This window comes from Vicugna pacos, chromosome 6 (assembly GCF_048564905.1).
Source record: "Vicugna pacos chromosome 6, VicPac4, whole genome shotgun sequence".
In the NCBI taxonomy this organism is placed as follows: Eukaryota; Metazoa; Chordata; class Mammalia; order Artiodactyla; family Camelidae; genus Vicugna; species Vicugna pacos.
Genome location: NC_132992.1, coordinates 94,799,727 through 94,859,216, shown reverse-complemented (window position 1 = coordinate 94,859,216; position 59,490 = coordinate 94,799,727). Strand labels below are relative to the sequence as shown.

General features: G+C 63.4%; 2 protein-coding genes across 5 annotated transcripts; both read right to left on the bottom strand.

Moving 5' to 3' along the window:
* Window positions 1-4,956: 4,956 nt before the first annotated feature.
* ADSS1 (adenylosuccinate synthase 1) lies at window positions 4,957-23,002 on the bottom strand. Its single transcript, XM_072963844.1, has 13 exons — window positions 22,716-23,002; window positions 15,784-15,886; window positions 13,163-13,225; window positions 12,534-12,584; window positions 12,224-12,290; window positions 11,131-11,238; window positions 10,949-11,030; window positions 10,207-10,333; window positions 9,525-9,679; window positions 8,644-8,768; window positions 6,866-6,963; window positions 5,418-5,567; window positions 4,957-5,348 (listed from the first exon to the last, which is right to left on the bottom strand). The coding sequence occupies exons 1-13, from the start codon at window positions 22,905-22,907 to the stop codon at window positions 5,296-5,298; spliced, it is 1,374 nt and encodes a 457-aa protein (XP_072819945.1). The 5' UTR covers window positions 22,908-23,002; the 3' UTR covers window positions 4,957-5,295.
* Window positions 23,003-25,911: 2,909 nt separating this feature from the next.
* INF2 (inverted formin 2) lies at window positions 25,912-53,719 on the bottom strand. 4 transcript variants are annotated; one of them, XM_072963841.1, is made up of 24 exons: window positions 53,412-53,719; window positions 52,855-53,232; window positions 41,559-41,958; window positions 40,109-40,224; window positions 39,885-40,044; window positions 39,380-39,413; window positions 38,278-38,419; window positions 37,534-37,675; window positions 36,683-37,336; window positions 36,014-36,159; window positions 35,872-35,933; window positions 35,120-35,222; window positions 34,891-34,976; window positions 34,356-34,456; window positions 33,703-33,773; window positions 33,520-33,627; window positions 33,108-33,178; window positions 32,262-32,382; window positions 31,742-31,906; window positions 31,540-31,615; window positions 31,183-31,344; window positions 30,051-30,698; window positions 29,564-29,620; window positions 25,912-26,942 (listed from the first exon to the last, which is right to left on the bottom strand). In XM_072963841.1, the coding sequence occupies exons 3-23, from the start codon at window positions 41,947-41,949 to the stop codon at window positions 29,565-29,567; spliced, it is 3,615 nt and encodes a 1,204-aa protein (XP_072819942.1). In that variant the 5' UTR covers window positions 41,950-41,958; window positions 52,855-53,232; window positions 53,412-53,719; the 3' UTR covers window positions 25,912-26,942; window position 29,564. The 4 variants fall into 4 exon arrangements, with proteins under 4 accessions (XP_072819942.1, XP_072819943.1, XP_072819941.1 ...); XM_072963842.1 differs by lacking the exon at window positions 52,855-53,232; XM_072963840.1 differs by lacking the exons at window positions 52,855-53,232; window positions 53,412-53,719 and adding an exon at window positions 45,109-45,281.
* Between the last annotated feature and the right edge of the window lie 5,771 nt (window positions 53,720-59,490).

Genomic DNA, 59,490 nt, shown 5'->3' with positions numbered 1-59,490 from the left:
GGCGCCGCGGGATAGGCCGGGGGCGACGTCGGGGGCGGGACTCGGCGTGGCGGCAAGGAAGGGGCCGGCGACTCAGCGCCCCAAACGGCCCCTGAGGGTGGTTACGTTCCCGGTTGGAGGATGGCTCGCTCTTGTGTGGTTCTTAACTTGGAGGAGTTGCCCGCCCGCAGGAAGCGGGGAGTGACGTGTGAGCGTGGGCACACGTCCCGGGCCCCGTGCGTCATCGGGGCGGGCCTGACCCAAGGCCGGGCCCGGGCGCCGCGGCGCGCCGGCACCTCCTTGGCCGCTCCTCGGCCCCTGCCCGCCGCCGCTGCCGCCTGCGTGGGGTCTGGGCCCGGAGGCCAGGCCCGCGCGGTCCAGCACGAGGCCTTCTGTTAGGGCTCTGCGGCCACTTGTGCTTATCCTGGGAACAGATGAAGCTCTCGGGGCTGCTGGTTTTCGTCTTACAGGTCTTGGTTGGAGGTTTTAAAAGATTTCTTTGCGTTCAGATTTGAAACTGCCATGGGCTTTTTAAGACACAGTAAATAGTGAATTAAACATCATGATTAAAAGAGACCTTTGTCCGCTCTTCTGTTTCAATCTAACTTTAAGAAATGTCTGTTGAGGGCCCATTAAGCGTTGGTTAGTTTTGTAGAGTTGCCATAACTGCGCTTAGGCTGGGGGCCCAGACACCAGACACTTAACTCTGCTGCAGCTCTGGAGGCCGGGAGTCCAAGATCGAGGCGTGCGCAGGGCTGGTTTCTCCAGAGGACCCCTCTAGGCTTGCAGACACCCTCCTCCCCAGGTCCTCCCGTGGTCGTCCCTCTGCGAGTCTGTCCTCACATCCTCCTCTGGTAAGGACACCAGTCAGACTGGATTAAGGCAAACCCATTTGACCTCTTTAAAACTTAACTACCTCCCTGTTCATCAAACAGTTGAAAATGAACCTACCATCTGATCTAGCAATCCCGCTTCTGGGTGTGCAGACGAAATCATTGTCTTGGAGAGCTATCTGCACCACCATGTTCACTGCAGCGTCGTTTACAATAACCTAAGTGTTCATCTCTGGATGAGTGGGTAAAGAAAATGTATTTGGAATACATATATCATGGAATATATAATAGGATATCAATCAGCCCTAAAAAAGGCCATCTCGCCAATTGCAGTGACACCCTGGAAGACATGCTAAGTGAAATAAGTCAAAGAAAGACAAATACAGTACTGTATGATCTCACTTACATGTGCAGTCTAAAATCATCAAACTCATGTATACATCTGTCAAAATTCATCAAATTGCACGTCTGAAATACGTGGTTTACTGTACAGGAATCATACCACAATAAAGGTGTTTAAAAATAGGGGGGGAGGGTAGTATAGCCCAGTGGTAGAGTGCATGCCTAGCATGTCCAGGGTCCTGGGTTAAATCCCCAGTGCCTATATTTAAATAAATAAATAAATAAACCTAATTATCACCCCCCAAAGAAGTCAAACAAACGAAAAAACTAATAAAAAATAAACATAAAAATTGACTTTGCAAAGAAAAAAATAGTACTTATAAAAAAAAGTCATCAGACTCACAGAAACAGAAGAGATGGTGATTGTCAGAGGTTGGGGGTGGGGGAAATGAGGAGATGTAGGTCAAAGGGTACAAACTTCCAGTGCGAAGGTGGATACCTTCTGGGGAGCTAATTATAGCATAGCATTATAGGTGACCATAGTTAACCCTGTATTGTGTACTTGAAAGTTGCTAAGAGTGGATCTTAAATGCTCTCACCATAACAAAATGGTGATTATATGAGACAAGGATTATCTAACCTGACTGCGCTAAACATTTTTGCAATGTATGTGTGTTTGAAATCATCACATTGTACACCAGAGTGTTGCAAACATTAAGAAACAGAAACCTCCTTTAAAATGGAGCCAAGAGACCGGAGAGGGAGCAATCAGGCCCCACCCCTCTAGGTTAACTGCAGACCCAGCAGGAAGAGAGCACCTTGCATCTCGAAGAGAAGGTTGTTGCTTCACTGCCCAGCAGGAGGAGGGATTTCTCTCCGCCTGGCAACAGCCCAGCCAATGAGAGACGGCCACAACTCCGCCAATGAAAGACCACATCTAACTCCCGGTTTCCACCAACAGACTCTGCTTATAACAGCCCCTCCCAACCACCCCTCTTCTCTCTATAAAGGAGTTTCCTCTTTGTTCTCCAGGCTTGCTGTGGTTCACCCTAGCTGGCATGTCTCAAATTACAATTCTTTGCTATTCCCAAATAAATCCATTTTGCTGGTCTGTTTTACTGTTTCAGGCCAACAAGTTACAATGAAGGTGTACATCTTATGTCAATTATGTTGTATGTAAACTCTCTCTCAATATGTTTATGTCAGTTATATCTCACTAAACCTTGGGGAAAAGTTAATTACCTCCTTAAAGACCCTACCTACAAATACAGTCACGTTTGGAGGTACTGGGAGTTGAGACTTCAACATACCGATTTTAAGGGGACAGAGTTGAGTCTTAGTAGGTGCAAAGCTCTGCACTAGGCCCGTGGGGATGGTGTTGAGCAGAGCCAACAGGGTCCTCGCCCTCTGGTGAGACAAATGTCACAAAAGGGGGTGTTTAGGGGGCTATGGAAGCGAAGTAAGGAGACCTGCCCTGCCTGGGGCTGGGGGGATCCCCAGGAAAACTGGCTGGCAGGCACCAAACTTATGCAAAGCTTCTGCGTTATAACATCATTTGACCTTAGAAAGATGGACATTCTAGAAGTGAATATACATTGGGTGAGGAAGGAACACACTTTCTGTTTTCCCGCGAGAAGTTCAGCAAACTTCCCTTCTGGCAAATGCTTAAGGAGACACTGGCAGGAAACGTCTTCATCAAGTTGTTCCATCACAGCTGCCTCAGGGCCGTGAACCTTTGGTTAATCATGGTCTCAGCTGTTCCACCATTGTGAAATGTGGTTGTATGGCTTCCTGTAATTTTTAGCTTGGGGTAGAATTTACTTAGAGTGAAGGCGTGAGTATTTAGCCCAGAGGAATGCCCAGACGGTGGTCGAAGTGTAAGTCCTACCTGCTGCCGCTGTGTCCCAGCTGCGCGGGGGGCCCCCCTTCGCCCCCCCCCCCGCAGACAGACCATCACTTGCTCTGCTTTATGTCCCTGTGTCCCTCCTTGCTGTCCTGGAGCCTCACGTGCTCAGCTCATCCTGCACGTGCACCTTGGCATCTGCGTCTCTCCACACGCCAACTCTGAGACCGTCCATCGCCTGGCACCCCTCAGCGGTCCGTTCCTTCTGTTACTGAACGTATTCCGTGTGAGGATGGACCACAGTTTCTTTACCTGCCACTGGACACTGCTGTGGTGAAGGCACCTGCTCTGAGCAGCCTTGCATAAGGCTTTTCCTGGACTTCAGTGCCTCGGAGTAAAATGGCTTGGTGGGAAGGTAGATGGATAGCGAACTTCTAAGGAAACTGGCAGCTTTCCAAAGTGCTTGGAAAAAAACATGCTTCATCTGCACTGGGGCTGTGTCATTGGGGCCAAGCAGAGAGAGCACCCTTATTATAATTACGCAGACTCTCACGACTCTGGCACTCCGGCCAAGGGGGCTGTCTGCCCTAACCCGCCCCACAGAGGACAGAGCCTCCTGTCCCTGAGCCACAGGAGAGTGAGGAAGCTGGTGGCAGGGGAGAACTATTTCCCCTCTATGCTGGTGTCTTTTCACCCTATAGAACACCAGCAGATACTCAGAGACATTGCCTGGGGTTGCCTCCCCGAGCTTTCATCCAGAGACGGAAGGTAAAGGCAACGGGCATCTGAGTGGGAGATGCAGCAGGTTCCACAAAACACAGCGGCTTTTTTTTTTTTTGCAGCTTTCTAGTTTAAATTGTGGGTCTACCTTGCAAAGCCAGGCCTGTAGCTTTTTATGCAGAATGAAATGGTTTCTCTTTTGAAAAATGCACACTCTGATTTGCTGCTCATAGCCTGCATCTTCCTGTGGCAGTGAGACTGGTCCAGCTGGTGGTCCCAGGTGAAGCACAGGCCCCCGGGAGGCAGGGAGGACAGCTGGGGCCCAGTGGCGCTGCGAGGGTGGCTGCTCTTTGCCTAGGAACTCACCTGCCTTGGGGCTCTCTCCTTCCGTCTCTCCTGCTCTATCATGGGAGGAAGGGATTCTCAGGAAACTCAAAGATCAGTTTCTGCTCATGTTTCTCACCCAATGCAGCTGGTCCACATTGTGTTCTCCTGGCTTCTTTCAAAGGGCTGAAGGCTGTTCTGGGCACTGTTCGGAAAATTTTGCTAGTGTGTGTGAAGTCACACACCCAGTATGTGGCCTGCTGACCCAATACACTGTCACATGGGTTCAGGACTCCACAGTGTGAGCCGGTGAGATCAGACCCTGTGGAACCTTCTGGGGCCAGCGGAGTCAATGGGAAGCAAGCCAAGTTGGACCTTGTGTGATTGCAGTGAGCCCAGCTGACATTCTCAGCTCTAAAAAGCGAGGATTTAAGCCTGGTGGATGCTGGGTCTCTCTGTGTGTCTAATTCCTTCTCTCTCTGAAATGGCATCAAAAAACCAGTTACTTTGCTGAACTTACTCCAAACTCTGCTGTTGAAGGCAGCTACACAGTTGCTGGAAGAGAGCAGACCCCAGCTGGTTCTCAAAGGCTTTGGCCAGTGAAGAAGTGGCTTCTCAGTCCAGGGGACTTCGAGGGCTGAGGGCAGAGTGTGTCCTGGTAACACGGACAGGGCGGATCTCTGGGCTCAGGCCTCTAGAGTTAATCTGCTGAAATGTTCAGTTTGGGGAAACGTGTTTGATGCCCGTGATCCCTCTTCCCCGGGGCTGGTGCCACTTAGTTGTCTGAGCACACAACGGCCCGGCTTCGGAGCACCAAGACCGTGTGTCACCCAGGCTGCTGAGGCAGCAAGGTGTCAGGGGCGCCCTTCAGTGTTTAAAGCCAGAACAACAAGGACACAGTCAGAACCACCACCGTCAGCGGCTGTTGGGTTTGTTTATTGCCAGACGCCTCCAGTCGGACACACAATCACATGACAACTCGGGTGCCGTAAAAGCTCTCTGTTCGGAGCCCTCTGTCTCACTTTAAATAGGAGGGTTTTTTAAAAATGTAGACAATGCTGGCTCTCAGATGTTTAGAGTAGAAAGCAGTGGTGGAGCTGAAGGCTTAAAGAGAATTAGAAAAGTACAGAAAGTCATTTTCATGTTTCCTTGTTTATGGCGTTCGTTCTGCCGGCCGAGGAAGGGGCACCACTGTGGCCGTCTATGTGGGGATGGGGACCCGCTGTGTCCTGCTGGATTCAGCTCTGTCTTCATCTAAAACAGCTGGATCATCGAATCTCTTGACTTGCCGACACCAACCCATTTCACTGAAAGGGAAAGCAGAGGTTCAGACCGGGGCGCGGTGGGGAGAGGGAGGGCGGCTGGGGTGCACCCACCTGCCACTCCGACGTGGTTCTCCACGAACCGGATGTAGCTCTGGGCCTGCGGGGGGAGGTCTTCCCACTTCCTGGCGCCCGTGGTGTCTGCCTTCCACCCAGGCAGTGTTTCATATTCCACCTCCACCTTCTGCAGAATCTCCTGGTTAGCTGGGGGAGCACATGGGGCGGGGGTGAACAGTGTCCTGCACACGTCCACTCGGTCACAGCCTCGGGACCCCTGCCTGAGGTTGGCTTGCCCCGGGGGTCAGTGGCGAGCAAGGCAAGCTGCCCTGCTTGGTTCTCGCTGGCCAAGGGGTGGTTCTCAATCACTGGCTGCAGCCTTTCAAGACCAGGGGACACAGCCACCCTGGACATGAACTCACTACATGCTTTGCTAGGGTGTCCATGGGTGACTGAGCCAAGGAGCTCTGAGGACCCTGCTTGGAGGTTCTAAGGGGATCTAGGACCCTGAAGGGTCTGTGCCCTCCTCCCCAAGGCAGGACGCCACTTGGCCGGGACCCCAGGGCTCACAGCAGAGACCAACCACCCATTGTTGTCAGAAGATGCCGCAATGATCTGTCCACTGCAAGAATCCTGGACGTGTTCCAAGTCTGAATGTGCCCCTGGGGTCACACCACACTCCTACTGCGCCCCCTCAAAGGTCAGGGTCAGTAGGGCTGCAGGACACCAGCCAAAAGGACACACCGGGCTCCCACAGCCATGTGGTGCTGGTGGGTGTCCACACACGTGCGGGGGCGGCAGGTGAAGGGCAGCTCGCCCATGGCTGCCCACAGAGGTGGGGTCAAAATATGACCCCTGTCCAGATGCACAAGTCACTATGAAATCCAGGAAAACAGCACTGCCTTTATGCTTTTTAAAAGAAGTTTGCTTTTTGGGGAGGGTATAGCTCAAGTGGCAGAGTGCATGCTTAGCATGCACAAAGTCCTGGGTTCAATCCCCAGTACTGCCTCTAAAAATAAATAGATAAACCTAATTACCCACCCCCCGAAACAGAACTCTAGTGAGACTGTAGGTGGTAGAACTCTAGTTAATTGTAAACAGTCTCACCAAAAAAATGCATGTTTTCTTAAGTCAAAAGTCATCTTCCCACTTGCCCAGGGCTCTGATTGTCCACAGCCCACATCTGCTGTCTCAGGTGAGCCCCCAGGGCTCCCGGGAGGGGAGCCTTGACCCTCAGGTGCTGGAAGGCCTCGCAGAGTCCCCGGGGTCAGGCGTGGCCCTCCAAGTCCCTCTGAGCCCTTTCCAAACTGTGGGAAGCCCTGCAGCTGCCCTGGGCCAGGGCCCCCGTCGGGCGAGAGCCTGTGACAAACGTCTTCCAGACCTGCTCCTGCCCTCGGAATGAACGTGCAGACCCTTCCCCTCGCCACCAGAAACCACGGGCCATGTGTGCTCCCAAGCCCGGTGGCGAGGCGACCCAGGGGCGGCAGAGCTGCCCAAGCACGGACCTGGGAAGTAGGGGATGCGCTTCCCGCTCAGCTTGTATGAGGTGCCGACTTTGATCTCGTCTAGGGCATCCAGGATGTCCAGCTTTGTCAAGGCCAGCCTGTCCAAAATCAAAGAGAAGCCGAGACGTGGTCAGCTATGCAGCTGCTTCCTCTGCCTGGCCTCCACCCCTCGCTTCTCCTCTATTTGCCAAGAACAGAAAAGGAAGGTTAAAAAGGCCACTGACAGCCAGGCATCCCCGCCCTCCTCACCTCACGCCCCATGGGGACTCTGATCCCATGACCTTGGCCCTTCTGCCCTCCTCATGGCCACGTGTAGGGTCTCAGTGCCCATTCATGCCCCTCCGCCCCGTGGAGACCCCGCGACTGTGCACAGACCACAGGCGCCCACGGCAGGATCTTCCACGCGCCATCCACCCAGCGCCAGGAGAAGCCGGGGTCATGTACGTTCCTTTCCTCTCCTCCCCTCCCCGCCGCTCGGCAAGGCCTGAAAGCCACCTCTGGCGGGGTCCCTGTGCTTCCCAGCCCATGGGGCCAGTGTACGTGGTGCCCTTGCCCGATCCAGAGCTCGCCCATGGCCTTGTGGCCTCCAGAGGCTGCATTCTCTGCTTTGCACACGAGGACTGAGGGTCAAGGACCTCAGACACTGCGTCCTCAGCCACTTCGTCCCTCTGCCTCCTGCGGAGCGACAGCTCTGCACGCGCTGAGCATGGCTGTGGCTTATCTGTGTGCCACACGATTTTGGCAACAAATGTGCATCTGGAACCGTGGCCCGTCTTTATGAGGGGGAAGCAGCAGGCTCCCCACGAGGAGGTCTGAGTTGCCCGCCCATGACCATCACCAGGAGGAAGCCCGGCTACCCAGGCAGTCCCAGAAGCAGCATGGGGGCCCCCCGCCTCCCCAGCTGGGACACCACTTTCGGGATTCCCGCTGACATGAGGAGGGGCGCTCCCACTCCCGGGGCCCTCAGGGTCATCCTGTCCGCAGCCATGCAGACCAGGACTGCAGAGGGGGGCAGCCTGTGGAGCTCCCGCTGTGGGGCTGTAAACCAGGCTGGCTGTTCCCTGGGTCCAGCCCGAGCTGCGCCCCCACTGCAGCCACCCTGAGGGGTCTCAGGGCTTCAAGGGCGGCCTTTCCTGCTGGGGATGTGTGTTGCACCTGTCTTCCGAGCCCAGTGTCACCTGGTGGTTCAGGGGAAGTGGAATGATGGCATTTGGCGCTGGCACAGTGGGGAGACGGGGCCCCCGGCCAGTGGGCCTGTCTGGGGTCTCAGAGCTCAGAGTGGCCTCCTTTAGCACTTGGCCACCCGCTGTGTTGGGACAGCATCTCCCCTCCCCTCCTGTGGGCCCAGCCCTGCACCCTAACAGACCAGAGGCCCACTCAGCAGAGGGCGCTGGGCCCTTGAGGACAAGTGTAGGCCCTCTGCTTGGGGCACTGAACCCTGGGTCCAGATGAACTGTTTTAACGTCCTACAGGTGCCAAGACACCCTCTGGCTTTCATGAAGTCACCTTCCCTGCCTGTGCTCAGGACCAGACATGGTGCCAGGCCACAGGGCTGGCTTTGATATGCCCTGGATGGCCCCCACGTCACCCCCATGGTGGCCCCGCAGTGTGGAAGGGTCTACCTCTGGTGACAGCCCCCTGCGTGGGGAGATGGTGGCACTGAGCCCGATGCCCAGCCCTGCTTGCTTCTGCAGGGTCCGGGGAGTCAGGGCGGGACCCCGGGGTGGATGGCCCCCGGATGGGTGCGCAGTAGCATGTGTGCCAGAGTGGCGGCTTACGCGGTGAATCCGTTGACCATGTGGGCGTATCTCAGGATCATCAGGTCCAACCAGCCGCAGCGCCTCTTCCGGCCAGTGGTCACACCCCACTCGTGGCCGCGGCTCTGCAGCAGGTCCCCGATCTCCTGCGTGGAGACAGAGCAGGCCTGATGCTGCACGGAAGGGAGCCCGTGCCCGGCCTAACCAACTCTCAGCGCTTCTCTACGGCCCCCTCGCCCCCACGTCCCTGCGGAGCCCCGTGCCTGCTTCTCTGCTCCTTCGTCCCTGGAGCAGCTGCCCCAGCAGCCTCTCCCCTGGGCAGGGCCTTGCTGACCAGCGCCTCCTCCTGGGCCTGGAGGGCGAGGCACGGCCTGGCTCACACATGTGCAGGCAGGTGAGGGCAGAGGGGCCGGGCATTGCACTGCGGCCTCGGGCAGGGTGTGTGTTCGTTTCGCAGGGTCCCTATCCTTGTACACCCTGCCCCATTAAAGCCTCCAGGCACTTCCCTTCCCTCTCCGGCCCTCACACACCACGCCAGACACAAGGGCACAAGGCCAGGTAAGGAGGAAGGCCAGTGGTGTCCTGAGCTTCCAGAAACACCCGTGAGGCTGGAGAGCATGCTTGCTGGATGAGGCTGTTTCTAGCCCTGTTGTATCGGCTGTATCGGCTGAAACCCAGACCAGCCAAAGCCCCCCAAGGGCAGAGGTGGCCTGTGACCCCAAGGATGAGGCCGAGAGGAGGCTCTCCGTGTCCTCCCTGCGCCGAGGAGCCCGACGTGGACACTCATGCGGTGCCACTGGAGCCTGCAGCCTCTGGCATCTCCCCTGGCTCCACCACTGGACGCCCGCCTGCCCGCTCCCTGTCGTGGGCCCCACAGGATCCCACCAGGGCTGGGGACTCACGTTGATCTGCTCGGTGGGGAAGGCCCCGATGCCCACGCGAGTGGTGTAGGCCTTCACCACACCGTAGACTTCGCCTATGTTCTGGGGGGGGATGCCCAGACCGGTGCACACGCCGCCCACTGTGCAGTTGGATGACGTCACAAAGGGGTAGGTCCCTGTGAGACAGAATTGGTCAGGCCACCATCCCTGCAGATCACCCCAGCCCAGGGGAGCCTCTCGGCAGAGGGCGGTTCAGCCCACCATGTCCCCTCCATGGGTTTCCAGGGCCAGCAGTCTGAGGGACCACCCTGGGGGTGCAGCTGGCACAAGGTGCTACATGTACGGGCTGGGGGGTTAGGGGAGGGAGAAGGTCGCTTGCGCTTGGAAAGGTGGGGGGGAACCTCTCTGGCCTGTGGCCACCATGTGACCCCAGTGCTGGTGTGTCCCCAGGGTGGGGACCAGACGGACAAACGCCCACGTGGGGCGGCTGGGGCTCCCCAGCCCCGGGCTGTTCCCTCTAAATCTCCATCCCTCATCTTGAGCTCAGCCTCTCTCTTCCCCGCCTGGAAGTTAGGAAAACCAGGGCAGTACGACCATTTCCTGGGTGCGGATGACAGCGTGGCTGTGGGAGGTGGCCCTACCACACCTGTCTCCCCAGCACACATGGAAGAGGAGGTCCATGGGGATTGGGCCCTGGACATACCGAAGTCAATGTCTAGGAGGGCTGCATTGGCACCTTCCACGAGAATTTTCTTGGGGGGGCCGTGGAGCGCCTCGTACATAAAGTAAACACCGTCTCGGACCATGGGTCGGATCCGCTCGGCAAAGCCCTGGGAGAAGGGGTGAGGATGCGGGAACCCGGGCGTCTACCCACCTCTGGCCTCCTCCCCACTGCCCCTCCTTCCAGCAAATTCCTGCCCATCAAGGCGCCTGGTCTCTAACTATCGCTAGCTGTCCATCCCTGTCCACATTCACAGCCCCAGACAAGGGCTGGAGGAGCTGGGTCCCACCTTTGGAAACTTCCAGAAGGGCTCTGCACTGACACCCTCCCGTCTCCTGCCTGTCCTGTCCCCGTAAGAGTGAGCTGGGCCACCTTTACCTCCTGCCCCAGACAGACGGGGTAGGCCTCTGTCCCATCCTGCAAGTCCTGGGCTGTTTCCCCAGAAAGAACGGAAAGGGTCAGACCGAGCAGGTGAGCCCGGGCCTCCTAGAAGACCACCTTGACCACGGCTGGTCAGGGGCTCACACAGGAGGCCCGTGACCCCCAAGCTCGAACACCACATAATAATGCCCGAAACGAGTGTGGTCCCATGAGCGTTCACGGACATCAGATGAGATGCTCCGTGCCCCCGGCCCTCCCCCACAGCCCTATGGCACTGGGCCCCGGCTCCCTGACCTCCCTGCCCACTGCGGCGCCCCGCCCCCTCGCGGCGCCCCCACTCTACCTTCAGCCTTTTGAGTTGACCTTCCACGTCTATCTCCAAAGTGGGGAACATGGACTGGTGCTGATGGGCCAGGTTCTTGAATCTGCGGAAGTGACAATGACTGTGACCCCTCGTCCCCGCCTGGATCCCTGCGCCCTCCTCACGAACCAGTCTCCCCCTTGGGCCGCAGGCGTTCCAGGTACCGGCTGGAAAATTCGTCAAAGTCCGATAGGAGGTCGCAGATGCGGAGGCCTGTGCGGGCCGCTTTGGACGAGTAAGCTGGGCCGATCCCCTTCCTGGTGGTGCCGATGCTGAAAGACAGCCGCGGGGCCGTCAGCGCGGGACGCCCTGGCCAGCCCTGGGCACCCTGAGCCGCCTTGCGCCTCAGTTTTCACCCCTATGATCAAAGGCTGAGCTGGGTGACGTCTGAGGTGCCCTCCCAGCACCAGTGCCCAGGAGTCTGGGACGGCCCTGAGAGCCGCCAGACTCCTCTAACAGCCAGCTCTCAGGGCCGGGGGCCACGTGGTGGCACATGCTCTGAGTCCCAGCCCCACCCCTCCCCAACACCCTGGCCCCACTCTGAGGCCCAGTGCCCCGTGGTGCCCTCCTTGTCCCATCTGCCAGACTCCCCCTTACCTGGCACTGAGGCCACTGCTCTGGCTGCCCACTGCCTCCCCTGGGACTGGCACCCACAGTGCCCAACCTGTAGCCACTGCCCCCTGCAGCCCAGCCCAGGCTCAGCGAATGGGGAAGCTCAGCATGGCCACCTGCCTGTGGCCGAGCAGTGTGTGTGCGCTTGCGCGTGAGCGTGTGTGTACCCGCATATGAACATGCAGGGGTGTGAATCGTGCGGTGCAGGCACACGGGCGTGTGCGTACACGTGTGTGCACACATGTGTGAGAGGATGCTCGTCCGCTTCACTCCTGTCCCTCCGTGAGAACCTGTTCCTGGCACATCCTAATAAGTATCTCTGGAGAACCAGGGAAAGGCCACTGAGTGCTGGTGGGCAGGATGTGGCACTGTGGCCGAGCTGTGGCTGCACATGTGGTCAAGGCTGGCCTGAGATTCCAGCAGTGGCGGTGGACGTGGCAAGTGACAGCCGGGTACTCCTGGGGCGGCAGCTGGGGAAGACGGTGAAGTCCCGGGAGAGGCGGCTCACTTGGGCTTCAGGCCTGGGGAGGCCCGGGGTGGACCAACAGACGCCGTTCTCAGGGGCTTTGAGAGGACGCACCTGCCCCCCCCGACACGCCCAGTGCCCTGGTGGGCAGACTGCGAGCCAGCGGAGAAGATACTCACTTCTTCCCCTCCTGGGCCTGCCGCTGCACCTCCTGGAGCCCGTCCACTGCCTGGTGAAAATCGAACACTGCCCAGCAGGGGAGGGTGCCGCGAGGGGGAGAGACAGGCCAGTCACAGGGACTTGCCCACCACACACTGGGGCCTCCGGGGACAAACTGGCCTCCCCCCCGGGACTCAGGTTCCCCATCTGCCAGTGGAGGCAGTGAGCCCGGCCCAGCGCCCCCGGGAGCCCTTGGAGCGGGCCTGGTGGAGCCACAGGCCACAGCGAGGGCCACTCATCCACCAGCAGGCAGGCCAGCCTGAAACTCACCGAGGTGGGCGCGGTCAGAGATAATGAGTCTCTTCTCCCAGTCCTTTAGGCCTGTGGACACACAGCCCGTGGTCGCCACAGGCCACACAGTCACTTCGGGTGCGCAGCGCCACCCCTCACCTCGTGGCCTCTCCCTTTGCCAGGGTCCTGGGCCCTCTCCCCTGGGGGACATCGACCCCGGCACCTGGCCAGTAGCCTCGGTCACTGCCTTGCCTGCCACTGCCACCCCCTGAGGAACCCCCAGGAGCCACATCCTTCCCTGAAGGCTTGGTCGGTCCACTGGTTCCCCGTCTCAGCTGGACTTGGGGTCCCCTGGGAGCCTTGTCAAATTCCAGGGTCCAGGGGTTCTTCCTGGATTGCCTGAGTCTACATCTCCCAGTGCCACCTGTCCCCAGGGTCATGAGAGCTCCCCCGTGACACTGAGGCTGTGGCCTGAAGCCAGAGTTCGGAGCCCGCTCTCTGCTTCTGAGCAAGGACCCGGCTTCCTGCACAGGTAGAGCCAGTGGGAAATCGCCTCGTCTGCCCATCTGATGCCGCCCTCAGGAGGGACCACACAGTGAGGCGCCGGCCAGCACGGCTGCTGGGGACACTCGCTCGTCCCGGACCGGGTGGGTCTCCAGGGGACATACCTTTCTTCTCGTTTTTTTCTGCTTCTTCGAACAAGCCTGGTAAGTGGACAACCACCCCGTTGCCTGCAACACAGACAGGAGACTGAACTGGATCATGGACTTTAGGGACTTAGGTTTAGAACAGCGGGGGATGGCACAGCTCTCAGTGGCTCAGACGGGAAGCAGCCCAAGCACCCGTCAACGTGAAGGGACAAAGCAGATGCAGTCCAGCCGCGTGGCGGGATGCTACTCAGCCTTAGCGAGGAAGGACATGCTGACACGGGCTGCAGCCTGGATGAAGCTTGAGGACATTATATAAAGTGAAATAAGCCAGACGCTGAAGGACAGGTTCTGTTCCACCCACCCACATGAGGCCCTAGAGGTGGCGGATTCCCAGCCACAGAAAGCAGGATGCTGGGGCCAGGGGCTGAGGGAGGGAAAGGGGCAGTGAGTGCTCAACGTGGATGGGGTTTCTGTTTAGGGAGATGAGAAGGTTCTGGAGATGGACGGCGGTGACGACTGGGATGTGCTTATGGCTGCGGAACTGTACAGTTAAAAATGGCTATTATTTGATCACAAGAAAAAATGTTGAAAACAAAACAAAAACCACCATGAAGCATTTACAGAGAAGGCAGATCAGCAAGTGGCTGGGCTGGGGAGGGAAGGAGGATTACCAACAAGTGACCCGGGGGAACGTCTCAGGATGGAATGTTCTAGAACTGAATCGTGGCGATGGAGGTACAGTCGTGCCTTCACCGTGAGTGACTTTCATGGTTTGTAAATTACACCTCAAAGAAGCTGTTATGTTTTATTTAAGTGGCGTGGAAATGCGAAAGCAGGAGGTGCAGGGAAATGCAGCCTCCACCGGCTCCCAGGACCCAAGCACCAGGTGAAACGGAAGGAGGTCTGCAGAGATGTCCTGCACAGGCAGAGACGGAGGCCAGAGAAGGGAGGCACCTCCTCAAGGTCTCAGGTACGCGTCTGTGGCCCAGGCTAAAGCCGACGCTAGCCCCTTCCTCTTCTACCAAAAGCAGCCGGCCGGGGGCCACCACCACCTCCCTGGGGAGCCTGACCCCTGTGCCGCCCCAGCTAGGGTTGGCCAAAGGAGACCGGACATTGGTCCAGATGGGAGTGACTCAGAGACTACGCAAGCCACACGGAGCACAAAAGGTCACCTAAATGCCACGAGTCCTGAAACGACCGCGAGGCAGGCCTGGGGGGTGACGCAGGCTGAGGGGCAGCTACGTGAGTGCTGGCGCGTCCTGCCCCTCGCTAAGTGGGCTGCCTGGGCGCCGTCTGGCCAAGCTGGTGACTGCCAGCCTGGGCTCTGGCCACCGCCCCCAACCCACCCCACCTCTTTGGAGACAAGGCAGGGCACAGGTCAAACAGTGCCTCCTTGGCCTCATTTCCCACCGAGTGGGGCCCCAGGCCCAGCAGAAAAGCCTTGTGCTCAGAAGCTTCCCGCAGCAGCTGGGCCACAGGTTCCCGGGGAACCGCTCTGTCCTCAGCCACTGCCAGGCCACGTCTGCCCCCACGGAGAAGGCTCTGGGCCACCCTCTCCTCCCGCTCAGCCTGACTGCACAGCCCCGCGGCCTCTCTGCCAACACGCTCCTTCCTCTGCTCATGCACAGCTGGCCACACTGGGCCTCCGCTGGGCACACACCTGCCGGGCTACCCCTACTCCCGGCCGGGGAGGGGGCGCGGGCAGAAAGCCATGAGTGTGGCCCCGCTCGGCCATGGAAAGAATGGGAGCGAACAGCACTAGAAGCCCCATGAGCGTGTCCGTGGGGCCTGGCCAGGCCTGGGGCCCAGAAAGAGCTCCTGGGAGCCTGGGAGCGAGAGCTGGGGGCAGGATGGGCATCGGGCCCGCCACAGAGAGAGACAGAGACTGACAGAGATAGGGAGAGAGTGAGGGAGGGGGGCAACGGGGGGAGAGGAGGAGAGAGACAGAGACAGAGACAGAAAAGAGGGGACGGAGGGAGAGATCCCCCCAGTTCTAGAGGCCTCACCTCTCTGGGCACCGAGAGATCGGAGAGGGGGCGGGGCAGCGGAAGGGCAGTGGGAAGGGGCAGGGGGGCAGGGGACTGCAGAGGGATCTGGGGGGGGGCCAGGAAAAGCAGAGCTTCCCCACACAGACTCCGCCTCCATCCACGAAGCTGGAAGCCAGGCCCGTCCCACACACACACACTCAGGGCAGGCACGCATGCAGACGCACGCACACCTACACGCATCGTACAGACTCATACACACGCACACTCACCCACTCACCAGATGCACTCATGCAGCACATGCACACGTGCACACTTGCACACCCACATGCTCGGGGAGTGCGAGAGCTCAGCAGAGCCTCCTGCACCTTCCCTCCGTCTGGCCAGGCTGGGTGGCGGCCTCTGGGGCCCAGCCCTGCACGGCTCTGAGGACGGGCTTGGGGATCAGGCACCTCTGCCAGGGCCCTGACTCGGGGCTGGTACCTCGAGCCTCCCGGCCCAGGGCTGAGGCCCCAGGTGAGCAGGTTACTCCCAAACAAGCACTTGGGCAGGGCAGGGCCCAGGGCCCAGCCCGCACGTGGACCCAGGCTGGATGTTGCCCTAGGCCTTTCCCACCCACACGCTGGGACCTGGGGCCGGGCGGGGCGCACTCACCGATGAAGGACACGGCCTTGGTGTTGATGATGCCACTGGGCAGCAGGTGGAAGTCATACTCCTTGCCATCTACCACCACCGTGTGGCCAGCGTTGTTGCCCCCCTGGGAACAGAGACTGGCTGAGTGCCAGGAGCTCCAGGACTTGGACCCTCCCTGGGAGGGCCTGCCGGGTGCCCAGCCTCACTGCAGGCAGCTCTAATGGCAGGCGCTCAGGAGCTGCCTCTAGGCTGCCTGGAGCGGCAGTTCTGTGCCCAGGGAGCACGAGATGCCATCCACACTTGGACTTGGGGAGTCTGGGCCAGTGGTTGACTCTGATGCATGCCTGGGGTGCTGGGCCAGGGCCCTTCTTGGGTGGGGTGCAGGGGACTGAATCTGAGATTGGGGCTGGCCCAAGCTGGTCCCAGTGCCCAGGACTGTCTCGGGGGCATGTGCTGATGCTTCAGGGAGGCTGGTTCAGTGTGGCCCGAAGCTGCAGACTCGCTCAGAGCCCTGCCCCGCCCATGGGTCCCTCCTCTGATGCAAAAATGAGGGGGCCCAATCCTCTGGGAAACAGACTCAGGCCCCCACGGCCCCTGCTGCCACACAGCCTGAGCTCCATGGAGGCAGAGGGTGGGCCAGGCAGCACCACTGTTCTGTGGCCAGGTAAGGAGCCAGGGTGCCGGCACGGGCCATCAGGACCTCCCCCTTGGACTGGTCCTGTGCACCCCCACCCCATCTAAGAATGAATAAAAAAAGCCATTCTGAGGTCGGTACTGTTCTGGGGGGTGCCCAGATGACAAGCTTCCCTTTTTTCTGAACTACTTGCCGTGGGTGGAGGCCGGTTGGGGTGAGTCGGGGGAGCCCGGGAAAGGTCCCACCCTCCAGTCCCAGTTCTGGCCACTAGAGGGCACTGAGGGCCCCAGGGCCGGGTGGAGGTGGGGCTGGGAGGTGGGCTGGCTGGACCCCAGTGCCTGGGCCTGCCCCTGCTGGGCCTGCTCTGTCCCCAGAGTCCTGGAGCCCAGCCAGCCCCGCTTCTGGCCTGAACCTCCTACAGAAACCCAAGCTTATCTGTGAGGCCTCTCCACGGCTGGGCTTCTGCCCTCCACACCCCACGGTCCTCCTGCCTTGCAGAGGGGGTGATGGGCTGCTGGCTCAGAAGGCCTCACCCCCCTGCACAGGGCCTGGCAGGGTGAGTCTCCCTACACACGTGGCCTCTCCTTGCCCCACCCAGGCAGGCTGAATGAGGGCGGCCTCCTCCCAGCCGGGAGCACTGCTCCTTACGCTCGGTCTGGACGAGATTTACGTCTCCCAGTTCCTCCACGGAAATAACCTAGGCGGTGGGTCGGGGCTGGGGGCCCAGGCGCTCTCCCTCCTGGACCTCACTTCACACAGGGCTAAACTAAGAAGTGGGGCTGGAGTTGGACTTCCCCTTCACCAGGGCTCAGCCCCTGCGATCTGTACCCAGGCCCCGCATGGCCCTGCTGGAAACCAATTCCATGAGCCACCCAAGCGAGCCACTAATAAAATTGCACGCCTGCAGGTCTGTCTGGCCTGAAGTGGGGGCCTGCAGGGCTGAGGCAGCTTTGCCTCTAATAGACTCCTGGGGTCACCACGATCCTGCTGGGCAGCCCGGCCGCACGACTGTGCTGTTCCCACAGCTCAACCGTCTCTGACAGCGGGCCTGCTGCCTCCCCAGGTGCCCTGAGCCAGGTGGCTGGCTGTTGGAACTGACCGACCGCAAGCTCTGAGTAAATGACAGGGGAGCAGAAGGACAAAGGGGATGGTGGGGGGGACTGGGAGCCAAGGAGGGAGTGCCCCACGAGCTGGGTCAGGGGCGGCTCAGGATGGAGGCGATGCTGGGGGGGCCAGGTGGGCTGCCGCTGAGGGAGACACAGGGGCTGTGGGAGGGAAGGGGGCGAAGGGAGCTGACGAAGTGGTGGGGAGGAGAGGCCGTGGGCTCAGGAATCGCCATGACGGACAGGCCTCGGGTTTGGGGGTCACGACGCTCCCTGGGAGACCCCCGTCTTTGTTCAGACCTCGACTCTGTACAGGTGCAGTGTGTCCCCCCCGCCCCATCCTCTGTTATGCTCACACCCAATCACAGCTGCTGCAGGAGGGGCGGCCCCGGGGGCACGGCCTCCTCTGACAGCCCGAAGACAGGTCCTGAGAAGGGAATCTGCAGCAGAGCCCAGGCTAGACTGGGTGGCAGGCCGACTGCCTCCCTGCAGACGCTCTCCCCATATGCCAGGCATCACCCCACAGCCGTGTCCTGCTTGCCCTGGCCAGAAACCAAACAGCCCAGACACCCCGCCTCCCACCCCCCTGCCCTCCAAGCGCCCAGTGCCAAGTCAGCTGGCCCGAGCGCACTCCCGCCTCTGTTTGGGGTAAACACAGGCACCCAGGAACAGGCACAGGCAGGCCGTTGTGGGCCAGTGGGTGGCAGATGACCCTGCCAGCGGCAGGGCCCAGGCAGCAGGACACAGGCCACTCCCAGGGGCGTGAGTGAGCCCTGGACATTGAGCCCAGGGCCTGCTGACCTGCAGGGCACGCCTCCCAGCAGCTCTGCTGAGGTCCAGGTGACCCAGAGAGACCCTCGACTGCCCTCCCCCAGGCCACATGCGGGCAGGCGCTGAAGTCGGGGCAGAACACTCCCCTGGCCTCCTAAGCCTCAGACCTGCTGCCGCCTGCTGTCTGAGGGCCCAGGGAGAGCTGCGTGAGCGGCTGTCAGGTGGGCGAGCAGCTCTGCCAGCAGTCCATGCAGGGCTTGACCTGGTTTGGAGAACTACTTGGAGGGGAAGTTTGTCCAGGGCCCCAGGCCCAGCCTGGCTGCCTCTGCGGGGCCTTCGCTCCAGGGCCGTGCTCAGCTTCCCTATCCCAAGGTGGGAAGGTTCTGGAGGCTCCGTATCCCAGACCCTGTCAGAATGAGCTGTCGCCGGCCTCATCCCACTTCCGTGCCCATGGGGGACTGGCCAAGGTGGCTGGAACTGGGCCCAGAGGTGTCCTGGGTGTCGGCCTCTTGAGGCTCTGCCTGCCTCCAGTTTCTCCCCACCGTGATGGAACCTGGAGCCGGGCACAGTTCCGAGCCCCCAGGGACACTGAAGCCACCTGCCGCGGCCTGGCCGGTCACTCAAAGTCCCCTTGGATGCTCTTGTCAGCTGCCTCCCTGGCAGCCGAGATCTAAGAAAGTGGACAGACATGGGAATGGGGCCAAGGCCAAGGCTTGCCCACTAGGGAATCTGACCAGCCCTGGACCTTCCCGCAGGTGTCTGGCCAGCCCAGCCTGCTGGGGACCAGAGAAGAGTGGATGTGGCAAGCAGAGAGGCTGAGTGTGGGGCCACAGCATCTCAGAGGCTGTGAAGCCGCCCCGGCCCCCCGTGTGGTCCTGGCCGGCGTAGGAGGCCTCTGGGCGGCGGTAGCAGCGGCAGCAGCGGGTTTTATCAGGATCTCACACAACACACGGCCAGGGGCCTGGCTCTCAGGGCGGAGATGCTTCTGACCGCACCCCCACCCCCGCCCAGGGTCCAGGCAAAACCTCGAAGTCCACCTATGCAGCCCTCACCTCCTGCATGTCAGCCGGCAGGTTCCTGTCATTCGTTCATTCAGTCATCCACCCCAAGCAGAGCTGCTCTGCCTGCTGAGGCACTGGCGTGAGGCCTGGAGGAAGCAGGGCGTGCGCCCCAGGCGGGCACACAGGTCTCTCCTGCCCCAGGCAGACGCGCCCACAGCCACAAGGGGCCGCCAACCTCAGGGGGCCCTGCCCCCGGAGCCACTGCTGGGTGACCATCAGAGGGTGCAGACATGGAGAGGAGACTACTTCTGGAAGCAACTCCCAGCACTTCCGGTCTCCCCACCCCGGAGGCCCCTGGGCCAGCCTGGGGTTCAAGGTGAGGCATTTCCTGGTCCTCTTCGCCCCGGGAAGAGGTCCCAGAGCACCAACAAGCCACAGGGCATGGCCCTTCTTGCAGGGAGGCCGCCGCGGGAGACGAGACACAGGAGCGGATGCTGCATATGGAGGGGAACCCGGCCCGGCGCCCTTGTGCTGAGCTGCCTCACTGCCAATGGAAGGAGGGAAACCTTAAATCCTGACCAGTGTGTGCTGAGGCCTCGGGATCCTGGGCAGGGGCCCAAAGCCTGACGAAGGAACCCTGGACACAGAGGGAGGGCTGGCACTGCGGGCCTGGGGACAGGGTGCGGCAGGGGAGCCCGAGGCCACGATGGCCTGGCCAGGTGAGTGGGCTCTTAGGCTCCTATCTGGGCCACGGGGAGCAGGAAGGACGCTCAGCAGACACATAAGGGAGCCCGGCCGAGGTGCAGGGACTCCCAGAAGGCGGGCAGAGCAACCGGCCTGAGGGCGGCGGGTCCACACAAGGCAGCAGAGAGGACGGTCTCAGGGGTCCTGCCATGAAGCCGCAGCAGGGCCGTGGCCTGGGAGAGAGGACAGGTCTGGGGCGGAGGGAGGGCTGGCAGAGAGGGCGCGGGCGCAGTACCCGTTCAGGGAGCGGCTGTAGGGGGCGCTGCCCGGGGGATGGGCCCTCGAGGCACAGAAAACAGCAGGAGAGACTCAAGGTCTGAGACATCTCTGGATGGTGAGAAAGGTCTCGGGCGGCTGCTGGGGTGCACGCTGGCCACGAGCCCCAAACCACTGAGATGGGAAAGCCACGAGGATGCTGCTGGACGAGCAGGCGGGTCTGCAGACCACTCCTGGGCAGGTGGGCAGTGAGTCCCAGTCAGCAAGGTGGCCGAAGGCCACGAGGGGTCTTCACCGGTGTATGGACGCTGGGACCGGAAGAGAGAGGCCTGTTGGTGGTGGAGGGTCAGTGGGGCAAAACCACAGGTAGGGACCAGGACAGCCAGAGGGGGGGTCACAGCTGCCACTCGGGATGGCCCCAGGCCCAGGTGACCCTTCCAGTCACTGGGGCTGGCTGGCTTCAGCTTTCTAGGCAGCCACCCAGATGGGACTCCAGCTCCCCCACCACTGGCTCCACTGCACGTGACTTGGCTGCTGGCTTCCCTCAGTGCCTGGGTCCCGAGCCCTGCCCAGCTCCTGGGGCCGTGGTGTGAAGGCCCTGACTGTGGGCTTCAAGCACAGGCATTCTAAAAGCAGCTTTCCCTGGGCCACAGGGCTGGACCCTCCCTGGACCAGCCCTCGATGTCCAGTGCTGACACAAGGTGGTGCGGCCCATGTCAGGGCCCACGCACGTTGCTTATCCCAATTCCTCACCTTCTCTGGGCCTGTTTCCCTGCCTCACCTGTTTGTTCAGAGGCTGGAGGAGGGAAGGCACTGTGGGCCCCCAAGGCAGCCTGGAGTTCCTCCCACCACCCTGGAGAGCTGCGGCCTGAAGGTGGAGCTGTATCTGATTGCGGGTAGAGAAGTCGTATGGGGGAGAGGGTGCCCGGGAGGCCCTGTGGTTGGTGAGGGGGTTCCAACCAGCTCTGTCCTTGGTTCCTCCCATCAAAGGTTCTTACAAGCGATGGGAGTGGCCAGGGCCTGGCCTGCAGACCCAGGTGGCAGAGCAGGGAGGGCCTAGTTCTAGAACCATCTCCATAGCCAGGGGAGACTGGCATCTTCAAGATGAGGGTTATCGAGACGGCCACAGACGGGCATGCGAGGCTGGCCAGAGCTGGCCGGCTGCACGGAGGGAGGGCCGTGGGTGTCCCCGGAGCAGACAGGCCTGGGGAGGGGACGCCCTCTACCGGGGAGGGAGAGGAGTGGGCACGGAGCATGCGCCCAGCTGCAGGGTCCAGGGAGAAGAGCTGGCTGGCTTGTTGTGGCTTAGGGCAGAGAGAGGATGGGAGACCGCCCACCAGCCCAGAAAGCATCTTCTAGGAATCCACCGTCTGTGTCGGGCAGGAGTGAGCCAGGTGGACCTTCCTCGAGCCCAGTGCGTTGGGCTCCCCTGGGAGTGCTGGAGCCCCAGCTCGCCTGGCGGGAGCTCAGGAATGAGGCCACAGAGCCAGGGAGGAGGAGCTCAGAGGGCATCCCTTCCACATTTTTGGCAGCATTCCTGTGTGTGGCTGCAGACCCCAATGCATGCACCCCACAGCTGGCCACTCTGTGCTCCGAGCTGGAAGTCAGCCCACAGCAGCAAGCGTGACCCGGGGCCCGTGTGGGGGAAGTGCCCCAGAGGGAGCACCCAGTGGCGGTCAAAACAGATGGGGTGCTGAGAGCAGCCACAGCTGGCAGAGGCCCCGCCCCAGGCCCTCAGGGGACAAAGCCTGTGTCTGGCTTCCTAGGTGGCACTGCCAGGCACTGGGTCACCCTGGCCAGAAGTCCGAGGGCCCTCCCTCTCCTCCTTGTCCCTGGCCCGCCTGCCTTCAGGTCCTGGCCTGCTGTTCTGCCCCGGCCTCTGCCTCCTCTTGGCTGACCTCCCCCTACCAGGGCCATCGTCCCCTAGGCTCTCAGGCACTCAGCCTCCTCAGCATGCACGGACCCCATGCAATCAGCCAGCTCTATCCCAGACCAGACAGAATGAGGAACTGGGGGCCCTCAAACCACCCAGGAGCCCGAGTCCCTGCCCCCCCGACTGTGGAGGGCCCAGAGTCACAGCCATGGCACACCCCACCCCCTGAGGATCGGGTGTCTCCAACTCAGCGACTTGTATTCATAGCTCTGCCCCTGGCCCACTGCCCCGGGGGTGGGGCTGCTGGGAAAGGCGGGTCCCTGGGGGGCAGTGGGGGAGGGAAGCGTGTGCGCCCCTGAGTGGCAGGGGCTTGTGTGAGTGGGTGGCGTGTGCGGGTGAGGGGGTGGGGGAGGCGGCTGGGAAGGTTGTCGGGGTGGGAAGGAGTCCAGGAGGCGTGTCCGGGGAGGGCCGGGGGACGGGGAGGGCCGGAGGACAGGGAGGACAGGGTCCGTCTGGGTACGAGGGGAGGGGACGGGGGCTCGCTGGGTACGAGGGGAGGGGACGGGGGCTCGCTGGGCGGGTTGGGGAGGGACCCGGCGCCCGGCCCGCACCTGGCAGCGGCTGATGATGTCGGCGTCCGTGGCCAGCAGGTCCACCACCTTGCCTTTGCCCTCGTCCCCCCATTGCGCGCCGAGCACCACAGTCACCCGGGAGCCGGTCGTCGCCGCCTCGTGCTGCAGCCGCCCCCGCTTGACACCGCCCGCGCCGGGGGGCCGGTCGTTGGAGGCTCGGGTCCCCGACATGCTGGCTCGGCTCGTCCGCTGCGCTGGGCCGCCCGAGAGCCCGCCGCACCCGTGCGCCGCGCCATTAAAAGGAGCCGGCCCGGGGCGGGAGGCGGGGCTGGGGGCGGGCTCTCGGGCGCCGTGACGCGCCGCGGTGACCTCCGGGCCGCTGGGTCCCGCCTCCTGCCGCCACCCGGGGGCCGAGTTGGGCTGCGAGCCCTGCCGCGGGGCGCACGGGACGCCGGCGCGCTCCGGGGTCCCTCCGCGGGGCCAGACCCGGGGCGCTCGGGGAAGCCTCATGGGCGCTTCCGCGCTCGCCCTTCCCGAGGCGCGTCCTGGGCTCCGCGAACCCGCCCCGCCGGGCCCCGCCAGGCCCAGGACCTCGGGGTCCCAGAAGCTGAGGGGGTCTCCTCCTTGGCGGCAGTGCTGTTGGCCAAAGGGGAGCTGCGTCTGTGCGCCCAGCCGCGAGGGTCTGCACAGTGGCTCGGGGTGCGCACCTGCCCCACGCGGAACCCCGGGACTGGCGCACACGCCCTCTGGTGGCCGCAGAGAGGACAGCTCCCCACCTCGCACTGCCCCCTCCCCTCACCCACACACACGGGCAGTGTCTGGCACTGGGGCACGCTGGTTCCCAGCAGAAGGGCTCCATCCGGGTTCTCAGGGCTGAGTCCGGGGAGAAGGAACCAGTGCTGTCACCTGGCCGGGCAGGGGAGCAGCCAAGGATGCTCACCAGCCACAAAGGGCCGGGGTCTCCAAGAGGCCCCATACCAGACCTCTTTCCTGCCCCAGCCTGTGGAGGGACTGGGTGCCCAGAGAGGGGGTATCATGGTCTGCTGGACTCCGGAGTTCCCAGCTGAGTGCACTGCCTGGCCCACCCTGCCAGACACAACCTAAGTACACTTGGGTGTGGACTTGGCTAGCCCTACTGGTCGGAGAAGGGACCAGGGATGAGCCCTCTGGGTAGGCGTGCCCCATTAGGTCCCGCCCCAGGGCTGGGAGTCGGTGCCCCTCGTTCCCTCCCCAGGGGGTCTCTCAGCGCAGAGGGTCCCGGGGCCTGCCCGCTGACTTCCGCCCCAGGCTCAGAGAGCCGCTGAGCTCCTAGGGCTCCCAGGCCAGACACAGGGAGAGCAGACCCTCCCCAGGAGGGCGGGGGTGGACAGTGGGCTTGTCACGTACTCGTGTGTGCGACTGAATCAAGCCCCAGCACAGGAGTGCTCTGCGCAGCTGCCCTTCCTCCCACTCTCTTCTCCCTCCCCTGTCCTCCGTCCCCCTGGCCTCCTGGCGGGAGCCCCGACACCGACGCCGACCCTGGCTCCCGGTGGGTGGCTTGGCCCTTCTGTGCCCCACTGCCTCTTCTGTCACACGAGGACACCGTAGGTTACAAGCAGGGGGACCTTTCCTCAATGACGTGACGGACTCAGGGTACACTGGGCGGCGCCCCCGCACTTCCCACTTCCCTGGCCGCCAGCCTGGAATCAGCCGCAGCGGGGGCAGGAGGGCTGGGTGTGAGGCTCTGAAGCTTCCAAAGGCTGAGGAGGCTGAGGACGGCGGGGGGAGGTGGGGAACGGGGCGATCCGTGGGCCTGCAACCAGGACGGTCTGTCAGACCGGAGGGTGGAGGGTTTCAGGGAGTGAGGGGGTGGGAGGGAATTTGGGGCACGGAGGCTGGCTGTGTAGACGAGGAAGAGGCGGGACTGCAGCAGGAGGGCCTGAGAGATAGGAGGTTTCTTGGTTTGCTTGTTTCCAGATGCAAGAGTCAAATCTCTGAATGTTATCAGGAGCCACAGAGAAAGATTTGCTGGCGTCACACACGATTGGGGGTGGGGTGCTTCCACCACTGGGCTGAAGTCCCCGGGTCGGGGCTGCCGGCTCTGAGCCCTTCCTGGGGGAGGCCCAGGGCTCTGGGCCAGCAGGTGTGAAGTGGAGGCTAAGGGGGGCCAGGGAGACACCACGGGGGTTCAGACAGTCTCCGCAGGGCCACATGCTGGCCGGGGCACCAGCTCCCCGAAGCCCGGGTCTATAAATAGCCAGCAGGCCTGGGGTGGGGTGGGGCTTTTCTATAAACAGCCCAGTGGCAGCCCAGCAGCTGGGGCCCCTGCCGGTCACACGGCCCAGCCGGAATTAGCAACAGCCCCCTGCCTGGCCCTGTTCACAGTGGGCCTGTCACCAAGGTGGGGGCAGTGTAAGTTTCGGGGGGCTCACTGTGTGACCTGGGGTGGCCCACAGAGAACACGCAGGCCTGGCCACCCGGGGTTCACCCTCTTTGTGGGCCACACCTCCCCACAGGGACCATGTCAGACATGGCGCCAGGACATGGCACTGCCGACGCTCGTGCCCTTGAAGCTGAAACAGTGCCCCGCACGAATGAAAAGGGGTGCAGCTGCTTTGGAAAACAGTTGGGCAATTTCTTAAAAAGCTGAAAATAAACTCAGGACAGGCAACCGGATAAAGTGTGCTCTGTCCACAGAACGGCACATTACTCAGCAGTAACAGGAGTGGAGTCCTGCCACACACTACTGCAGGGGGGGGGGGTTAACCTCGAAAACAGGCTAAATGCAACAAGCCAGTCCCCAAAGGCCACGTGTTGTCTGACTCTGTTTATATGAAATGTCCACGAAAAGCAAGTCCGGGGACAGAAGGCAGGTAAGTGGCTGCCGGGGGTTGGGGGAGTGGCGGGGGGGCGACTGAGGGACTTCAGGGGAGGATGGAAACATCCTAACACTGGGTCACAATGACAAGCGCACAACCTCGTAAGTCTGCTGGAAGCGGTCGCTGGACTGTGCATACCCTTCCAGTGGGTTGGTTTTATGGGTGTGAATTGTGCCCCCAGAGAGCCATGCTGACCTCACCGCTGCTCCGGGGTCAGTCCATATTCCAGGTGTTCTGTGAGACCCCCCCCGCAGCAGCCTACCTGCTCCTGCAGCCATCCACCCATCCATCTGTCCATCAGTCCACCCACCCACATCGTCACAGCTGTTGCATTCACACCACAGTCACCCACAGCTTCTGAACACAACGTGCTCACGTGCTGGGCCAGCTCTGCTCTTTATTGGCTAGTCCCTCCAGCCTCCAGTCTCAGCAGCTCACACCTGGAGGGGTGTGTGTGCAGGGGGCACAGACAAGCTGCCCACAGGGTCATTGGGGAGAGGTGGCAGCCCCACTGGCTGGGTCCTTCCTGTCCCCTAGGCCTGGATCCTCGCCCCCCTCAGCCCAGCAGGGCCCCCTCTGGAGGCAGGAGGGGCAGCTGCTGTGCGGGCTGTGTTGTTGAAAGGTGGCCAGGTCCTGGCTGTGGCGGGGGCAGGCCTGGCTGTGGCCGCCAGGGCAGACACCTTCCCACCCTCAGGGCTTCCAGGGACAGGTGTCAACTCTGTGGAGTCCCCTGCCCAGCTGAGTAGAGAGACCCTTGCCTTCCCATTCATGGCCAGACAGCCTGCCTCAATTCAGAGGCCCCGGGGTCCCCTCACCCACCTGTTTAACCCCAGCTTGGCCACCACAGAACAGTAGAAACACACAATCACATTTCGGTAAAAACGACTCTGCTGCAGCCCAGCTGAGTGGGTGGGCAGCAGAGCTGTGGAGCAAGGGCTCCCCGCCTGCCTGGCTCCCGGGGCTTCATGGGGAGAGGTCCACGAGGGCCTGCCCCCAGAAAAATCTGGGAACCAGGTCACTGGAGAGCGGGGTACAAGCTCAGGGCTGCCCAGGGACGCAGCCACCTGTCCCTGTTCCCCTGCAAGAGGGTGGGTGGGCACCATGGTGCATGCGGTGTGGGGTCGGGGTCTGACATCGGCGTTTGGAAAGCAGGCCTTGAGGGGCCAGGGGCGTGCAGGGAGTGTAGCAAGGCGCCGGGTGGATGAGGCCCCGGTGCCCGTGGGGGTCCCAGCCACAACACCTCAAAGGCCTCGGGAGGCGGTAGCACTGGCTGGGTAAGGCACAGAGTTTTTGGTTTCCCAGGGCCTGGTCCTAGCCTGGCCCTGGAGGGGCCTCGCTCAGCAGCAGCACGTCCAGTGGCCCCTGCTGTGTGGGTCCACTCACTTGGCTTTGGGCCTGGGCCTGAGGCCTGCAGGGAGGGAGAGGAAAGGGTGTGGTTAGGAGTGGCCTGGCCAGGCTCCTGCTGTCCCCTCATCACCAGTGTCCGAGGTCCACTCTGACCTCAGGCCCCTTCTTTGGAGCAGCAAGGCTCACCCAGGAGGAAGGTGCTGGAAGACCCCCAGCAAGCTGGCTCTGGTCCAGCAGTCCAGACAAGGGCTGTTTCATCACCTCCGATGGGCGTGTGGGGCCCGTCACTCCCTCTCCCGCGGCTCACTCCGCTGTCGCCCCCCCCCCCACCAGTGCCCTCGGTCACCTCCCCTCAGGTGGATCCTCCTGCCTTGCCCTTCTCCAGCTCTGTCCTCAGGGCGCCGAGCCCCCACCCAAGGCTCCTGCCGCCCGCCTGCCCCCTGCACCCTCTGCGCTTCCTGGTCCCGGGGCCCTTGCTGGCTGTCCCCCCAGATGCCCTGTCCCCACAGCCACCCCAGAGCCGGGGATGTCCGGTTTGAGAGGACGACCGCTCGAAAGAGACAGGTCACGAAAACGAGTCAGGAGTCAGGCAGATGTGGACAGGCAGTCAGTCACAGCGGGGCTTCCGCCCCAGTCCCACTGTGGAGCCGGGAGGAGTGCTCAGGCAGGGCCAAGGGCGCCGGGGTGGGACGGAAGGGGAACGGGGTTGAGCTCAAGGAAGGACCCGAGGGGATGGAGGGGGCAGCTTGATGCCACTTGTCCCATGGCCACAGGACGTCACAGCGGAGGACGGGGGCAGATCACCTGCACTGGAGACGTCTGTGATTGAAAAAGAGGGCAGGAGGGAAGTTTGTGGAAGGAAATCACCATTTTGCAGCCGCTGTGCAAACTGGGAGCAGTCAGCACAGAGGGAAAAACGGTTCCTGTGCAGTGGGGGGCGGGGGTCCGGCGAAACCACCACTGGAACCACCCAGTCAGTGTCAGTGTCGCTGACCACAGGACAAGCAGGCCCCCACGTCCCTCTCACAACGCTCTGTGGAGGACTCCAGTCGTGGGTGTAGGATTCCTGCCCCAAGACAGCCTGGATGGTGTGCCTTCCACGATGTCAGTGTCACGCAAGACAAAAGGGGCTGCATGTGCGGCCCTGGGCACGACCTCGTTTCCAGAACACTGAAGCAACCGCTATGGGACACGTGGCCACCCCTGCCCGGCCGGGGCTGCGGGTGAAGACAGCATGGTGTCCCGCGTGGGGCAGAACAGCCCTGACCTTGGGAGACCCCAGGGACAAACCCAGGGAAGAAGCGCCCGGACGGCTGTAACTCAAATCAGGCCACGAAGGTGGGAGATGGCAATACAGCAGGTGTTAGCAATTTTCCTAGTTTTTGCAAGTTTTTGCCATTCTGGGGTGAACAGCAGGCGCTGCTCATTATGACCTTGCAAATTTCCTGTTGAATTAGTTTTTTCAAGTAAGAAGTTGGGGAGACAGGAAGGGTGGGATCCCTCCTCCTGCCCTTACCACTGGGGGGATGGGCCCGGCTGGGGGTGAGTGGCGGGGCACAGACCTGGCACTGGGCACTCTGACCTTTCACCAGTGGCCACACGTGGTTGCTGTCCCCAAACCCATGGACCACATGCCCCAAATGCTCCCCACACGCAGGGCGAGCAGCTGGGGCTGCAAGGACAAATCCTGGCCCCTGAGGGGTGTGCTGGTGAGGTTCTAAAGGCGAATGTTGGTGTTTCACATCAGAGCCACGCTCAGGAAACAGCCCAGACCCGGGGGTGAAGGCTGCACCCAGTGTGAGGGTACACCACGGCAAAACATGCCCCGGACCCTCTCCTGCCCTGGCCTCTTCCGGCACCAGCCAGACCTCACCTTGGTGCCCTCTGCCTTAGGCCCCGGGCCCATGGGCTGGAGGTGCGAGGGAGGCAGAGGGCCCCCACTCATGGGTCTGGTGACCGGGCAGGGGTTCCAGGTCCCTGCACTAGTCTGCCTTCACCAGCACAGGCTGGGATGCGGCAAGGATCTAGGCTGTCGGTCTGATTGCATCTGAGCCTCATCATAGACCCTGACCATCCTGCCTGCTCTCAAGGGACCAGAAGCGCTGCTCATCCAGCGGAAGTGCCTGCAGACCCACTCGCTGTCTCCAGGACCTGGCCTCCAGGGAAAGGAGGCCTGCGCACCCCCTGCAGGGGCTGGCAGCTGACTTGTCCCTGGCAGCGGCCCTTGGGATCTTCCTTGTCCCTCACTGCCTCCCTGGGGACACGTGTGGCTGGCACCAGCGCCAGAGGAGGGCTGGGGTGCCCTGTGGACAGATGCAAGGGAAGGGGGCGCCTTGGGGGCTGGGGTGAGCCAGACAGCTTGGGCACGCGGCCCCCGCCCTCAGAGGCCCTGGAACCCTGCTCCCCGAGGAGGCCCGGGTCAGCCCTGTCCACCCCAGCCGCTTGAGGCCGTCTGCCTGGCGGAAGCTCTGAGGCTGCCCGTTGCCACAGCAGAAAAGACAGCTGCTAAGCGAGGCGTGGCCCCCGCGCTTCCCGGGAGAGGAAGGAAGACGAGGGCCAGGAGCGTCCCACCACCAGCGGCTCAGGAGCGGGAGGGAAGCCAGGTTAGCGCCCAGGAGGGGCCGGGCACGGGGCCCGGCCTCGACGACACGGTTAGTGTGGAGCGCCGGGCTGCGGACCTACCTTACTGGATCACACACAGCCTTTTTGTTTTACTATCGTCAGAGTCAGGGGCAACCTCTGCTTTCAAATAAAAGAGACGCACTCAACAGCTTGTCACTCACGAACCCTGAACTCGGAGCTGGAGCTGGGGCCACAGGGACGCGGAGCCAAAACGCAGCCCCGCCCCAGGGGCTGTCTTGGCCTCCTGCTGGGGGCCGCGGGGGAGGGGGCAGTTAGTGGGTTAGAGGTGCAGCCACCTCGGCGGTGCCCCCCCCAAGCTGCCCTCCTGTGGGCCAAGCGCCACTGCCTCCCTCCTGCAGGACAGAGATGCCCTGGGAACCACCCACTCTCGGGGGCGGCGAGGAGGAGCGGGGGCGGGGCAGCCACAGTGGAGAGAAGCCCAAGCTGCGGATGGAGGCCTTCCTCGGGCGCTGCTGCCCCCGCCCTGCTGACTCGCTGGCCAGGAGCCCCGCGTGGGAGGACAAGGGGGACAGGAAGCCCCGGTTACCTTCCTGGCTCCTGCAGGGCCGCTTCTTCCTTCGCCTGCCTGTCCCCTTCGAGGTCCGGCCCTGGGCCCGGGGGAGGGTGCCAGACCCTGACGAGTCAGTCACTGCGTCCTCAGAGAAGGACCTGTCCAGGGACGTGTCCAGCGCAGAGTCGGGGGCTGTGTTCTCATCCTCGTCCTCGTCCCTGTCCCCGCCGGCGCCTGCGGCAGCGAGGCCAACACTGTGACTGCTGGGGGCTGTGTCCTCCAGGCCCTGGCCTGTGCTGTCAGCCTCTGCCTGGCGGGCACCCTGAGGGGCTGCGGGCTCCTCGCTGTCTTGGCTGGAACCCATAGCTCCGGGAGGCCTGTTGCTGGAGAAGCTGAGGGGCTTCAGGGCCTGGGCGTCTTCCAGCACCACTGGCCAGGCCCCTGCAGTGGGTGGGCGGCCTTGGGAGTCCTCCGTGGCCAGGAAGTCGCTGGCATCCATGTACCAGGAAGAACGCCTCTCCAGGGGCCCAGGACCACCCTTCTCTGACGGGTCTCCGGTGGGCTGGGGGCTGCTGGGGGCTGCATCTGCGAGGTCCCAGCCCTGGGGCTCCCTGGCTGCTACCGTGTCAAGACCAGGCTCAGAGGTGGGGAGACCGGGGCCTCTCATGGGATCACTGGTGGCTGCTGTGGATGGAACGCATGTCAGTGGAGAGCCTTGTGTCCACGGTCTGCTCAGAGTGGGGCAGCAGGGGACACTGGGCCCCAAGGTGATGACACATGACCCCAGCCCCTAGAGTTCCCAGGAGCAGCCTCCCCGGGAGTGGATGCCCCCCACCCCAGAGCCTCATGCTGGCCTCTTCCACCTCCTCAGAGCCCCTCTGAGCCCCAGGGCCGCGTGTCAACCAGCCAACTGGCCTAGCTCTCCTGCCTGCCGGGGGGCTGGATAGAAGGCTGTCACAACCGCTGGGGAGACCTCGATTGTAGCACAGACAAGGGAAGCATCGTGTGGGTGAGCTGCCCTAAACCTCAGGGCAGCAGGGGAGATGAACCAGATCTCCCATGAGGTCAGGGAGGGCTTCCTGGAGGAAGGGAGGTGCGGGCTGCAGGGCCAGCACAGGGCAGGGATGGCGGTAAGGGAACGTGATGGGGAGGCGGGTGAGGGCCTCACCAGGTGCCTTGCTCCTGGGGGGGCCTGCGGCAGCCGCCTTGCTGGGCCCCTCGGCGTCCCCTCGGCCGCGGGCTGTCTTCCGCAGCTGGAAGCCCTTCCGGATGTCAGCCAGCAGGGCGTCGATGACACACACCTCCTCCTGCTTCACATCTCCCTTCCTGACTGAGGAGCCGAGAGACCCTCAGAGACACGCTCACGGGATCCCCAGAGCCCACCTGGGGGCCCTCGGGAGAGCGCCGCCTTGGAGGAAGGGGTGGGTGGAGTTGCAAGACTTTCAGGGGGGAGGAGGGGCCAAAGCCCAGACTCGGCGGCCCCACCGTGGCCTGTCCCTGCCCCCGGCCCCAGCCCTGGCCTCACCAGGCTTCCCGTCCTCGCCCCGCCGCCTCCGGGCCTCCTCAGCCTTGGCTGCCTGCTCCTTCCGGTCCTTGTTCTCCTGCCGGGCAGACAGGGCCATGACCCCGGCCCCCCATCTCGTAGGAGCCTGGCAGGAGGGGGCAAGGCCGCCCGCCCCGCCCAGGCCAGTGGGGCTGCGGGACCAGCACGTGCTCCTCTGGCCCACCTTCAGAGCCCGGACGAAGAGGTCGCGGAAGGTCTTCATGGTGCTGCACGTGTCCTCCAGGGACAGCTGCTGGGCGTCCTCACACAGGTAGCCGGCCAGCTCCAGCCGCTTCTGCTCGATGGCCTGGAACACCTCCTCCAACTCCCGGGAGGCCGCGACGCTGGCCTGGGGGCACGGGGCAGGCGCAGGGCGGTGAGGGCCCGCGGAGAGCGCCGCCCACCGCCATCAGAGATGCGGGGCTGGAGCCCCAGGGAGGGGCCGGGGTGCTCAGAGCCGCGGGAGGACAGCCCCCGACACAGGCCCTGCAGGCGTAGACTCTGGGCAGGACCCTGGTCCGAGCACTTCGGCCCTGGGATCCAGGGAGATCCTGCACCTGTGGGAACTGCTGTGGGGCCAGGAAGAGGGGGCCGCCCTCCTGTGGGGGCCCCTTGCCGTGGCTGTCTCATCCCCCAGCCCACCTGCCCCAGCCCAGCTCACTCTGCTCCCAACACTGGAGGGGACCCTGCGCCCCAGCGCTTGCCTGCAGCCGCTGCATGTACTGCTCCTGCACTTCCGGGACAGACGAGGACACCTTCCGTTCCATCTCCAGAAGCTTCTTCAGGTTGGTGCTGGACTCTGAGCGGATGATCTCAAGGTTGATCCTGAAAGGCCCCAGAGGGCCGGTGGGGTCAGGTGGCAGCAGACATTCAGCCTTGCTGGGACAGTGCCGCCCCAGACCACACACCCAAAGGCTCACAGAAGGACATCAGAGCTTTGGGATGGGCTGAGCGGCATGAGGGGGACATGCCCACCATAGAAGGTGCAAGGGCTGTCGTGTTAGGACAGTGACCCCAATGGCTCAGTCTGTCCTCCTCGCCCGAGCCCTGCAAGGTTCAGCAGCCCCAGGACCTTCTATGGCGGCGTGGAGCCAGGCAGGGCTGTGCTGCGAATGTGGACCCTGGAGTCAGATGGCTGGGGCTGCCCGCCCAGAGCCGCCTGCAGGGCTATGTGATCCCATGGACGTGGCCCTGGCTTCCCTGGGCCTCAGTCTTCCTGCCTGCACAACGGGGGTGGCATGGCTCTGCTCATGAAGGTTAATCTTGTAAAGAGGCTGTGTGAGACCAGCTCCTGGTGGGACTGTGGCTGGGTCCCACCCTGTCCCTTGAGGCCACAGTTGCCCTCTGTCCCTCATGGGGACAGGGCATGCTGGACATGAGGTCCTGTCCCAAAGCGAAAATGACTGTCTATCAGGCAGCAGTTCCTGGGGGCCCAGGGTTGGGCTGCAGCCATAGGACCCAGCCTAGCCCAGCCACCGCACTGGCTGGGACCAGGGCTCAGGGCGAGCCGTGGGCTGGGCAGGTGGGTGGGTGGGGCAGGAGGCGCCTACCCTGCTGCCTGGGCGGGCGGCTCCAGGTCCTGGGGCAGCTGCAGGAGGTCGGGGTGGCTTTCTTCCACTTCCTGCAACACGATGTGTCCCTGAGACCCACTAAGGCGACATGCTGCTCCGGGGAATGCCCACGCCCACCCTGCAACCCGCAACCCTCAGCAGCTGAGGTCCACACCCCCTGGAAATCCCTCTGGACCTCTGCTCTCTTCCCTTGGGCCTGGCTGTGGTTCTGTGATGGTTTCACCTTTCTTGGGGTCAGAGGGACAGAGACCACTCAGAGCAGGAGGAGGCTGTAGGGAGGGCAGTGGTTCGCAGGGGAGCTGGAATAGGGCTCCCAGGAGGGACTGTGGGCAGGGCGGCGTGGGCGTGGGCACCCTCCCGCAGGCCCTGGGGTCCCTGGCCCGCGGGGCACCTCCAACACATGGTGCAGCAGCGTCACACGGCTCTGCTGGGACTTGGTCTCTGTGAGCTTCAGCAGCGTGCTGATCTTGAAGCCATCTGCGTCACCAGTGTGGCTGCCCTGTGGGGGTGGGGAGTGAGTCTATGGCGGGCTGGGTGGCCGGAGAGCGCGGGTGGGCAGGTGCGGCCCACTTACGTAGTTGAGGAAGTTCCCGATTTTCAGGATCAGCTGGCAGAAGATGGGCAGCCGGTGGCTGGTGAGCAGGCCTGCGGGAGGGGGTCATGTCACTGCCTCCCGCAGGCCTCCCTACCTCCACCCCGGGCTCGGCCCAGGGCGGGACAGGGCCGCGGGGCAGGAGGCAGAGGGCAGGGCAGCAGAGCCCTGAACACAAGCACACTTGGGGGCTCTAGAAGCAGGCTGCCCTGACATCAGTGTCCTCTGAACCTCACAACCCGGGGACAGATGACCCCGACCCCGTTCTATGGGTGAGAAGGCTGACGGGAACCTTCTGGAACCTAAGGCCGCCCTGGCTCTTGGCTCTGTGGCCAGGACAACAGGGGACAACCCTGCATGTGTCCTCAGCAGGAATGAGCTGCATCCCGGTGGTCAGGCTGATCTGTGTCCCTGCCCTGTGTGTGCGGCAACTCCCTCCCTCGGGCAGGGAAAGCGGTGTGTGCACGCGTGTGCGCGTGTGTGCACGTCTGCGTGCTCAGAAATGAGTGCGCATGCTCTGTGTGGGCCTCAGAACTGGATGATGCTGCACAGTGAGGCGGGGGAAGCGGGCACACAGAGGCGCTCCCAGTGGCTGTCGGGAGCCCTCGAGCTCCCCAGCTTTGGGCCCCACTCACTCTTGCAGGCGGCCAGCAGCAGCTGGGCCTTGGGCCGCACCAAGTCCAGCACGACGGCCGTGCCCTCACACAGCAGCATGCACTCGACCCGGAGCTGGTAGCTGGGACGGCAAGGCAGAAGCTCAGGGGCCAGCCTCCCCGCAGAGCCCTGGCCCAGCAGGGTCTGCTCTGCGCAGAGCTGAGGGGCCCGCAGCCCGGCCCTGTGCAGCATGCACGTTCCCGGGCCCGGCGCCGGACGGGGCCCGGCAGGACGGTGCTGGGGCCCAGGAAGGACGTTTCCAGCGAGCGCTCAGGGGTCGAGGACGAGGACAGGCGCCCCTCCCTCCTAGGATAGGCGGAGACTTCCGGGGTCATACAGGAAGGCCCACGCAGGCCTGCAGGAGGCCATGAGCCCCTTCCTCTGGAAGGGCCCGCCACTGGGGGGCTCGCACCAGTGACATCTGGACCACCCCTCATGGAACCCTGAGGAGGGGCCTGGGCCCAGCTTCCGCCCTTGCTTCTCCCTGCCCTTCCCCCTGGGGGACTGCGAGCTCACCAGGGGATGCCCAGCAGGAGGAGGTAGAACTGGTCGGCACTGGCTAATTTGGCCCGATCCTCGGTGAAGGAGCGCAGGTTTTCAATCTGCGGGGAGGAGGCCCACACTTGGGGTTCCAGCTTCTGGCCCCCACCCAGTGCCTGCTCACTTCCGGGGCACAGCTCTGGGTGGAGCTGGGAGCCCTCCCATGCCCCCCAGCAGGGCTGGCCTGTCTCTCGTCCCCACTCACCTCATTCTTCTCGGGAAGGAGTTTGAGGAGCTGCCTGAGGACCTCCACGTCAAACTTGGTGGTGTCTCCAGCCCGGATCATAGTGGTGACCTCCTCGTTGGAGCTGGAGGAGTGAAAGGATGAGGGGTGGTGGAGGCAGGATCCTGCCAGCCTGGGATGGCCCTTGGCCCATGACACCTCTACTGGCCGCACCAGGGTTTCCTCCCACACCTGAGGCTGCAGGAGCCAGGGCTGCTGGGGCACAGAGAAGGCGGGCTACCTGCCTGGGGTCACACAGTAATAAGGCTAGGGTCTGAATAATGCACTCTTCGTCTCCCAGAGCACCTCGGCCTCCCCTTTCCAGGGTGCTGGCTGCTTGGGACACAGGAGGAATGGCTGAGCAGCACCCAGTGAGCTCCCAGGCAGGGCCCAAGGCCCTGCATCCACAGCAGGGAAGGACTTGGGGCTGGGAGGCAGGGCCAGGTCCTCATCCTCACCCTGGCTTGGCCATCACCTGTCTGTGGCTTTGGGGAATCCCAGCCACTCCCTGGGTCTCATTTTCCCTAGGAAGTCTGGGCTGGTGGTCTCCAGGGCCCCTAGTGGGGGTTGTCTGTGACTGTTACCCCACGTCTTCAGCCCCGGGGACGGTATGTGCACTTCCTAGGGGCGGCCTGAAGATGGCACTGCCGAGCCCAAGACGAAGCCTGGGGCAGAGGCTGGGAGTCCGACGGGGCTTGGTGGGAGGGGCTGGCCCAGGGACACCGGCTGCTCACCATTTAAACTGCTTCAGGAAGATGTTGAGGTTCAGGCTTTTCTTGGGGTCCAGAAAAGTGATCTGGAAAACACCACGGGCACCTGAGTACCTGGAGGGCGGGCATGAAGCGCCTGGTCTTGAGCCCGGGGCCCCATCCCTACCTCCCGGGGCTCCTTCCTGGCCGGGGCCGCTGCCTGCTCCTTGGGCTTGGCCGTGGGGAAGGAGAAGAGCCGCTCGATGCTGGAGAAGTCGGGCTCTACCACCTCGGCGTCCGGGCTGCTCAGCGATGCCCACATGGAGCTGCGCTCTGCGGGGGAGGGCTGCCAGTCAGCTCACGCCTGCCCCAGGGGTCTGAGAGTCACAGGGCCCCAGCCTCGGAGGCCTGGCAGGGATGCCCTGCCTGGGGCCCAGCCCAGGACAAGCATACAGCCGGCACTTAATAAGTGCCTGGCGAAAAAAAAGCCCTCTAGCTGCTGTCACACCGTGCACGTACAGGGCACAGGTGCCCACGACCAGGTCGGCCTCGGCCTTGGCCTTCTCTGAGTGTCGGCACCCCCCACCAGGGCACCCAGCACCCAGGGGCCTGGGCAGTGCAGGGTCTGCGGCATCAGAGACTCACACCGGGCTGCAGGGGAGTGGGTGGGAGAAGAGGGTCCTTAGAGATGACCCTGACTCATTCCTGCCCTCCTGCCCCCAGACCACACAGCAGCCGAGCCTAGAGCAGGAGCCCAGGCAGGAGCACACACGCGCTGCAGGCACCACTGCCGCTCTCCTGAGCAGGGCCCAGCCCCCTGCAGCAGCGGGAAGCCACCCGGGGCCCGGGGCCTCACCTCGGGCCACACTGGAAGGCAGCTTCTGCCAGTTGAGCTTCTTCATGCGCACAGTGGGCGGGTTCACCCGCCTGTGGCTGGGGACCCTGGCAGAGCCCAGACTGTGGTCTACCTGAGCCACAATAATCTCCTCCATGCCAGGGGCCCCAGAGGTGCTGGGCAGGGGTGGGGGCGGGGGTGGGCACCCCATGCCTGGGAGTGGAGGTGGGGGGGGTATGGCCTCACTAGAGCCAGGCAATGGGGGGGGTGGGGGTGGGGAGAACGCAGCCTCCCGGCCCAGCAGGGGTAGTGGAGGCGGCGGTGGGGGAGGTGGGGGTGGGGGGGCAGGAGGAGGGGAGCCGGCAGTGGAACCAGGGAGGTGGGGCGCAGGTGAGAGTGGGGCGGGCTCCTGCTGCTCTGGGGCTGTCGGCTGCGGGGCCATCATGTCGCTCTCGCTCTGGTCGCCGGCAACAGGCAGGCTGACGGGGGCCGCCACCGGCTGCAGGCCCTCCACACCTGCCTTCGGTGCACCCGTGTTTTGGGGGGAGCTGTCCCTGCGACTCTGGCCCAGGTCAACCTGGATGCTCTTGTGGGCCTTGTCCAGGGAACGTGGACGGGGCCGCACCTTGAGGGACAGGAGCCGCTCGACCATCTCCTCCAGGGTGCACTCCTGGGCTGGGGTGGGGACATCTGAGGTCAGGGTAGAGGGCAGCAAGAAAGGTGTGGTCCCCTCCCTCCCGCAGGAGGCAGTTAGGGGCCAAGGATGGCAGCCTTCCCCCACAGAGAACCCAGTGTCTGCCCACCAGGCTGGGGTCAGGGAGGGGGATGTGGGCTGGGGCTGTGGGCAGGGCGCCCCTCCCTTGTCCACTCACTGTCACTGGCCAGAAGCACTGCCCGGTTCACCAGGTTCTCCAGGGCCTCCCAGAGCAGCTGGCTGGAGCGGAGGGTGGGCTCTAGGTGCAGGAGGCCCTGCAGCACGGACAGCAGGTGTGCGGACGCCGGGGAGCAGCTCACCTGGGCGGGGCAGGCGAGGAGGGCGGGTCATGGCCATCCCCTCCCCAGATGGGCCTGTAACCCCCGGCCTCCCTGGGAGCGTCCCCTGTCACCACTTGACACCCCGTGGGGGCCCTGGTGATGAGCCTGGGTCAGGGGTCCCCGGTGGCTGCACTGGCGACCTGGGGCCAGGTCACCGTATGGGGGCTGCCTGTGCATTGAAGCCAGGAGCACCCCTACCAAAGGTCTCCAGATGTTTCCAGATGTCCCTGGGGACACTGGTCCCCAGCTGGGAGCTGCTGGGTTCAGTGATGGACAGGCCTGACCTGGACCAGAACTCATCCTCCTGGCTTCTCACGAGTCCTGAAGTTCCCTGGGGCCCAGGACAGTGCAGCCACCTCTGGGCAGGCCTGGCCTCTGGAACCCTGTCCTCCTGGGGCCTGTGGCCCCTGCTCTGCCCCCGGGTAGGCCCAGACTGTGCCTCTTTCCAGCCCCCACCGCTTGCTCTCTGCCCCAGGATGTAGCTCCGGACGTGACCCAGGCCCCAGGCCCCAGGCCCCAGGGCAGGGCGGGCGGCCGTTGCTGGGCCCTGAGACCCCTGGAGGGGTCCCAGCCTGGCCCACCTTGTGGAAGAGGGCAGCAAAGACCTCCTGGTGGCTGTTGATGTCTGTGCCTCCGAAGACTCGCAGCAGCTCCTCCTCATCCTCGGCCTTGGCCTCCCTGAAGGTCTCGAGCTGGATCAGTAGGTCCCCATCCTCCAGGTCTCTGAGCGGAAGGGACCCGGCAGGTTGAGCTGTCTGTTCCCACCAGCCTCCCCTCCCTGGATGCACACGCAGACCACCCTGAGAGCCCAGGGCCGCCACAGCCAGGGGGCTGTGGTCTGTCCAGGCTGGGCTCCCTGGCCAGGGGTGGCGACCTTCCATATTCAAGCCGGGGTTCCTGCCCATCTACCCACAGGTCAGCTGGCAGCTCCACACACCCCTCAGGGAGGGACGAAGAGGACATGCTGCAGGTGGCCCTGCATGGACGGCAGGCCCTCAGTGCTGGGAGGGCAGCACTGAGGGGGTCCACCGGGCCCCTGTGTGGAGGGCCAGGCATCTGGCCCGACCGTGGGAGCCTGAGCATTCACTGAGCCCAGGACTTGCCCATCATCTCAGCCTGGCCAGGGCGCTGCGCCCTCAGTGGCAGGGCGGCCCCTCAGCACCCAGCAGACCTTTGCCTGAGGCCAGCTCAGGACCCGTCACACCAGCTTGGGTTGTCCTCCTGGGGCCCCCTCCCGGACCTGCCCCAAGACGACCTCCTCGGGGTGGGGGCCTCACCCTGGAGAGTGGTCCTGATGGGTTCCTGGCTCCCCGTGTACATTTGGATTTCAGGCAAACAAGGAAACATACTTAGCGTAAGTATGCCTCAGCCAACATCTAGAATACACTTCCGCTAACAAAGTGACCAGCTGCCTGTCAACGGTCTGGCGCAACCGAGAGTCCTGTCCTGTATCTGGTGACCCTAGCTTCTAAGGGCGGCCACCAAGCCCTGGGACAGGGAAACTGCAGAATGGCCCGTCCAGCAGTGCCAGGGATGGCAGGCTGGGTCCTCACAGGGACCAAGCCCCAGGAGGCGTAGGCCTGCTGGGGCTACTCGCTGAAGCTCCACCCTGCCCATCTGGAGGCGGTGCTTGGGCCCGGGAAAGGTGGGCCTGGCTTTGGGGAGCGGCGAGCGGGGACTCACCGCAGCCGCGTCAGGACGTCCAGCAGCTGCAGCCCTGCGAAGGAACAGGTGGCACTGGAGGGCCTGGGAGGCTGCCCGCCCCCCGGGGTCACTTGCCCCTTGCGATGCCTTTGCCTCCGCCCTTGCCCTGGGCTCACTCCCACCACCCAAAGCACCCAGCCTGTGAGGCGGGAGGGGAACCCATTCCCACAGGACGTGGGGGGGACACGAGGCTCTGGACGAAGACTGCACTGGATACACAGCTGTGTCCCTTCATTGGCCACTGCCACAACCAGCAGGGCTGGAACTGGGTATCAGACAGCCTGCCTCCCTCCACTGCTGGGCAGACTTGTACCCAGAGCCCTCGAGGGCTGACGTCCAGGGGTCTCAAGGCCCTGGGTCCACTGAAGGGAGCCGGTGGGGGCAGGAGGCTTGCCAAGCCCAGGACAGAGCCTTCCTCTGGGGCCCTGGAGTGGGGGACGCGGGGCATCTCCCCGGGAAGGGGCAGAGGTCCGGGCAGGGTTACCGATGAACTCGCTGCGCAGCTGGGTGCGGGCCCGGACGTCCTCAGGGCCCAGGATGACGGCGTTGATGACGCTGAGCAGGGTGACCACGTAGGGCACGTTGTCACTGTCTGAGAGCTCGCTCATGATGACGCTGAAGCGGTACTGCTGGCTGCACACCGTCTGCGGGGCAGGCAGGGGTCAGTGTGCCCCCAGGCCCCCCCAGGCCCCAGCCCCCACTGCTCACCTTGTAATGGTCCAGGGCATCCAGGGTCAGGGTGTGGCCCTCGGGCGAGTAGATGCACAGGGCGGCCAGCAGCTCAAACACCTGCTTCTTGACCATTACGTTGGACGTGTCCAGAGCTATCAAGGGCCAGAGGAGTCTCAGCGGCGCCCACCGGCCCCAGGCTGGGGCTCCCCCTCCTCCCAGGCCTGCCCGTCCCCGGCCTGTGCCCGCCTCCCGGCCTGGACTCCTACGTTTGAGTTGGGAAGCGCCCAGCTGGCAGAGGCTGGAGGCCTCCCATCCACATCAGGTGCCGACCTCTCCAGATGTGCTGACCTGCCTCTGGGACCACAGGGAGGGGCTGGAGACACCTGCAGCCCCAGTTACCCGGGATCTACTCTGGCTGGCCCTCAGTTCTGAGAGGGGTCCCTGCTGGCTCTGGGCCCCAGGCCCATGCTGGCACACCTCCCAGGGCTGAGCCTGTGTTCTCTCCAAACTTAGCACTGACTGGTGCCTCTGTGTCCCCATGTACCCCTGCCTCCCACCTCATTCCTGGAGCTGAGAAAGTTTTGGGGGTGTCTTTTGGCTGGCCCTGCTGAGACTAAGTCACAAAGGACTCCACAGACAGAAACAGCTGGGCCTGGGCGGGGTGTAACAGGAATGAGGTGGGAGGCTCACCCACAGGTGCTGCCCCCCCGTCACCTCCCCCCAACCCCGGAGCCCGAGGTATCAGTGGGAGCAGCACAGCCTGGTGGGCAAGGGGCACACTGTGACCACTGTCCCCCAAGGGCTACCTAGGGCCTCTCCCAAGGGCTGAGGACTGAGTCTGGGTGCAAGGTGGGGAGACTTCCTAGAAGAGGTGTCAGCCAACTGGAACTTCACAGCTGAGCAAGCCTTTGCAGGTACATGAAGGCACAGCAGTCTGAGCAGGAGGGGAAGCCAGAGGGCTGCAGCTCGGGATGAAGTCCCCAGGTGGCCAGAGCAGGGACGGGGGTGGGTGGGTGGGGTGGGGGGGTGGAGGTGGATCATGACTCCATCAGCAGGGGCCGGCCAGACTAGAAAGGCTGAGACCCAGCTAACCCCGAGGAGCTTGGAGCCAGGTGAGTAAAAGCGAGGCCAAAAAGCGAGGCCACTTGGGTTTTTGACCTAGTGCCTCCAGTTGCCACAGTGTGGACGGGGGCCTGGAGGCCAGAGATCGGGGAGGGGGCAGGGCCTGAACTAGCACAGGGCTGGATGGAAAAGCAGGGCAAAATCACAGAACAGAGGGGTCAACTAAAGGCAGCTAGCAGGAGGATCATGGAGGTCTCCAACTTGGGGAGACGGGAAATCGGTGCTTCCTGCAGGAAGCCCTCCCTGCTTGTGGGCCAAGCTCTCTCCTGTGCCTCAGCCCTCACACTGCCTTGCATGGCCCGGAGCCTCACACTGGGTGGCTCAGGCCCGTCCGTGCAGCCCACCCCCACGGGCCACGGCTCACCCTGGGAGAGCTGGCGCACGTAGGCCTGGTTGCTGAGGATGTACCGGATGCCCTCCTGTGAGTTCATGACGGCACGCACGCAGCTGATGCAGGTGAGCTGCAGCAGGGCGTCGGCGATGCGAGCCACACCGCGGCCCGACAGGCGCGCCAGGGCCTCAAGCAGCAGGTCCAGGCCACTCTGCTCCAGGAACTGCACCATCCAGCCGCCGTCACTGCTCTCCAGGCGCTTGCGCAGGCCCGAGTAGTTGACCACAGAGGGCATCTGCAGGAGCCGGATGCACAGCTCGGGGTCGGCATTCTCCAGGTTGGCCTCTGTGGGGTCCGAGTCCTGCGGCCCCAGCCTCTCCTTCAGCGCCGCCCACTTGCGCTGGGCGCCCTCCTTCACCGACATCTTGCCGAACTGCAGGGCCAGAGGGAGACGGGGTATCAGCCTGGAGCCCAGCCCCAGGCCTCAACGGGTTCCATGGGCTCAGCCCGGGCAGGTGAGTGGAGGAAGCGTCCTCTGTGCCGAAACTCCACCTGCCAATCAGGGACTCCCTGTGCTTCCTGCTGACACCCGACCTGCAGGGGACACACTGTGCTGCTTACCCCTCGCCCCACCAGGGCAGCCACTGCCCACAGGCACCTCCTGTGCCAGGTGCTTCTGACACCCATCCCTGTCTCAATCGTCATAGCAACCGAGGAGGCAGCAGCACCATCCTCGCTGGGGGCACTAGGACCCCGAGGAGGCTGCACCAGCAGGAACACCACTAACCCAGCTGTGATCACGAAGCAAAAACAGTGCCTCTGGGGCTCCCTTACCTGGCCCCAGGGTGCTTCCCTTGCCCAGTGGACAGGATTAGATTGGGTCAGTAGGGTGGGCGGGGACAATGCCAGACCCTGGGCACTTCCAGGCTGCCCACAGCGTAAGGAATGTGCCTGGGGAGGGGGGCTGACTCTACGGTCATGTTCAACACCCACTGGATTCTGGGCAAGATCAGGGCGCTGTGGAGAGCGGGCCTGCCAGGGCCCAGGTTTTATGGCTTCAGTTTGTCCATCTGTATGCAACGGAGGGCCAGCGTCCCCCCTAGGCCCACTGGCTCTTGGAGATTTACCTGGATTCAGCTGCAACCAGTGTGATCGCAGCCCAGAGGACACCCCGCAGAGGCTAGGGGGTGGCCTGGCCCGGACGTACCCCAACACGCGTCTCTCCGACAACAGAATAGCACGGCAGGCCTCCGTGTCATCACCACACCCACCAAGCCCTCTCCCTGGGGCCCCGAGCCATGACGCTGTCCTTAACCACAGCCCCTGGGACTGGCCCCAAGGGTCAGGGGCAGCCCAGGCTCTTCTACGACCATGTATGGCTCGGGTCTTATATTTAGCGTGTGAGAACGGCAGCAGGAGGCCGGGGGGCAAGGCACAGCGATACCACTGCGCCTCATGCCCAGGGGCTGGTGCCGGCACTGCCTACCCTGGCCCGTGGCCTCCCACCCCCGCGCAGGCAGGCATGTACACCCGACTTAACAGGAGGGGAAATGGAGGAGGCACCCGGGAAGGTCAGGTCACACGCCCAAGGCCCCACAGATGGAAACGGCAGAGCAGAGGCTGGACTTCGGAAGGTGGCCAGGAGCCCGTGAGGGGCTGGGTGTCCAGCACAGCGTTGCTCTAAGGGCTGCCGAGTTAGAAGGGAGACCCCAGGGGCCACCTGAGGTCACACGGGAGACAGGCTGAGTGGAGCCAAGGGATCCCCAGCATTTGCTGTTGTCGCCTCTAGCGGTCCCATTCCCTGTCTGCCCAGGGGCAGTCTTGGGTGTCTGCCCTCGAGGTTCTGGAGCCCAGCCCAAGCCTGCCAGGGGCAGAGAGCAGCCCCTCTTGTGAGCAGTGGGTCTGAGCCAGGAGTTCAGCATCACCCCCCTCCCCCGGCAGGCCCTCACCCTCCCAACTGTCCAGCTGCCCCGAGGGACCCACGGGGTCCTCCCGGGAGGCAGCCTGGCTGCGGCGGGAGACGGCTGAGCCGGGCACACCGGCCCTTGCCTGCAGACCTGGCCGAGACGCTTGCTCCGTCCGACCCTGTTTCCTCACCTGCACCAGCCTCAGGCTGCTGGAAGCACCCTGCGAGGCAGGCGACGGGATGTCGCGGTGGGCATCAGCCATCCCCTGTGGGCCCCTGCGGCCTGGGTCCTGGGCTGGGCCTGGCTGGGTGGGAAACTTGGAGCCCTCCCCATGACTCTGAGGCTTAACCCACCCTCCCAGGCCCACCGCCTCGGACCCCCACGCACTCACCCAGATGCGCAGGACCTTCCTGCCGCCTCTGCCCACCCATTCTGGGCCCTGCCTCGGGCTGCCCCTCACACTCTCCTGGCTTCTCATCACTGCTGACGACTGAAATGCCCAGCTGCCAGCCGTGGCCCTGGTCCCTCCCAGGCAGCCTCTCGGTGGCGGGGGAGAGGGTCACTCCCACCAGCACCATGAACAGCACAGCAGACGGACCTCCACACACACTGCCACCCGGCTGAGGTGCTGCTGCTGAAGCAGGACCCAGAACGGACCCTCCCTTCCCCGCCTCCACTGGCCCGAGTCCCTGCCTCCTTGGCACAGGCTGAGTGGACAGAGCACAAACCCTCCCAGGCCAGGCCTCTGGCCTCCCAAGTGTCCTCTCCAGCCAAGAGCCCCAGGGACCCCTGGTTGCAGAAAAACAACTCAGAGACAGCCAGTGTCACCAGAGCCACCCCTCCTGGAACTTCCCAGTCCCCCTGTACATCTCCTGTTCCTGGGGCCATGGGCTCACTCCCCTGAAAGACCCCACATATGGGGGCCCCCTGGTCTGTGGGGTGGGAGCACAGCAGGGGACCGGCCACCTGTCCAGTGTGCCTCCTGTGCGCCGTCCCTGTGTCCTACAGCTCAGCCGCACGAGCTGGCCCCGCCTCACAGTCACCGTGTGCGCAGGGCCTCCGGTGAGGAGAGGGGGCCTGGCTAGGGGCCTGGCAGCTGAGGTGGGGGCAGCTCTTCTCCCTCTGTGATGCCCCCCAGGCTGCCCACCCTCATCCAGAGCCCCAGTGGCCAGGCCTTTGGCCGAGGATGTCTTCCTAGAAATGTTCCAACGCTCTTCAGGATGAAGGCTGGATATGTAAACGGACAATGGCCAGACCATATATAAACACAGAACCCTGACCCGCAGCCGCAGCCGCAGCCGCCAGCCCGGGAGCCCAACCCATCATCCACAGGAACCAGCCCAGGAAGCCGCCTGCTCCCCACACGGCCAACCTGCAGGAAGTGAGACCTCTATCTCCAGCGACAGCCCAGGAAGCCAAACAACCTGTAACGGCCCCGCCGTGGCCAGCAGGGGTGTGACCAATAACCGACAGTGTCCATCATTTTGTCCCTGCGTCCGACTTAGGACCATGCTGAGAAAGCCAGACATGCCCCTAGCCATCACTGCGGCGCCCGAGTCTCGTGGGGGTCCGGCTTCCCCAGCCCACCGCCCCCATCAGGCACCCCTAAGCTCCCCTTTCTATGAAGCTTTCCATACACAGAAAATACCTTGACATATCAACTGCATACCACATACCATGCATGCAGACGTGGATGTGTATGTAACGTTCTAAGGTCTCAGTAACAACGTGCATGCGCGCGATAGAACCGCAGGACAACCCCACTTGGTGTCAGCCTGGAGTCCCCGCCGAGCCAGGTGGTGGTGCCAACCCCCTGGCTGCAGCAGCTCCGAACAAACCAGCAGCCTTCGCCTGTTCCCGCCTGGGTGGCAGTTGAGCACTTCTGCAAGGAGCACAGGACGGACTCGTCTACTGCTCTCAGGCACCCGTGTGGAGACAGCACCCGGGACCCTGCATGGGAGGCAGCGTGCTGGAAGGCGGGAGCCTCCTTCCTGGGCCTCCTGGGCTGTGTGACCAGGCAAGTTACTCTGCCCCCTCTGTTCTCCATCTGTAGTGACAGCATGTGTCTCAAGAGGGGCAGCAGGGTTCCCTGTGCAGGAACTGGACCCCGAGGGCACTGCATGAGCACGTTAAGACTCACGTGGCTATTGTAATACCCGTCCTAGGAAGCCTGGCTCTCTGCCCTCCGGCCCTGCTCAACCCGGCCCAGCCCAAGGCCCGCAGCCCGGCCTGGAGAGCTAGACGGGGCGAGGCCACAGGGACCTTCCCTGGGCTAGGTCTCACCAGGTCTCCCCCTGTCCATCCTGCCCTGGGCGGGGCCTCCCGTGGGCCATAGCCTCCTGCAGGCGGGGCCACAAGCTCAGGAATGCGTTCCCTGTTCCCAGAGCTCCCCCAGATGAAGGGCGTGGCCAGCCTGCCCTGGGCGGGGCCCCCATGGGGCGGGGCCTACGCAGGGATTTGGAATTGCTGAGCTTTACTGCAGCCAGCAGCGGACTTTACAAAAGCAGACCCTTCTGGGGCACCCAGGGCCCAAGAACCTGCTGCTCAGGCCAGACCTGTCCATCGGGCTACTGCAGGGTCGGATGCTTCAGCGCCCTCCAAACAGTCCGCCCCCGCCCCCCTCTTTCCCCTGCACCAGAAGAACCATAGAGGCAGGAGCCTCCTGCAGAGGGAGACCCGGGGCCCTGATATTGGTGAGACGTTGCCTGTTTTCGGCCATTAACATGCAGTTTCCATGGGGCCGGGGTCATGCCTTACCCTTCGTTCTGGGAGGTAGGGTCTCCCTCAGAGCCTTCCTTGTGTCAGCCCACCGACCTAGGCATCCTGCTCGTGGGCACTCACCCAGCCCACACGGAGGCCGCCTCCTTGGACATCTGTCTGGCTTTCCTCCTGTGCCTGGGACCAGCCTGGCACGGTGATGCCCGCACCTCCACCTGGGCGCCCACATGCCTGGGCAGCTGTGTGATTCATGGGAAGCCACCGCCCCTGCCTGGCAGTAGACAAACTGTGTGTGTGTGTCACGGACAGGGTCAAAGGGGTCCCCCAGACCTCAGAGACCAGCTGTGCATATGGAGAAACTGAGCCAGAGGGGGGAAGCCTGTCCAGGCAGGCACCGAACACCAAGCTGTGTCCTGGGCACAGGCTGCTGGGAGGCCCTGCACGGGTCCATCCATCGGGCTTCAAGCTGCATGGCAGGGTGGGGAAGCCCAGATTCGGGACCAAAGCTTAGCGCCTTGTGGAGCTGGGTAATGGCTTCCGTTCCTGGATCCCTGCAAGGGCAGGCGGAGGGGCTCTAGGGATGGGGCGGGGGCCAGGCCTAAGGAAGGCACTTGAGATAGGGGGCCAGTTGCCCGAGGCTGGGGAGGCAGCTTCAGGGTGGCTCTGCCAGCATCGGTACACGGGCTGGGGTGCTTCTGGGCCCAGAGCCAGCGAGGGCGGGGGCAGGGTGCACAGAGCAAGCTTGTCTTCCCCCGGGGTGGGCGGCAGAATGGCAGGAGCGGGGTTCCGGAACTCGGAGGCAGGGGCTGCCACACTGTATTTTTAGCTCCTACAAGAACCCAAATTTTTCCACTGCTTGGCAACCCTTGGATTACATTCCTGGCAGCTCCCTGGAGCTCAGGGGCAGCCCAGGCCCTGCCACGTGGGAGGGGGAGCTGATGCTGTCCTGCTGTGAGCCCCCTATTGCTTTACGAATCTCCTTTTGAGCCGCCAGCATGTGTGTCATCTTCCCGACGAGGCCACAAGCCCTCAGGGGACCTTGACTGACCTGTGTGGGTCACCTGCTGTGGGCTCATCCCAGGCAGGGGTCCTGCACACAGTGGGCCTTAGGGAAGGAACAACTGAGTGTCCACCCATCGCCCGCCTGTCCGCCTGACGCCAGAAGCAGAGTGCACAGGACCTTGGGTGGGCAGTGTCCTCAGTGCTCCCTGGCCCGTCTTGTATCCAAGGAGCTCCACCTGCAGTCTCCAGGATGGGGTGCAAGGTCCCTGACTCCCAAGCCCTGCATGTGAGGAGGTGGGCTGGCTGCCACGGAGTCCAGCAGGAGGACAGAAAGGGCCCGCTGGGATGCTAGGCGCGCCGTGTGGGATTTCAACCACATGAAGTGTGACATGTCACGCAGGACACTCACTGGACCTTAAAAGAAGCTGCATCTAGCGCAAACGTGGTCCTTCTCACAGTTAGAGCGAGCGAAATGGCAGAAGGGGACCAGAAGCATCTCACAGAGGGAGCTGGCCTCAGAGCAGGCTCGCCCTCAGCTCCGGTCATGGGGGGGTCTCCTCCAGGCCGGGGTCCCGAGCTGGTCAGCACTGAGAGCTGGGGGACACCAGTGGTCAGGGGAGCCAGGCCAGGGCTCAGTCCACTCTGCCCCAGAATCTGGGGACAGGTCAGAGTGATGACAGACATGGCATTACCTGGCCCGCTGGCACCCTCCCTGGACCCAACCTTCCTGGCTTAGGAGTAGAAGCCTGTGGAAGCCACAGAGAGGTCGGCCCTGGTGCAGGGGTCGGGGGGGTGGGAGGACTGATTCGGAGCAGGCTGGCGGTGCTGCCCCTGCCCTGGGCTCACTGGAAAGAGGGTCTGCGCAGTGCAGCCCTGAGCCAGGCACTGTGTGTGTCTGGGTTTTGGGAATGGGCTGGGGGAGACCTGGGACTGGCTGACTCCAGTGCGGGGAGAGGGCAGGAAGGGCGGAGGCACGCCCAGAAGGAAGCTGGACTTCCACTTCCACCTGCACTCTCAGGGACCGATCTGTCTTCGCCTCCCACTGTCATCCTATACCTGGGCCTCGGACTCCCGGCTGCACGAAGAGCAAGGCTAATGGTGAGCTCCCGGAGGGACTGGCCACCTCTGACACTGTCAGGGTTCTGGTCTGGATCTTGGGGGGCCGACGCCGGAGGGGACCGCCTGCCTCTCCCAGCAGAGGGAGCGGCACATGGGCTGAAGACAACAGTGGCCACCGCCACCTTCCGTGGCTGAGTCGGTTATGACAACGAACACTAGAGGGGAGTGATGTGTACAGACCTGTGGTGGGGGGGAGGCAAGGTAAGGAACCTGTGGCCCCGCAGGTGGCAAGGTGGTGTTAGGCCACCGTTTCTACCCGGAGGAGTCCACTGGGCTGCGTGCAGGCCTCTAGCCCGCCACCAGAGTCCCCTCTGCCTGGGTTCTCTCCACGGAGACCAGATGAAGCTCTGAGATGCCTCCTCCCAGAGGCCCCAAGTCCCTCCCCTGCCCCTGTGCTGTCCTCAGGAAAGGCCTCTCCCAGAGGGGAGGACCCCTGGTGTCCAGGGAAGGGAAGGGGTAGGCCGGGCTTCAGGCCCTGATCGCCCTGGCTTGTTCAGGGTATTGGGATGGGACGTGAAGGCTGCCCACTGCCGGCCCCCCTCCCCCTTGTCCCAGATCCAGGCTGCCTGCCCAGAGTAGGGAGGACAAAGCTGCAGATTGAAGCTGGGGGAGGGGCCCCAGCCACACAACCCGGCACTGCCAGGGGCTGCAGCCAGGTCCCAGGGCAGGGTTCCAGTGGGGACCAGGCTCTGCCGCTGACCGGCCATGTCCCTTGGACAACCCACAGGATGTCCTGGGCCCTGGTTCCTGTCCTCACGCTGGGATGAGCAGTCAGCAACCCCCCCATCCCGCCCCTTGGTCTACCAACAGACTGACAAGATGCTGCCTGTAAAGCAGGCCCCTGATTGTTGGAAAGTGCAGCATCCAACCGTCCAGTAGTCCGCTCCCCCCGACATCTCCTTGGCCATGCGGCCGGGCTGCTGGGCCCGACACCGAGCTGGGAGGGAGCATGCTCCTCCCCAGTCCCTGCTCAGCATCCCTGGGCCACCTGCTGGCGCCAGGAGCCCAGCCCTACCAGGCAAGTGAGGCCTAGAGCATCGGGGACAAGATGCTGGGTGCTGTTCCGGCCAGGTATGGAGAGGCCAGGTCCACGCTGGGCTGGGCTTTCTCATCCGCACGACGGCCAGAAGTTCTCCCAGAACCTCGGGTTGGCTGAGCCAGTACCACCTGCACAGGTGCCCGGCCAGTCTGGCCAGCAAGGCCCCTCCCAGGCTGCCCCCTCCTGCTGTCAAAGGTGACCCCCAGGTCCCGCCTCTGGGTCTTTGTCTTGGGTGCTCCTCCCATCACCGGCCACCTCCCACAGGCAGCCCCTCCCTGCGCTGCCTCCCGCTTGAGGGCCTGGCTCAACCCTAGGGGAATAGCCTGGAAGGACCAGGCGGGGGCCATGGGTGTCCCCAAGGAGGGCAGCATCCAACCTGGGCACTCGGGGCTGCTGTTCTGCCAGTCACGTCTGTGCAGGTGGGGCGGCCGAGCCAGGCGGGGGGCGGCGGGGGAAGGGGGAGCACCCCCTCCCCACCCTGGGGCCGGGTGAAGAGCAGATGTCTGCTTCCTGGCTGCTGTGCGCAGGCGGCAGTGCCAAGCTGTACTTGGAGCAGAAACGGGGACACGGGCATGGGGACATGGTGGTGGGCGAGGCAGGCTGCACACTGAGGCCACATCCCAGGGCCCCAGAGCACCCAGGACCAGGCAGGACAGAGACTGAGGCCCTCTCACATGGCGGGGCAGGGTCCAGGCTGGCATCTACCAGCAGCTGGCAAGGATCCCAGGTCGAGCTGAGGCATGCAGAAACCCCTGCCCCACCAGCTGGGCCAGCTGGACTGTGTGTGTGCGGAGGGGAGGGGACCAGCACTGCTGGGGCATGCAGAGGGGCTGGCGCTGGCCTCTGCCCACAGTGGTGGAGCGGGTGCTCGAAGGCCAGGAGGGGAAACCACCACCCCACGCTGTGTGTGCAGGCGGAGGGGGACGTCTGGCCCTCTCCTCCTCCCTGACCCACGTGCCTGGATCAACCATAGGGTTAGCCTCTGAGGTCAGGCCTCAGCGGCACCATCTGCAAAGTGGGAAAAGCAGAGCTGGCCTCCACCTCCCCAAGCCTGCTTCCGGCCGGACTCCCACCCACGGAGGGCTTCGCTCCATGGCCCGGGTCAGCCCGGCCTCCCAGCTGCGCGAGCAGTGCACACCTTCCCTGTGGGGCTGGCCCAGGCACAGCCTCGCGGGAGTGGATGGTCCTGCGGTCTGCCCTCCCACCCTCCCTGTCCCTCCTTTTCCACTGGGGCCCAGCTTACAGGAGGCAGGTGCTGGAGGCACTCAGGTGCAGCTGGGAAATTTGTAGGGGCGGGAGGGGCAGGCAGAACAGGAGGGCAGCCTTGGCCCTTGCCCTGGGCCATTCTGTCCTCGACAGCTCTGGGAGAGGGGCCTTTCCATCAGTTACCCACCCGCAACGGCCCCCTCTGCCAGGAAGACCCACTGCCTCAATGGATCAGCAGCTCCGGGGCGCAGCTGCCTGTCTGCACAGCCTGCTCTGTTCTGGGCTCACACCGGTGGGCGCCCGAGGTGGGCCCGCACCGTCCCACCTGTGCTGGATGTGGGGGGGTGCTGCTGGGCGGGACCTGGTTCTCTGAACGCCCAGAGTGACGGTGCCCACGGGCGTCTGCTCCTGTGGGAACTACGTGGTGACTGGGAGAGGGGGGTGCTCACCTGGAGCCGGCCAGTTCTCCCCCGACCCTGGGGAAGCGCTGTCTGCCCAGCGTGGTGTACACCACACCGGCCCACCGCAGCAGTGGGGGGCACGAAAGCCAGCCCACACAGTAGGAGCTTTATAAACGCAGGCACCAATTCTGCAGCCAATCACCCCGTGTCTGTTTCCTCTTCCACGGAACAGAGATTATGGGGCACCACCCTCACAGAGGGCAGGAGGCTCAGAGACGATGGCAGGCTAGTCCATTCACTCCTCTCCGTTTATTCAGCCCACAGGCTTTCAGACTGCAGGGGAGCTTTGCCTCTGAGCACCCCCAAAAGCCAGGGGCTTGAGCTCACCTCACAGGGCCAGGGCCAGAACCAGGCCAGCTGTGCCCAGGGCCCAGTTATCATCCATCCGCGCCGCGCCTTCACAAACCAGCTAACTTTCCCAACCCGGAAAACAACTGCACTTTAATGAAAGGCGAACGGAGTCTATTTAAGGTAGGACTCCCAGGTCCGCAGGCGAGGTGTGTGCACGCAGCTCCGACATCCTGTCAACACCTCCACAAAGTGGGGGACCCACACTTGATGGTTAACTCTTTGCTGGGAAGGAGCGAACCCTCGACAGACAGGCAGCCCCACCTGGTCACCTCGCTTCACTCCCCCTGCAGCACCCCCGCTGCCTGCCTGCTCACCCTGCTGACCTGTCACTCCCAGAGCTGGGAGTCCTGGGGAAGGGCTGGCAGGGGAGAGGCCCACTGCTGCACCAACCTGGCTCTTTCAGCAGAAAGTTGATGCTGACCTGTGAGAGGTGGAAGCAGTGTGAGGTCTCAGACACCAGACCTGAACCCAAATGTTGACAGGTACTACACTAGGGCTGCTCCGCGCACAGCCTGAAGGCCTGCTGCCCTGAATGGCACCGTGACAGGGTTGGGGGCCTTCCCTCTGGGTCCCTGATGGAGCCACTGTCCCCACCCTGCAGAGAGCAGATGGGGAAACTGAGGCCCAGAGAAGGCAAGTGTCCCGGCAAGATCCCACTGCCCAGAGGGAGAAGAGGGCGGGGCTGGTGGGGAGAGGACTTCCCAACTCCAGCTCCTGCATGGGTGTGCCTGACCTCTGGCCTCGTTCCTGGTTCCTGGCTGGGGCACTGTCATGGCCATCTTAGACACTCACTCCTGGTGAATTTGGCTGGGATAGGGCACTATTGCTGTGGTCGCAACTCAGACTGGCCACCATGGGTCCCACAGCCTCAGGAGGCCAGGCAGAGGGTCTACCCAGCTGGGGCGACTTCCCTCCTGGGGTTATGGTTACTCCCCGAGTTCCTCCGCAGGAAAGCAGTCCAGGGGTGAGACCACAGGGCCAGCCTATCAGCCCCACCCGGGGAAAGCGAGAGCAGTGATGGGGGCTCGCTCCCCCAAGGCCTGCCTGTGGGTGTGCCAGGACCCTGCGTGCGCCCACCTGCATTCACGCAGCTACAGACCGAGCAGCCCCGTCGCAGTGCCTTGGGTGCCACCAGGGCGGCGGACCCAAAGTTGAAGTTTATTTTCCCAACTGTGGCTGATTCATGCTCAGGATGTGGGAGCCACGAGGAGGGGAAATTCTGCCGGCACCGGGCAGGGCGGAGGCCCGGCCGACACTCGGCCCACCGCCTGCGGGCAGTGCGCGCTCGGGCAGAGTCTCCGCGCCGGGGCGGCAGTCCGGGGTGGGGCGCGAGCCGGCGGGGCCGCGGCGCCAGGGGGATCCCCGCCCAGGTGCCGGGATCCCGCAGCCCTGCGTCGCTAGGCTGCTCGCCGCCACCCGGGGCGCACACGCCGCTGCCCCAACCCCAATCCCCAGCCCCACGCATCGCCATCACCCGGACTCAGTTTCCCTGCGGCTCCTGCTAGGCCCAGAGGGCGCGGACTTACCGGGAGGAGAAGGCGGCTGAGGGCGGGGGTGCAGCCAGCTCTCTATCCGGGTTGGGTAAGGGCTGCCGACAGCCAGCCCACCGCAGGGTTCCGCAAGGCTCGGGCTCGGGCTGTCCCCGGCGCGCGGGAGGAAGAGGAGGCGCCGCCCGGCGCCGCCCAGCCCCGCCCGCCGGCGGCCACGTGGGGAGCGGGCGCGGGCCGGGGCGGAGTCGGCGGGGTGAGGGGAGGGGTCCCTCTGGGAGGCCCCGCCCCGTCCTGGCAAGCCCGCGGAGAGACTAAGGCAAGGCACCCCGGGCCTATAAATACCCGGGCCTCCTCTCCTGGGGGTCGATCCCTTCCCGGCTCTGCTGGTTTCGCTCCTGGTGGGCGGGGGTGGCACTGGGGGTGGGACGCAAGGAGTTGAGGGGAGGGAACCGGGGAAACATCTGGAAGTGGTCTCCCCAACTCAGACCTCGCTGTCCGCCCCCTCCCTGGTCTCCACTGCTCCGCCTTCCCCCTCGAAACCTCCTCCAGGTCCACCCCCCACTGGCAGCGCGCCATCTAACCGGCTCACTCACTGAGGCTGCCTGTCAAAAGTCCGGCTTCCCAGGCCTCCTTCATCGGCCGTCTGCGCCCTGCTTGGGAACCCTCCTTGGGCTAGCTGACGCCACGTGCCCAGAACTGAGGTTCCCTCCTGGGAGATTGCTCTTCCTGGGCTTCTGGGATGGACAGCGTCCCCATCAGCCTGGCCAGCTCGTGGGGCCTCCTTCCAGCAGCACTCCCTGAAGGGGTCTGGGCGGTCTCTGGGCAGCTGACTCCGCTGGGCGGTGCAGGCAGCAGGCCTGAGGAAGCTGCCCCTGACAGCAGCAGCCGCCGCCAGTGCCGCCCCCTCTTCCCGTCCTGCCTCACCAGTCCTGCCAGACTCTGCCCCCCACTCCCGCCCTTGACCCCCCCACGTTGCCCAGCGTGAGACCTGCCCATAGGAGGCTCAGGAAACCTGGCTGACTGGCTGGAGAGAGTCAGCCCCTGCAGCCCCACCCCTTGCTCTGGACTTTAACCCTCAGTCGGAGCTCAGACTGAGCAGACTGCACCAAGCCAGGGGGCCGGGGGTGGGGGCTGGTTTGAGGTGGGCAGGCCTCCCCCGAGCCCCGGTCTCGTGGAGGAGATGCCATCCTAAGGGTCCTGCTCCAGCACTGTCCATGCTTGGTCTCAGGCTTGGTCATGGCGTGAACTGCCAAGCCTCAGTTTCCCTATCTGTAAAGGAGAATGTCACTTCAAAAGGTTACCAGACCAGCACATGTGGGTGAAGTGTCTCTGACGTTGGTTTTGTCTTGACAATTCTCTCCCGAGACTTGCCAGGTGCAGACTGTAGGGGCAGGGTGGGTGGGGAGGGCTCACCATGGGGGGCTCAGGGTGGAGGGAAGGGCACTGGACAAAGATGCTTCAGACCAGGGCCTGGGTGGCTTCACAGCCTTACTCCGGCTTCTGTCCTAGGACCAAGCACATACCCCCTCGGTGCTCAGTATGTCCCCAGTGGGTGCAGGTAAGGCCAGGAGCTCCTGGCCAGTAACGCTTACTGCGCAGCCCCTGCCCAGCCCAGTGGCCCCAGCCCTCAGAAGACTCCTTGGCTTGGCCCCAGGGCGGGAGCAGCTTCTGGCAACAGGCCAATGCTGAATGAGGGCCCCTGAGTGCTGGGCATGCCCATGTGAGCTGCCAAGGAGGGTGAGCTGACTCCTGGACACCGTCCAGCTGGGGGACGTGTGAATGTGGCGGCCACTCCTGGACAGGGACGCTGCCGTTCTTGGAATGCTCCATGGGCGTGTCTCTGCCTGGAAGGCAGGCCAGCCCCCAGCCAGCTCCCTGCCCCTCTCCCCACCCCTTGGAGCACCCCTCCTGTCCTCCCCAGAGCTGAGTTTCAGGCCTCTCCATGCTCTCTTGGATCCCAGCAGTGGATGTCCAGCAGGCCTTGGCACCTCTTTGGGGTGGGGGTGGGGGGCACCAGCCGCTGACTCACTGCTTTCCCAACCTGGCGCCTGGCTGCAGCCAGCTGTGGTCAGTGGGTGTGTTTGTTCATCCAGTGATGGAGGAGCAGCAGGGGAGGAAGGTGGGGAGTGACCTTCCGGCCTCCAGCCTGGGCTGGGGGAGGATGACCCAGCTGGGAGAGCCGTGTAGAGTGGGGGCCGCCAGGCCCTGGACTCCCAGCTCTTATGCACCTGGAATGGGGAGCAGATGGAATCCTGAGCGTCTCCCAGAGCCTGGAGCTGGAGGCCTGGCATTGGCGAGGGGTCTACATGTAGCTCAGCCACCGGATCAGCCCTTCTGTGACACCCTCATGTGTGAGGACCCCTCCTGTGTTGGAGAGGGAGGGGGCCAGGGCCCCCAGGGCTGGCTCCTGCCCAAGGCTTTCTCCCTTGTGCTCCAGCCTGGGACAGGTGGCCCCAGGCCAGGGTGCTGTAGTCTGGCTGGTGTCCTGGAGAGCACCACGAAGGAGGCTTTCCCTGGTGGGTGGGTCAGTTCGCTGCACCCAGCCGCCTCCCATCCACACCCACAGAGGCACCTGTGCAGGCCAAGACTGACCCACACGCACCCACAGCGATGTGCTCGTGCCCTGGCGAGCCAGCCCGTGGAGACCTGGTCATTGCCTCCTGCTGGGATGCAGGAAAGCAGGCTGGGGTGAGGGGAGAGAGCAGGCTTTGGCACTGCCCGCGTGAGACCTGGGAGCAGCCAGGCAGGCACGAGCATCTCCCAGAGAGTCTTCCAGCGACTTTGATGCGACAGTGAGAGACAGGGCAGCCCCGAGTGTGGGGGTGGGTGCTCCTGGGCCAAGAGGGGGGCCTGAGGCCCACCCAGGGACCCCAGGCTTGGTCTTGGGTTTCCTCTCCTTTGTCAGTTCAGCACCCAGAATGCTTTTCACTTTTTGTCTTTTGAAGTGTTTTTCCTTTTTTATCCCCCTGGGGTGCCCTTATACGACCTCTGATGCTGCTACAGAGTGAAGTCAGTGAAAGTATGTCCCCCACTCATCCATCCACGCACCCACCTAACCATCCACCATCCACCCACCCACCCACCTAACCACCCCCACCCATCCATTCACGCACCCACCTAACCATCCACCATCCACCCACCCACCCACCCACCTACCTAACCACCCACCATCCACTCACCTACATAACCATCCATTCACCCATCCACCCACCTAACCATCCACCATCCAACCACCCACCCACCTACCTAACCATCCACCCATCCAACGACACATCCACTTACCTACCCATCCATTCACTCACCCACCCAGCCACCTTCCTAACCATCCAGCCACCATCCATCCACCCATCTATCTAGCACCCACCGACTCAACTACCTACCACCCTTCCATCCATCCATTCATCCACTCCCCCACTCACTCATCCACCCACCCGATCACCACCCATTCACCCATCCATCTACCCACTCCAGGGCTAGCTGTACCTGGTGAGTAAGAACGAGGGTGCCCAGCTCTGCTGCAGAGCAGCTGTGGGACCGCAGGCAGCTGTCCTGCCTCTGTGCTTTGACAGCGACCTGACCACTCTGGCCACTTCCAGAAGGGCGGGCTGTACTGGGGGCGGCAGTTGCAGCCTCTGGCCCTGGGCCCTGTCCCCCCAGCACCCCTGCCTCTACCTCACACCTTTCCTCTGCAGCCTGGCAGCTCTGGCCACTGTAACCTTAACACCTGCTCATGGCGGGCTCAGCGTTCCCCACGCTTCTCCTGTGGTTCTCAGTCCAAACTCCAGGTGACAGCTGAGTGCCAGCCTATCTGTGCCTAGCGCAGAAGGTGGATGTCAGTCAGGGCCCATCCCTGGGCTGGAGGGCAGGTGGGACCCGGGACCAGACAGCTACTCTCAGAAGGGATGGTGGACAGGCTGTCCATCAGACTCGGACAGGTCAGTGACCTCTAGCTTCACTTGCACTTTGCTCACACACTGAGGAGATTCTTGCAGATCCTGTATTTGGGAACTTGCCTACCTGCTAAGATACATTTGGAACCCTAAAATCAATGCTCATTTCACAGTCACTTGCCGACATCTGTAGAGTTGGGCAAATGAGGCCACACCCTCTGCCTTCTTGCTTAATCTTTCGCTGCAAACATGGCCTGTCTGCTGCTGAGTTTCCCACATTTTTGTGATTTTTGTTGGCAATTTCGTTGTTTAAAGTGGCCCTGGATAACCCTGAGGTGCCATCCAGGGTCCCCGAGCGCAGGAGAACACATGGGTCAGAGGCGCTTCCTGCTGCCGAGTTAAACTCTCAGGAACCAATGCCAGGTACCAAGCACGGGGTCTTTGAACAGAACTGCATGTACAACAAGGTTCTGTCCTGATCAGTGGGTGAAAAATGACTTATAACGAAAAAGAGTATGAAAAGGGATACATACGTATAATTGAAGTATACCAGAATACCAGAACCTAGCCCCACACTGTAAATCAGATGTGCTACAATCAAAAAATGAATAAATCAAAACCGGGCCGGAGGCTGGCAGGACCCTGACGCCGGGCCCCCCAGGGGTGAGGGCTCAGTTCTCGACACTTCATTCTCTGGGATGGTGAGCCTCCGGGCCTTGGCCCCTGCCCCTTGTCCGCGGCCTGCCTTCCTTTGGTGTCTTCCTGAGCGGTTGGGCCAGTGGGTCCGCAGGCCCCTAGGCGGTGAGTGCCCAGCCCTGGGGAGTGCTGGGGCCACGCCCAAAGATGCAGCCTGTGGAACAAAGAGGGGCCGGGCTGGGGCCCAGTGGCCAGGGGCCTCCGCTGACCCACAGAGACCTGGACTGTCCCTCACCTCCCCCGCTTCTGCAGGTTGTCTCAGCTACGCAGTCAGGTCTGGGCCAGAGGAGCGGCTTTCTCCTTCACACTGCACAGATAACTCGGCGGCAGCCCTGGGCCCACAGCAGCTCAGCTCTGACTGTTTTACACGTGGGGTGAGGCCGGGTCGGGGGAGGGGCGGGTCATCTCTCGCTCTAGTTAAAGTTGCTATAAGGAAAGAGGCAAGAAACCACGGGGCCTGCAGCGCTGGTTCTGGGAGTGCGCAGAGGTGTGGGGCGGGTGTTGGGGGTTCGCCAGATGGCCCCCTCGGGGGCGGCCCTTAGGGCACTGTAGGGTGGGGAGTTACTCGAGACCTGCGCTGTCCACAGCTAGTGTCCACCAAGGGTAGCAGTTTTCTACTCGCCCTGCCCTTGGCCTTGAAGCTGCAGACTGTCTCCCCTCCCCCCTCGAGAGAGGCAGGGCTTGGGGCAGGGGAGAAGAGGGGGGGCTGAGTTAGGGGGAGGAGGAGGGCAAGCACAACTAGGCTGGAGAACTGGACGCTCCCCTGCGTTCGCAGAGAGATGGAAACCAAGCCCATGGTTGTGGCCGCTGGACTCTGTTTCCTAGCGGCTTGGTGCTGGGCCTGGCTCCGTGGTCTTGGTGCTTTTATTCAGGTGGCGGCCTCTCGGTCCCACTCCTCCCGGCTCTAGCCTCCAGCCACCCCACCCGAACCCGCCCAGCATAATTGGGTCCACTCCCCCCGCCCCTCCACCCAGCCAGCCATCCTGGAATTAGTCTGTAAGCCTCTTCTCCTTGCAGGGAAAAGAATCCCCTGGAACCTTAGCTTTCCAGTGAATGAGGAGTTTGCAGATTTCATGTGCTGGGTGGGGGAAGTGCCCCTCGGCACTCCTGAAGCCCCCAGAACAGATCCCCTTCACAGCTCCTCCTGCCCATCCCCTCTTGCTGTCGGCATCTTCTGACCCACATCACAACTCTCCTTTCTCCTCTAAAGCAGTGGGGAGGTGTCAGGGTTAAAAATAACCCCCAAACCCGAAACCAGGCACGGTTCTGCTGTGTACACTGGCCACGTCAGTCCTAGCCTAAGGCCTCCCTGTCTCAGCGAGCCCGCTGCACAGGCTCTGCTGGGGGCAGCCCCCACTGCCCTCGTCTCCCCCCACTCCCAGAGAACTCCCCCAACCCGTTCAAGGCGCCCCCTCCACGGAGGCTCTCCATGCGCCTGCGCCCTTCCGGTCCCCGGCAGGATCACTGTTCTCCTTCCCCCAGAAAACTCTGACCTGCCGCTCCTTACGCAGGCCAGCGTGAGCGTCCTCGCTCTCCCTGACTGGACGGTGAGCTCCCCGTGGGGTGCGTCTGAGGGTCCGGGATGAGGGCGGGGCGTGTGGGTGCGAGTCGGGGGGTGGCAGGTATGAGTGCCTCCGAAAGAACCCCGACTGTCCCCACTCCTTGTGCTACCCCCCACCCCTCGGCCCCACCCCGCGAGCCTCTCCAGGCCCTGCGCGTCCTCCTTCAGGTCCGCGCAAGTCCCCTCCCCCGGGAGGCCCTCGGTGGCCGTCCCGGGTGACGTCACCATCTCCTTTCATCCATCAGTTCCTTAGTACCGTGGCCATGTTTTTGAAGTTAATAGAAATCAAGCTCGCATTTCCCGAGCGGAGCGGTGACGGGACACCGCCACGAGGGGGTGGCGGCCCCACCGCGAGTGGGGACGGCGGGTGATTCCGAGCGCCCTGCGGCGGGAGGCGCCGTGGGCGGGCGCGGCGGGCGCACGTGCTACCCGGACGCGTCCCCAGGCTGCGGGAGCCCGGCCGGGCGCAGCCAGCGCCACATCCAGCGCCTCGAAAGCCAGGGACGGGCACGGCGCGGAGCCTTC

Coding starts and splice junctions, on each gene's coding strand:
- INF2 (XM_072963840.1), bottom strand. Junction 37,676..38,277: donor TTGCTGCCCTCTTCCACAAG/GTGGGCCAGGCT, acceptor TGCCCCGCCCAG/GTGAGCTGCTCCCCGGCGTC. Junction 36,160..36,682: donor GCCTTCCAGTGTGGCCCGAG/GTGAGGCCCCGG, acceptor CCTCCCCCGCAG/AGCGCAGCTCCATGTGGGCA.
- ADSS1 (XM_072963844.1), bottom strand. CDS start 22,907: ATGTCGGGGACCCGAGCCTCCAACGACCGGCCCCCCGGCGCGGGCGGT. Junction 11,031..11,130: donor TTTGACGAATTTTCCAGCCG/GTACCTGGAACG, acceptor TCACTTCCGCAG/ATTCAAGAACCTGGCCCATC. Junction 10,334..10,948: donor GTCAACTCAAAAGGCTGAAG/GTAGAGTGGGGG, acceptor CCCTTCTCCCAG/GGCTTTGCCGAGCGGATCCG.